This window comes from Peromyscus californicus, unplaced genomic scaffold (assembly GCF_007827085.1).
Source record: "Peromyscus californicus insignis strain IS unplaced genomic scaffold, ASM782708v3 Scaffold_18__1_contigs__length_77618521, whole genome shotgun sequence".
NCBI classification, from domain to species: Eukaryota; Metazoa; Chordata; class Mammalia; order Rodentia; family Cricetidae; genus Peromyscus; species Peromyscus californicus.
In genome coordinates this window covers 14,471,342-14,543,430 of record NW_026294480.1, presented here as the reverse complement: position 1 = coordinate 14,543,430, position 72,089 = coordinate 14,471,342, and the positions used below count along the sequence as shown (strand labels likewise).

Here is a 72,089-nt window from a genome sequence, read left to right as displayed (position 1 = left end):
TTGACGCCCTCTCTGGCCTCTGCAGGAACTTGTACTCATGGGCACATGCCCACACACATACACATAATTTTTTTAAATGTATTTTTAAATAATACTACCTATTTAAATAATAAATAACAATTAAATAAAATTTTTAATTCTGTACTAATTAATAGAAAAATATAATTTTAAATACCTTAAAATTCTTCCATGAAAACACAAAACCAGAGATTGTAATGTAGACACAAAGGCCCTGTCATCAGATATTGGTTGATTGGTCCCACGAGCTTTGTGCCCCTATTGCACTAGTACGTCTTACAAGTGAGTCACCATTGTAGACTGAAGGGGTTTTAGTTGGGTTGGTATTTTTTCTCTCTTGGTATCCTGCAGAGTACTTTCCAGTACCATGAGCACTAGTCAGTACGGTTAACAGTTCTAAGTAGGCCCCAGCTCCACTTCTCCATGCTCAATGAGCTGTGCAGGTGTTGTCTTCAGCAAGAGGGCCTGGCTGTCAGTTTGTGGAGGGCAACCAATAGCTTTGGCAAAGGGACTTCTGTGTTTGCCTCTCCACCTGTGTGTGTGCCTTGACTTTTTTCTTTGGTTCTTTTTCTTCTGTTTGTTTTGTCCCCTTCTGGTTTATTTGTCTCTATTTTATCTAATTTATTATTGTTGTTGGTGGTGGTGTCATTGTCATTATTTAGATGACTGTTTGTAACTTCATGAGAGAGAGAGAAAGAACAGGTATAGACTTGGGCAAGTGGGGAAGTGGGGAGGATCTGGGAGGGGCTAGAGGAAGGAAACCCATAATCAGAATACATTAAGCTTAAAAAAACAAAATCTAATTTCAGAAAATAAATAACTGAAAATAAAATATGTTCACTAAAAGAAACAGATCGCTTCTGTCTTAGGGTTTCTATTGCTGTGAGGAGACACCAGGACCATGGCAACTCTTATAAAGGAAACATTTAATTGAGGCTGGCTTACAGTTTCAGAGGCTTAGTCTATTATCAGCATAGCAGGACATGGCGGCTTGCAAACAGACATGGTGCTGGAGAAGGAGTTGAGAGTTCTATATCTTGATCTACATACAGCAGAATGAAACTGCCATGCTAGGCTTAGCTTGAACATAAAAGACCTCAAAACCCACCTCCACAGTGACACACTTCCTCCAACAAGACCACACCTCCTAATAGTTCTGCCCTGGCCAGCGGGGTCTTCAACAGAGACCTAAAGGGAGGGCCGGCAAATGAGAGGGACAAGAGACACAAAGAATGAGAGCAAGACAGGACGTCTGATCAAGCTCAAGGCATATATAGGTAGGCAAAGGGGGTTGCAAGCAGGAAGGGACTTGATTATGCGGGATGCAAGCAGGAAGGGACTTAATTATGGGCTGTTCGGCCAGCAGGAAATGTTGCTCTGAGGGTTATCTATCTACCCTTGTCTAACTGCCTAATTGCTTAACTGCTCATTCACCTGATATCTGAGAAGAGGTTCTGGTATCTATGGGAAGAGGTTCTGGTGCTATGGAGACTTAAGCAAAGCCTAGATCTAAGAAAAGAGGAGAGAAACGCAAATATGGCAGCATGTGTGTAAAGGGTCATTTAGGCTTATGGTTCCCGTCATGATTCCACTCCCTTTGGGCCAAGCATTCAAATAAATGAGTCTATGGGGGCCATTCCTATTCAAACCACCACACTTTCCAAACCTCTTAAAGAAAGAATATATAATAAAATTGTGATTTAAATTTTTATTTAAAAAAAAATCCCTTCAATTATCTTAAGAGTACAGTGATCTTTAGAATTAAATAAAAAATACATTTACAGCTCATATAAGCTTCAAAATATAAAGTTCTATCACGTGATCAGAATGGGTGGAGCCTCAAAATTTCTATGAATAAAGAGAATGAAGGAAGACGAGACAGACAGACAGAGACAGAGAGAGAGAGAGAGAGAGAGACCTTGAAGCCAGATACATGGACTATACAATCAAAGCTATATATACCTATTTAGGCTTTTATTTAAGTATTTATGCATTGTTCACAATGATAGGTTTCCCATGGCACTTTCTTCCATGTGTGTTGTGTACTTTGGTCTTACTCACTCCATTACTCTCTCTTGCCTTCTTGGATGGTTTGTATGGTCCAGAGAATGATTTATGATAGCCATGCCTTGGGTTTTGAATGAGTTGGGCTATTAAATGTATAGCAAGCAAAAGTAAAAGATTAAACAACAAATAGCCATTATACAACAAAACAATATCTAATGAAGCACTTCACACATCCAAGTAGCCCAATTGGGAGAACAAACAAAGGTAATGTCATCAAGGCGTGGGCTTTACCAACATCCAGAGAAAACTAACTGGGACTGCCCGATGAGGCAATCAACTGGAGCATCCAATTGAGAGAGGCCTGAGCAGAGGAGTGTCCCCTTGAGTGACGTCTCCAAAAGGCAGAACAGCAGCAGAAAGGAGGCATCACCACATTGGGCACTTAGTCTTCCAGAAGAAACAGAAAGGGGAAGTTCTGCTGAAACCATCATGCTACAGTTCCCAGCAAGAGTGGAGAAGACCATTTTCTCCAGGGACGAGCTTCCTGCTTCTCTTTTTACCTGCAGGCATTTTGTATCACAGGATAAACCTCTGTTGGAGTTTACCTTCTGACTGTTCTCAAGGACACAGTGTTTTGACTCTTATTTTGATGTTATCATCCCTCCTTGGGCTGGGGGGTGGGAGGTTAGGACTCTAAGACAGGACAGTTCGAGGTAAATATATTTGGGGTTAAAATGAGAGGGGCAACCCAATTGGAGAGACAATTTCTCAGTGAGCACAAGCCATGGGTGACAATTCCCAGTACCCTCCCTTTCCTTTTCTAGAACATCCTTTCCTCAACAGCCACACTTTATAGATTATTATTCTTCTTGTATCTTACTTTGAATCTCTATTCCTTAGAAAGAAAAGATACACTGTGTTCATCTTTTGGAGTTTGACTTATTTCACTTAAGTTAGTCATCTCTAGTTCCATCCACTTTCCTACAATGATGTGATTTCATTCTTTATGGTTTCATCCGATTCCACTGCATACAGAGAGAGAGAGAGAGAGAGAGAGAGAGAGAGAGAGAGAGAGAGAGAGACTTTCTTTATCTGTTCATCTGTTGATGGATACCTGGCTAATTCACAAGTTGGCCACCATGAGTGGTGTAGTAGCATCACTGATGGAAATGCACAGCTTCTGAAGCCTAGGAAGGAGGATCTTCTCACCTTTGACAGTGTGTGTAATCTTAACACACTAAGTGCGTGCATTAAATTGACACCATAAGGATCCACTTCAACAAGCCTCATCATTCGCAGTGCTTTAGCATGATAAGAACATTAAACACATACTAATGCATTTAATATAAATAATGTGCTATCCTAAGCATGTATGTGAAGCGATCTCTTTCATATACTCACTATCACTCCTTCACATAAACACTGAGGTTGTTTAAGTTTTAAAGCTCACAACATAATAACTCCAGTGCATGGCTCGAGTTCCGTTTCTAAAGCTCTTTAGGAAAGCTGAGCTCTGAACGCCACAGACTTGAAGCTTTCTCCAACTTCAAAGGCCATCCACAGTATCAACCCAGTGTAGCTAGTTTTGTTGGTCTTGCTGTTGTTGTTATACCTCTTCAGACATCTAGAGTTACAGATTTATAGTAATTTCACCTACATATCTGTAACACGAATTGTTAGAAGGTCTTATTAATAAAAATAAACCCGGGACCAGGTATTGGGGTGAATGCTGGAAGATCAGAGAGAACAGCCACAGCTACCTCACCTCCCCAATTCCTCAGCTGATCCTGTTTCCTCACATTGGACGCCTCTGAGTCCTCATCCAAATGGATCTCAGCTGAACTGCTGCTCAAAAGCCTGAAAGCTTAATAGGCTCTAGTTCCTGGTCCTCACACCTTATATACCTTTGTGCTTCCCGCCATCACTTCCTGGGATTAAAGGCATGAATCACCATGCCTGATTGTTTTCAGTGTGGCTTTGAACTCACAGAATTCACCTTCGGAATGCTAGGATTAAAAGTGTGTGTGTCATCATTTTCTGGCCTCAGTATCTAGCAGCTGTTCTGTTCTCTGAGCCCAGATAAGTTTATTAGGGTGCACAATATTTGGGGGAACACAATATCACCACACATATCATTTTGGAGAGGAGTTTTGCTACATTTTCTTCTGTAATCTAAAAATAATTCAGTTCTCAGGTAGAAAAATCAGGCTATTCTGAATGTGATTCTGACATGCTGGATGTATAACTAACACACACACACACACACACACACACACACACACGCTCATTTTTGCCTCACTTTTTGTAATAACAATTAAATAGCCTTGTGAACTTGTTGTCTATGTGTGAAGGGAGTATGAGCTGCTGGGAGAAACAGCCATGTGTATCACCATGGCTAGTTTAGTGGAAATTGTACTTAAGCTATTGCAACAGTTCTCAACCTATGGGTTACAGCCCCTTTGGGGGTCAAAAGACCCTTTCACAGGGGTCACCTAAGACCATCGGAAAATACAGGTACTTACACTGCAATTCATAACAGGAGCAAAATTACAGTTATGAAGTAGGAACCAAAGTAATTTTATGATTGGGGGTCACCACAACATGAGGAACTGTACTAAAGGGTCATGGCACCAGGAAGGTTGAGAGCCACTGGGTTTTTGTGTCCTAGGCTTTGGCCTCTGCCTAAGACAGCTATACCCTACTTGGATTTCATACCATACAGGGTTCTAAGCAGTTGGGGCTTCTTTGGACAGTGAATTTATCAAGTATATTAGTTACTTCGTATTGTGCTGATACAGAACCATGACCAGAAGCAGCTTATACAAGAGTTTATTTGGGCTTACAGTTCCACAGGGAGAGTCCATAACCACAGAGAAGGCATGGCAACAGGGAGTCAGAGCATGAATGTGGCTGATCACATTTAGTTGGCACACGAGAAGCAGAAAAGACTGGCAGGAAGTAAGATGAGGCTATGAGCTCTCAATGCTAGATCCCAGTGATGTCCTTCCTCCAGCAAGGCTCTACAGTCTAAAAGCCACACCACCTCCCCAGACAGCACCACCAAGCGGGAGGGAGGGAACCAAGTGTTCACACACATGAGCGTGTGAGTCATTTCTCATCCACACCACACCACCAAGATACATGGGCACCTCTTGGTTCAGATGTGGTACCTACCTCAAGTGACCTGAATGCCACCCTCTCCTCTAATATCTAGATGGAGGAATGTAATTTCTACGTTTCAGTGCAGTGAAACAGACCGGAAAACTTGTGTTCTCTTTCTTTGCTGGTCATTCACCGGCTGAGTGGTTTTAAACCACTCACCCCAACTTAGATGTGCTTGCCCATGTGTAGAATGATACATTTTGGATGTATAAAGTAAATGAAAATCTGAGTTTCGATAGTATGAACTTAAAAATACGATATTGTTATAGGAGCATGAGTATTAGGCGTGAGATGGTGGCTTACAACTTCAGCCTGCTCTGGAATCACCTGGAGAGAACTTGCTAAGACGTAGCCCAGAAAGTCTCTACTCTGTGGCTCTGAGGTGCGGTGGGGACTGTGGATTTCTGATGAACTACCAACTGGTAAAGCTGCTATTGTTCAGTGGCCACATTTTGAGAGCTACTGGGCTATGAAATTAATACAGTTGCGCATTCAATTGGTTTGAAAATTGGATTCCTTGCGTTATGCAGAGAAGGATTCCCACTGCTGGTACCTATCCGTGAAGGTACCACTCTTAGCTTTCCTAAGGACATACTCCTCCCGAAAGGATGCTGCACACCTCTCCTGAGGACCAGACGGCAGCATAGCAGCATCCAGCCCTTCTCCGTTGCCAGCTTTACCTCTTCACAGGGTGGCTGCTGAGCAGGCACATGGAAAAAAAGTCAATGATGGTGAAAAGCCTCTTAGCTACCCTCAGGGAACCAAGGCACATTAGCACTCCCAGTTTGAGACAAAACGATCAGGGTCTCACTCGTGAGTGTGAGTGATGCTGGCTAGAGCGAACCACCTGGGGATTCAGAGAAGTGGCAGCTCTAGGAGCCAGCCGTGATCAGCGCCGCTTTGTGTGGGGTTCCCCCGAGACCCCAGTCCCGTGTGGTTACAGCTGGCTCTCCATCTGTCAGTTCTCAGTGCATTCGGGGGGCATCATCATACAAATGCCAAACCTAAGTGATTTTCTTTTCTTTGTTTTCTTTTTCACCAGCTGCTAATGGTTGACAAAGAAATTAAAAGCAGAGACTATTAGCATGTCCTCTCCAATCTGCAAAGAGGAAGGGGATATCTTATAGGAACTGCCCATAGCTGTCAGTTATGCTCACTCCCCTGGAACAATGAGCCTGCTTGCACTCACTCTGCTCTCCCGATGACTGCCCTTCCTGTGCCGCCTTTCCATGGGGCCTGTCTTCCACTGAGTAAGCCTTTGATGCTTAGAGTTCAAGAAGGAAATCAACATGAGACAGTATTTTCTCTAAATAATATTTTATTAATTTTTTTATCTAATATCCCACTGGTTGCTAATATTTGAGGGAAGAATAAATGTATGTATGTATTTACATACATTTACCATGATTTTAGAAAAGTTATGATTTGTTACAGTTACTTCATCTATAGGTAAAATCTATCTTTGTGAACTTTGGTAGTAAATAGTCTTCTTTTCAATACAAACAAAACCTTGCGTTAAGCAAAGAAGTATGTGTCTGGGGTTTTTTTTGTTGTTGGTGGTGCTGTTTGTTTGTTTTTTGTCTGTGAAAAATGTTTTATTAAGTCTTCTAGGGAAATGGGATTTTCAAATAAAATACTGAGGAAAATACTTTTCTTTTGGAAGAGTCCATGTTGCAAAGATGGCTAGCCAGAGTTAGAAAAACAACTCCAACTTCAAATACACTTTGGAATTGGCACATTCCGTACACAGGGTTTCTATTCTTATTTACTTATTTAATTTGGGTTTTTGAGACAGGATTTCCCTGATTAGCCCTGCTGTCCTGGAACTAGCTCTGCAGACTCAGACACCCACCTGGCCCTGCCGCCTAAGTGTTGGAATTAAGGATGTGCACCACCACACCTGGCTTAACCAGTTATTTTTTTTTAAATTTGAGCAAACCATAGACACAGAGAAGAACAGAGCTGGCATGCATTGCCTTCTGGGACACCAAGGTTAATTGTACAAGACACTGAGGGCTTGAGCAGAGGGGCTTTGTGAGTTTTAGCAAGCCTCAGGAGCTGGAACCTGAACTTCTAACTCCCGACTCACTGTTCCTTCCTATGGCTCCATCCAGAAGACCGGATAAGTGAGTGTGGAGTATATTTAGAGGAAAAAAGAAATCTAAGCTATCCCCAGGCATCTGGCAGAAAGTGCAAAGGAAGCAGCCTGGTTGCAATGCCCCCACCTTTCCCTTTTTCTTCTGATACTGATTTTGCTCTCAGTGGTAAACTCAGAGCCAACTATAGGTTGTTTTTAAGACCCTAATAATCCTCACCCCAAATTGGTCAATGTTCCAAAATGGAGTGACCATCTTTCCCTTGTAGCCTAGTCAGAGTGAGACGTCTGGCCCTGTTGGGCAGTATCCAGTGAGGAGAGGCCCATCGGTACTGGTTATACTTGATTTAGTTCTGACAAGTCCATGTACAGAGGAAGTGCCCAGGCACCGGGGTTAAGAACAGGGAACTCATGCCATCTTCTGCTTGGGTCTCCCGGAAGAGCAAGTAGATCCTTTCATTCCTGCACAACATCTCTTTATTTCCGCAAAACAGACACTTAGACAGAAATGATATTCAAGAAATGGGTTCCCAGAATCCGGTGCCTGTGATGTGACACCTTGCACAGCCTTGGTGCAGTGGGAAGGGGCTTGGACCTGCCTAGGCTCAGTGTACTGGGCTCTGCTGACTCCCCATGGGAGACCTTGATGTGGGGATGCTGGGTGGCTTGGGAAAGAAGGCTGGGGGTTGGGAGGAGGGGGAATCTGTGGATGGTATGTGGCGTGAGTAGAAAATTTCTTAATAAAGAAAAATGAAAAAAAAAAGAAAAGAAATGGGAGAAAGATGCAGGAGAGGAAGAAACAGGAATATGCTAGGGAAAATGCTGGTCATGAATGTCACACAGAATGGGAAGGCAGAGGCAACAAAGGCTGTTGGCCAACTCCCCAGCTTGAAGCAATTTTTTATAGGCAGAGCTGAGCAATGCACATTGCAGTCTCCACATGAGGACCTGCCACCTTTGTGTTTTGTTAGCTCTGATATCGAACTTCCCCTAGCCATTCAGTACCCCAAGTAGGAACTGCCTTTAGCTGAACATGATGTGGTCATGCCACTAATCCTTTTATTTTGACTGACGTTTCTGCTGTTCAACAAAAAGAACACCATTTTCTTTACTCAATTGTTGTGTTTTAGGCAGGAAAGGGAATCGCAGAAGTAATTGAATCCATTTATATATGAGGAAATCTGGTTCAACTTAAGCAAGCTTCGCCCCCTACCTGTTAACTCCCTCTATGTTTCTAGAACAGCCTTCCCGATTCTCTCTACAGATCATTCGCAGAGGAGCTATGCAGACATCACAGAAAAGACATCCAGGTGGGATGCTTTGGTAACCCCAGTACAACTGCCCAAAGCACTTGGGTTCTGAATTACTTGGGAGCAACAGCTTCAAGGCTTATGTTTGTACTTGATGTCTGTGCATCCTGGGCCTCTCTTAAGTCAAGAGCACAAAGAAGTGTCTCTTCCTGGCTCCCTGCTTCCCCTGGAGTCTGTCCTCTCATCTTTTACATCTCCATGGCCCTGAGTACTGTGCACGGTGGCCTGAACGCTGTGGCTTCTTAATTGCCCAGAGTATATATGTTCTCCAAGTTCTTTAGTCTTCCACATTTGGCTGAGGGATGCTTTCCAAGCCCAGCAGCCAGACTGAAAACATCTAGAAAGCTTTTAATAGTGGCCAGCTCCTCAGCCACACTGACACCGCATACATTCAATATTCCATAGTGGGCACTGGCAACCCCTTGTGCTTTTCTTGGCTCTGAATAACTGGGACAGTCTGATTTCATATTTAGTTGGCATTGCTTCAGAACAGATATGCTTAGTCAACCAAGAAAAATAGGAGTCTCACACGGATTGACTTGAAGCCCACAAAACATGCTTATTTCCTGTATCAGTCAGATTTTTCCTTATTTGTGTGGCATACAAGACACATTTTATTCATAGGTATTAAGTTTACATTAAAATCACATAATTAACAAAACAATAGATATTAATGTTTGCTGGGCCTATAGGCTGAAGATGATGCCTGTCTGTTTCTGTCAACTCACAAATTTTTTGGAGGTTGCTTATGTGCACTTCCTGTTTTTATTTTTGTTAGCTAATATTATTTCCTTCTTGGGTCTCTGAGGGAGTTGAAGATTAGTTAGTTATAGTTGAAGGTTAGTTAGTTATAGTTGAAGATTAATTAGGATACATTTTGAACTTACCAAAATAGGATAGATAATGAAATTATTTTCTCTGAATTTGTCAAATACAAATGGACTAGACATTGTTTAGGTATTTATTACTTGTATATATTGTATATAGTTATTATCCTTTTGTATATAGTTTTTCTTATATTAGTTATAAGCTTTTTCTTTTTTTTCCTTTTTATTAAAATAGAAAAGGGGAAATATGGTGATATTTTATTTGTATTAAAATGTTATTTGTATGTTAATAAATAAAGTTGCCCGGGGGTCAGAGCTATTAGCAAGCCATAGGAAAGCAGGGCAGTGGTAGCGTATGCTTGTAATTCCAGCACTTAGTAGGCAGAGCTGGGTAAGTCTCTGTGTGTTCAGGGATACAGCCATTATTGGATACACATGCCTTTAATCTTAATACCAATCATGGAAAACCTGGAGGCCTATACAGACAGGCTGTGAGGAGGCGGTCATGTGGTTGGGTTTACAACCAATGAGAAGGCAGGACAGGAACTCTATATAAAGACTTTAACACAGGGGTAGCTCTGGTTCGGAGAGGTAGGACCACTGCAGGAGGAAGGGTAAGGTTTTGGCTCTTGGCTCTGACCTCTTGGCTTTCTTCTTTGCATTGGTTCTGTGTTTATTGTTTGATGGGAAGGTTGGATACATCTACATTTGTTATTTCAGGACAAGGCTTACAGAACTCCCTTATCTGTGCTCATTTGCATACACATCTATTTTAGTGCACTGTAATAACAACTTGGAATTTTGTTCTACTTCCTCAGATATGCGTTTTTTACTTACAATTTCTAGATATTCCAAGACATGTTGAGAACATACTAGGTGGTAGGTGCCAAACCCTTGATTAGTGCAGAGTGGAAATTGAGATCTTTTTGCTGTATGTTAAATTCTGTAAAATTGGGGGTGGCTTTGTTTATTGCTCCACTTTCCATACCACGGTGGAAAGTGCTACTTATAGTCAAAAAAAATCAACTTCCTTGGCAGTTATTATGGACTCAGAAATAATTCTACTCAGCTACTTATTGGCTGATGACTACCACACTTGTTGGTTGCTCTATTGTATCTAAGGCACCGTTATCTGTATCTATATAAGTAAACACACACGGATATGCACCTCTACATATACGATGACAGCAATGATTATTGTTGATGTCTGCACTCAGGTTCTGGGAAGTCGTCACAAACACTAAATTAGTACCTACTTGGTCATTGATTATAGAATAAGTCACAATTAGATTCAATTTGCATCAACCCATCAATTAATAACCTCATTTTATGTGTGTTTCTGATCTAATACAAAGTATTGACTCCTTAACATCAAACTCAACCACACTGTAACTCATGACTTTCTGTTCATCTCCAGTATGCTTCCTCTGTAAGAGACACATCATCTGCATCATGCGTTTAGGAACACTAGACAAGGCTTTACCACTACATGTAGAAAGATCATTGTAAACGGTGAAATCATAACCAAAAAAACACAAAACTGTGGACAATATAATTAAACATATTGAGAAGGGACATATGTTTACAATAGGGAAGCTGAACTCCACCTGGAGCAGAGACAACAGGCAGTTCCAAATGTTCACCGATGGTGCATGTCCACAGTGACCATGAAAGTGACATGAGTATTGATTTCTACATGTCAAATAAACATGAACAAGTAGGAAAATTGACAGAAACTCTCAATAGTGAGAACCAACTGGATGTGTGCACATATAGGCATGTGTACGTATTTGTGTCTCAGGAGGACATATTAACTGCTCCCAATGGTCATCAGAGGTAGGAAATAACCTTACCCCGATTTTATAAATTAAACCCCTAAGTGGCTTCTTGATGGCAGTGCTGAACAGCTGGCATATTATTTGAAATCAAAGATTCAGACTTCAGAGCTTGGCCACCCTACGAGTATGAACACTGACTGTTGGTTTTTCCTTTATTTTCCTGGAAACAATAATTGAAATACAGCAGGAATTCATAAAGCGTGTGTATCTTAAGTGTACTGGCACATGAATTGTCACAAAATGAAGAAAGCCAGGCAACTGAGGACTGGTATGACGAAAGAAATCAAATGCTCTTCAGCCCCTTGTAGACTCTTCCCAGCGACCCCTACCCCTCCAAGGATAATCAGTATCTTGACCTTTAGGCACTGCCTATTATTTAAACTAAGAGGCACACACTTGACACCAAGGCTCTGGTCTCTAAGATTCTCCACTGGGAAACACCAGACCTTCTTGGAGATATGGCTGATTCTCAAACTGAAGCAGGAAAGCTCAGAGAGTAAGGATGGAACAAGCACACAACGGTGACGCTGAAAAGATGAGAGCCAACTTAACAAGCCCTCAGTAGCCAAAGCAATTGGGGAAAAAAACTGAACATCAAAAGAAAGAAAGAGAGAGATGGAGAAAGAGGGGAGAGAGAGAGAAAAAGAAAAAAAGTTCAAGTCTCAATACCCACATTTACTAGTTGTAAATTCTAGACAAGCAACTGACGTCCTTCAACTTTAATTTCCTTGTATATGAAATGGAGGTGTTATTAGTGCCTACACTCTTAAGTTCTTATGGGTAATAAACATACTGTGAAGTACTTGCCATAGACAAAGGCCGATATACGTGAGAGGCTAACCAGCATAATGACAGCAGTAACATGCCTGCCTTTATAAGCCTGGGCCATGTTGAGATCATCAGCTCCTCCACACAAGTCCTCGTTGAACAGCAGAAAGGTCTCCATGTCCCCTCTTTTTACTCTTGTCTATCTTCTCAATCACCTCATCCATTGGATACATTCTGTCTTTCAATATATTGATAGATCTGATTGCCTAGGGGTCAAGGTCCCACTGACCTAAGATCATTTTCCTCTAATAAATTGTTCCTGTTTACAGCATACCCAGAGGCTCCTTGTTCTTTCCGTATTCTGTCTTCTTAGGGGACTCACTGTAGTCCCCAGTTTGGGCCATAAGCTCTTTTTATCAAAATTTTTTTTCATGTATTTTGATCATGGTTTCCCTTCTTCAGCTCCTCCCAGATCTTCCCCAACTCTCCATACATTCAACTCTATGAGCATTTTTCCTTTTTTTAATTTAAGAAATTTTTTATTCATTTTACATGCCAACCATAGATCTGCTCTCATCCCTCCTCCCACTCGCCCCCAAGCCCCACCCACCCCACCACACCCCACCACACCACACCCCAATCCTCTCCTCCAAAAGGGTAAGTGCTCCCATGGGGAGTCAGCAGAGCCTCGTACGTTCAGTTGAGGCAGGACCAAGCCCCTCCTCCCTGCATCAAGGCTGATCAAGGCTTCCCACCATAGGTAATAGGCCCCAGAAAGGCAGCTCATGCACCGGGGATAGATCCTGATCACACTGCCAGGTGCCCCTCAAACAGACCAAGCTACACAACTGTCTCACATATGCAGAAGGCCTAGTCCAGTCCCACGCAGGTTCCACAACTGATGGTCTAAAGTTGGTGAGTTCCTATGAGCTTGGTTCAGTTGTCTCTGTAGATTTCCCCATCATGATCTTGGTCCCTCTTGCTCATAGAGTCAATCTTCCCTCTCTTCAACTGGACTCCTGGAGCTTGACCTGGTGCTTGGCTGTGGATCTCTGCATTTGCTTCCATCAGTTACTGGATGAAGGCTCTATGATGACAGTTAGGGTATACACCGATCTGATTATCAGGGTAGGCCAGACAGGCAAAAAGCAAAACAGAATTTTTAAAAAACAAAGAAAAAGTACAAGAAATACAAGCACACACACAAGCATGTATCACACACACAACCACATTTATGCATACATACACACACGTACACATACTCATACACACCACTCACACCCACACTCATACACAAATACATACACACAAACACACATTCGTACTCACACATGTACATACCCACACATGCATGTACATGCATACTAATATACATATACACACAAAAAAAAACCATAGATACTCAAAATCAGAACCATAATCTATAAGCAAAAGACCAGTAAGGTTAAAAAAAATTTTTTAAATGCCCAAACAAACAATATGAGACAAAAAAAAATCTCCAAAATTACCATTGAGTTCGTTTTGTATTGGCCTTTTACCGTTGGACATTGGGCCTGCCCTTAAGTGTAGTCCACTGGAGAACACTCATTTTTCCTTTGCAAGTGATTATCAATTGAAGATAACTTCTTGCTTAGGGGTGGGATCTTATGTCCACATCCCCCTTTCAGCGCTGAGATCCTTTCTGCCTTGCTGTGAATGGGCCAAATCTTCTTGCTGAAGATTTTCGGTGGTTTCTTTAAAAACATAAATAATTCTATGATTAGATTTCAGTTGCGTGTGTGGCAAATATCTTCATATTTATCTATAACCCTTGATACTAGAAAAGATATAAACCAACAAAAAAAATGATACACTAGCACCACTTCCAATTGAAGAAAAATAGTATGCATAACCACTTCCTTATATATAAAGTCAGGCTGAAATGTAGTGTCTAATTGTGGGTTTTATTCAACGTGCAATTTGTGCTCAGACATTCTATATATTAGAAAAATAAGCTGGATGTCAAGGATCACTAAATTCAAATTCATATGAAATTTCTTTTGTATGAAAAGCTTTACTAAAGAGTCAGAGTAAATTCCAAGCCCTCAGCAGCTAAGACAAAGTGAGCAGGAATTGTGAGCACCCTCAGGCCCTGTCTTCTCTCACAAAAAAAAACCCTGAATACTGTATTTCTATCAATGGAATGATTCTGTCACCTTTCCAGACTGATCTGTTCTTCTGTAAGTAGTGCTTATTAAATGTTTACAATACAGAGAAATAATTGAAGATTTGTGTAACCACCACAGCATTTAAAAAATCGGATGCTGATGCTAGGGAGATAACTTGGCAGATAGAGGAGCTTGCTATGGAAGCAAGAGGACCAGCTGGATAGTGGCGGCTCAAGCCTTTAATCTCAGAACCCAGGAGACAGAGACAAGTGGACCTCTGGGTTCGAGGCCCGCTTGGTCTACAAAGTGAGTTCCAGGACAGCCAGGGCTACACAGAGAAACCGTGTCTCAAAAAAACAACCACATGGAAAAAAAATGGGGGGAAAGAAAGAGGACCTGAGTTCAGATTCTCAGTTCCCACATAAAATCCAGGAGCGGTTGTATGTGCCTGTAACCCCAATATTAAGGAACAGAAGCTGGAAGATCCTCGGAACATGCTGGCCAGCCAATCTAGTCAAAGAGCAGGTTTCAGGTTCACTGAGAGATTTTAGCTCAAAAAAATAAAATAGAAGAAATAGAAGAAGACACCCAACATCATCCTCTGGCCTCTACAAGCACACATGCATATGTTGTACATACACAGGCACAAAAATCACATCACATATGCATACTCAAACACACACAAACACCAAGAAAAAAAATCAGATATTGACAAGCAATTGTGTCCTATTTCAGAAAGCCCTTTTATTCAACAAGATTGTGAAGTATAGAAGAATTATGAATACAATGCTTTGTAAGGATCGGGAAGGAAACATTGCTATTCAGTGTCTGGATGAAAATCAAGTCAAAGTGAGGAAAATATATATTTGATACATTCACTCAGTATCAAGAAAAATTCAACATGAATTGGTCAAACAGAATGTAGTAAGTACAAAGAGACACAGGGTCTTCAATAAGATCAGATCAGTGTGGGAAATGTAAGGCTTGAGAAACAGTTCAGTGGTTAAGACATGAGCTACTCTTTCAGATGACCTAGATTCAGTTCCCATCACCCACATGGGGATTTACAACTGTCTATATATAACTCCTGTTCCAAGGAATCCAGTGCCCTCATCTGGCCTCTGTGGGTACCAGGCATGCAAGTGATGCACAGACAGCCATACACATAAACCAATAGTCCTACCTCATGCCTATGAACTTCCCCAATGACCAGCCTGGGGAAGATATCTCCCAAGGGTGTATTAGTGCCACTTATCCCTTAGTGGCAATCACCAGCTACCTAGGTGGACTTAAAACACACTCAGTAGGAGGAGATTCAGGCTTGGTACTGTCCCATCTGTAGATGAACACCCAACCATCCCTTGTCCTTAACACTCTGATCAGTAACGGTTCTGTGCGTTAACCACTGCCCCCCGAAAAGAAGCTTCCCTGACCTAAGATGAGAGCAGCACAAACCTATGTATAAATATTTAGAAGGCAGTTTGACAACATGATCATCTAGCAAAACAACTACAGTGGGTTCTTTCTAGGGCTTAAGACCTCTGTGGATTTGGGGCCAGATTTAGTGTTAGTTATGAATTCTCTTGGGTGTGTGGCCACTGGCAGGTTGCCCAGGCAGCAATGTTAGACCCCATACCCATGCACATGTGAATAGCACTACTTGTGCTCAGTGGGTTAAACTTAAAAGGAGAGAAAGAAGGAAAGACAGAAGGAAGGAAGGAAGGAAGGAAGGAAGGAAAGCAAACAGCACATGAAGTTGGAAAGTAGGTGTGTCAGAGGGATTTTGGGGAAGTTGAAGTGGAAGAACATAGATGAATATGATTAAGAAGCATTGCATCCATGTATGAAAGTTTCAAAGAATAAATAAGAATATTTGAAGAAAAAATTGTCAGAGGAAATACAGTCCATTTTATAAAAGCAATTTGTAATGAAACTTTCTTCATTTCACATTAGGCTGTTCCCTGCAATGGAAGAAATTTATGAAAATTATTGGTACAGTAAGTAGCAAATAAATTTGGTTTCTGCTGGAGATGAAGAGAATTACCATCTTCATGAAAACAAAATACGGAAGAGAAATTAAGTAGGAACTGAACTGCACTCTTCCTCCCGGGTGGCTAGCTTTCACGGTGCTGGCTGGTACTAGGCAGGCTGCTAGAGGGACAAAGGTGCCAATGGTCTTCCCCAGCTGTGAACGCTGTGACCTACAAGACCAACGCGCCAGGAAAAATGGGCCGATTGGTGCGATAGCGGCACAACTGTTACAGCCGTAACCCACAGGCTCATTCCACAAGAAGGAATACATTGCTAGCGCAGCAAACCCAGTCAAATACCTATTACTGAGGAGATCTTGGAACCAACGTGGGAACTTGCTGTTGCCACTGAGCTAAATTGATACAGCATCAAACTGTCTCCTACATATCTATGTTTACACCCACACGTAAAGTCTGTTCTCAACATTAACCAGGGAAACAGTGAATGGAAGTGAATGCACAGGCAGATACATGGTTGCACAAGATGCTGAGAATAAGGGCCCAACCTGACAGAAGACACTTATATCACAAGCTTAAGGTTTAGGAAACATTGCAAAAGAGAGGTTGGAAAGAATTTATGAGTCAGATGACAGGGAAAAGTCTTACAAAGTCTATCTTAGCACAACTCAGCCAATGTGATCACGAGCTCACAGCAGGTGCACTTGCTTGAACAGGAACGACACAAGGAAGGCCTACCTAATAGTTATCTATGAACGATGTAGGGGCTTCCAGGGCCCTATCAATTACTACTGAACTACTGGCAGCTATCAGATTCTGGGAGATGGGGAGGCAGAGTATTCAGTTGTATATCTACTGGTGAGCCCACGGAACTCTAATGGATAGTGCAAAAGCCCTGGTCACACAGACAGTGATAGTGAAATGCTGTAGGACCTTTTTGCCATGAACATAAAAATGAGGTTGTAGGAAAGAAGCAAGGCCCGCAGGAGTAGGAAGAAAGTAACTGAAGGTGAGAAAGGAGGTTAACCAGAGTCCATTATGTTCTAGTTGGGTTTGGGTTGTTTTGATAAACAAGATGACCAAAAACAGCCTGAGGAAAAATGGGTTTATTTCAGATGACAGGTTATAGTTCATCATTGAGAGAAGTGAAGTCAGAAGGTCAAGGCCACAGCCTCAAACAGAAAGTACTGAGGAATATTTACTGGATTGCTCCCTCCAGCTTGCTCAGCTACATTTCTTCTGCAGCCCAGGCAAAGCCTAGGGTTAGTACTTCCAACAGTGGGCTAGGCCCTCCTGCATATATTAGCAACCAAGCCACTGTCAAAAGCCAACCAGTGCTGGGCAATTCTTCAGTTGATGTATGTTCCCTCTTCCCAGGTGACTTCAGGTTTATGTCAGGTTGACACATGTATGAATTGTCAAAGAACAGCATTTATAAACAACAAAAGTGAGGCCTAAAAAAGTTATACTTCAAAGTTACTTGAAAGAGGAGTATGTTCCCTTAAAAGTCAACATATAATGAACATTTATAGAGAATGTGTGTACAAAGCAAGGTGTAATATTGGTCATATTAATATTTCCTTGGCACAGATGTCATTTTTAAAGGCTATATAAGGAAAACTCTTGCTGGGCAATGGTGGTGCACACACATTTAATCCCTGCACTCAAGAGGCAGAGGCAGGTGGTGAACTCACAATCTCCATGAGTTCAAGGCCAGCCTGGTCAACAGAGCAAGTTCTAGGACAGCCAGGGCAACACAGAGAAACCCTGTCTTGAAAAAAAAAGGATAGAAAAAAAGAAAAACTCTGATCTCATAATACAGAGGTATTTTGCTGTTTTGTTGCCTACTTACTTTTGGATAAATTGTACTTTTCAGGTGAACAGAAATTTGATACATACATTGAACAATGTCTAATGAATAAACATGCACATTATTTTTTTTTTTGGTTTTTCGAGAACATTATTTTTTTTTAAAAAGTGTGTCATGGAGGTATTTAGTGGTTACCCAGAGATTTGCCTGGACTGAATGTATAGACCACTGTAGATGTAACCACCCGTCTTGTTAAATAAGAAACACAGAACCAATGCAAAGAAGAAAGCCAAGAGGTCAGAGCTAAGAGCTAAAACCTTACCCTTCCTCCTGCGGTGGTCCTACCTCTCCGAAAGAGAGCTACATCCTGTGTTAAAGTCTTTATAAAGACTTTCGGTTCTGCCTTCTCTTTGGTTGTAAACCCAACCACATGACCGCCTTGTCACTGCCTGTCTGTACAGACCTCCAGGTCTTCTATGGTTGGTATTGAGATTAAAGGCATGTGTCTCCAATGCTGCCTGTATCCCTGAACAGACCACTGTAAGAAAAATAAATCAAGAAATGGGAAACAGAAAGATGAGGAAATATAAATCCTTAGATTTTTTTTCCAAAACGTAAGAAATACATGGAAGAAAGATTAACAAAGGAGACAAAACAACATATTGACTTAGAACACCATTGCTGAAAAAAAAATGGGCATATGGTTCTAAACTGTCTCAGGAATTCTGAGAATTTCAAAAATTAAATGTAAGCATAGGTTGGACTATGGTGGATATGATTAAGGATTGATGATCACACCTTAGCATCCATGCATTCATATATTCACATCTTGGATACATGTACCTATGAAAATACTGTAACGTGATATTGTTATGGGTCTTTCTATATTTTCATTGGCTCTTAAAGGAAAAATACAAATACAGCATTTAAAAATATTACTGAGACTACATAGATACGTGAATGGACTAAGAAAAGATAAACCATTTTTGCCAGGTTATACTTTTCTGCTTGCACCAACATCTTGCACACTGTAGCAGCACTCAGTAAGTACCCAAAAGAGGAGCCAATATCTATGAGATCACAAATACGGAACTATTAACTTGAGGACAAATTGCAGAAACATACAGTGATGAGAGATGTTATCAGATAAAGAAATATTACTAACACCTTTGTTTACCACGGAAAAGACAGAAAGATGCCAAGTAACCAGGGTCTGCTACTACATAGAACGCTCAAGGCCCCTTAAGGAGTATTTAGTAATTACCCTAAATTTAACTGTCCGGCCTAATCTTTAATCTCAGACCACAACATCCCCTGCCATGTGTCTGCTTCTCACTTCCCTCCCCTCATTTCAGGAAGGGCACAAATGTACTTCCCTCCCTTCAGACATCCTGAAAGACTGCTTCTAACACAGCTCGAATCTTCTGAAGCAACACTGCCTTGTCTTTTTCTTTCCATTTTATTTACTACACCCCAGTCACTCAAAATTGATCTAAAAGTATTTGTTTGTTGAACATCTTTCCTACCACCACCTGCCTAATCTGATTTTTGTTCTACTGCCTGAATCAGAAATCTTTTTTAAATAAAATTTTAGAATATGTTTAAAGCAAGGAACACATCTTTCTCACATTTTTATCTACCACAGCTATGACAATATTATAGCTCTGCTATTGTTACTACCTAAAACACTGAGGGAGCTTTCTGGAAATTCTTTGAGAACTGACACTAGAGAAAACAGAAAATGATAGTCCCAACATTAAACTTTTCCCATGTTGTACAAATTTTTGGTGGATTTCCTAATGCTATAAGGTGTTACTGTGTACCTCCAGACAGTGATTGTATTACATTTCTACTGAAGAACACTATTGACTCACAGAAATCCTAAAGAATATTTAAAGATTGAATGGATGCCTTTCAAACTGAAAGGAAAAAGAAAATAAATATTAATATTTTTTAAAGGTCAACAAGCAGAATTTCTATTTCTAAAGGGATTTCTGAAAAATGCAGATAGAGCTTCTTCTGCAACCTTCAGGCATCAGCTCAGTTACTTACAGATTTTGAGTTTGGTTCTGCTTAAAAAATCAACCGTTAGATTTATCACACAGTAATCATGTAAGAAAAAAAGATATCATTAACTTTATTCAATCTACATGTTGCTATGCCACAATTAAGTTGTAGTGACCAAAATGAGTAATTGCTTCCCTATTAGCAAATGTAATGTGACACAGATCATTCGACATACGACATATGGGTCTTCTTGTCTTAACTTCTGCCTCAAGCACCACAAGTACCACAAGATCAGAGATCAGCACTGGGATAAAGGCGCATCATCTAGTATGGAACCTCATGTCAATCATCAACAGACTGACCTGGGTCTCATTATATTCATTTGTAAAATGACAAGAAGAGATTCATATATGTTTATTCAAATGCTTTATCAGCAGAGCCCCCTTGTTTTTCCAAAAAGAAATCTTGCTTATAACCCTAATACAGAAAGTTTGAAACAGAGCACTTTGGTACAGGGAAGGAGACAGTCAGACCCCTCTGTTCTCTGTGAGCACACCCCAGAGCTCCAGGAAAGAGCTGAGAAAATTGCTGCACAGATGACAATCTGAGTCTTTTCCAGGAAGAACCTAAGTGGCCTGGCGAGTAAGGATGATGTCACGGCAGGTCTGCTCAGCTGAGCATCCACCCTAGCCTGTGGGGAAAATGACACAATCCTGGTTCTAAACCTGAAGGTAAAATGAGAGATTTGGTCATAAATGGCCTTGGAATGCTTTGTCCATACCTTCCCGTCTCAAGTCAACTCTGTGAGACACAGAAGATACTTGAGTGGTTACAGATAAGTGGTTGTGGTGTTTCAAAGTCTTTAGTTACAGAATTATAGGTTTGCTGGATAATTTTTTTTTAAGATAGAGTTTCATGTGTCCCAGGTTGGCCTTGAACTCAATATGTAGCTGAAGATGACCTTGAAACTTCTGATCCTGCTTTCTGCACCTCCAAAACTCTAGAATTATAGGTGATTGGTTGTTATAATGCCAGATTTATACGGTGCAGGGGTCATATCCAGGGCTTCGTCAATGTTAGGCAAGCACTGAGCTAGAATCCCAGCTCAGTTGTATCCTTTAACACACAAATTCATCAATTCAAATCATGTTTGCTCATGTTTCCAAATCAAATGAGTCTAAGCCACTTGTAGATCCTGACTGCTTAAGATGGTTCTCGACTTTCCTCCATTGCAACCCTTTAATACAGTTCCTCATGCTGTGGTGACCCCCAACCATAAAATTATCTCATTGCTACTTCATAACTGTAATTTTGCTACTGTTATAAATCATAATGTAAATATCTGATATGCAAGATGTCTGATATCTGACCCCTGTGAAAGAGTCCTTCAATCCCCAAATCGGTCTCTACCCACAGGTTGAAACCCACTTTTCTAGGGGTTCTTCAGCTCTAGGTTTTGTTTTAGCTTACAAAAAAAACTCCTTGGATAGTATTTATGACTACCTGCCTAGCCTAGTCTCCATTTAGCCCCTCCAAAGACTACCACCACTGACCCCCGAGATCACATGACTTCTCCCCTGACCTCAACACTCACCTCTTCAGCCAAGAACTCTGACCTCGATGACTCACTGAAGCAGATGACCATGACTCAGAGACCTGGAGGACTCAGATTCTTCAAGGTCAACAGGAAAAACTGTGGTGCGCAAATGGTCCCAAGGGCCCTTCCTGACCCAAATCTCTAAATCTCTCACACTGTCCTGCTCAGTCACAAAAGCCAGGGCTTTGCTTTTCCTCGCACCAAGGTCCAAAAGCCCAGGACAAAGCAGATAAAGCTTACAGGTCTTCACTCTCAATTGCTCAAAGTGGGAAAATGCTTTCAAAACCACATCCACCTTTGGCCCACTTTAACCCTTTCGGGAACAAAGTAGAGAAAAATAACCTCATTTTTCTTCTACAACTTATGGCAAAATCTACAAAGAAATTTCCACAGAAATTATCTACTCTCTCGCAAAACATCTCCTCCCGCAGTGCCTGGAGCCCAGTGGGCAGCTGGTACCACAGGAAGCACTTTGGTCTCTCGACCCTTGGGTGAAAGCTCACACAAGCAAGTCACCAAACGTCAAGAAGCAAACACAACACTCCCTCCAAACTCCAGGCACCAGGCTTCTTGTTTCTTTACGTGTTTACTGCGTGAATGTTAGCATGTCGCTTCCCCGTCTGGGCCATCACAGGCATGTGCCTTGGAACCATGTATTTCCAAAGTGGGAAGGCAAATAAAGCATGCTGTGAATCACCAAGGTGATTTCCATCCAGTCCCATAGCAAGGGGCTTCTTCCCTTCCAACTGACCCTTCTCCTCCTTCAAAATCACCTCCTGAGACTCAGGAATTTCCCCTTCAGGGGGAGAAGGTCAGTGCTGCAGTGCCCCAGAATCCACACTTCCTGGCCTAATAAGCCTTGTCAGTGACCATTAGTATATAAGCGGGTAGGGAGGCAGCTGTTCCGACAGCTGGCGTGGTGACTAGCAGGCTTGCTCTCCGAGTCCCCTTGCTGAAGTACCGGCTCACCACAGACTTCAGACAGCACCTCATGGGACTGGAGCAGGGGATTTCTTGTCAATAATGCATGAACACAGAAAGCTCTAGAAATGTGTGCTTTAAGGCAACTTGAAGTGGGAGGGGGGGAGAGGATGAGTCACTCACTCAGTGACACATATCAGATAGAATAGCTGTCTTAAAGCCTGCCTTCCGCTGACAAAAAAAAAAAAAAAAAAAAAAGATCATTCTGAAAACTGGTTTTTCTCTTGCCGCACTTCCACCTTCTGGGTAGACTTTATGCTTAGCAATGTTGAAACAGGAAGAGTAGCCAGATCTTTTCACAGCTCTTCCTATAAATAGATAAGTGAGGTAAGAATAAGAGCCGATAATATAGCTCAGTGGTAGAGCGCTTGTGCAAGGCTCGATTCAATTGTCTATATTATAACCTACACACACACACACACACACACATACACACACAAAGAAGAAACATTAAAACAGGAAAGCATTGCTTGTGTGGCTGTGTGTAAAGAAGCATACACAGACACACACACACACATACATATATATATGCATGTGTGTGTGTGTGTGTGTGCACATGGGCTGGGTTTGTAAATGCACATGGAACATAAATGTGAGAGTTGGAGCTGGGCAGTGGTGGTACACGCCTTTAATCTCAGCACTTGGAAGGAGAGACAGGTAGATCTCTGTGAGTTCAAGGCCAGCCTGGTCTACAAAGCTAGTTCCAGGACAGCCAAGACTGTTACACAGAAAAACCCTGTCTCGAAGAACAAAAATAAAAACAAAACAAAACAAAAACAAAATGTGTGAATTGTGTGTGTGTGAGTGTGAACTGGTGTATAGGTGAGGGTATGTGCATAATGTGGGTGTGTGAATTTGAATGTGAATCATATTTATTTTTAATCTTTTTTTTCCATAGGCAATCACTCCAAGGCGATGGCTCCTTTCTCTATAAAACTTAAATGCAGCATTTTCATCTCAATTGTGAGGTACAATAGAATCTTTCAAACCAACTCTCCAATATTCCAAGAAATAATTGGCTCAGATAGCCCTTTCACAGATCACAGAGTTTAACTCATTAAGCCTTGACTTTATCTGAAATATCCCATGTACTATAAACTTCCATTCCATTTAGTGGCATATGCAGGCATAATTCAGATGTTTCTTGCTGGCTGATGACCATAATTCTGAACACTGCCTTTCACACTGGAGTAAGATTAGCCAAGGCCTGCAGAATCCCACACTTCTACACACCAAAGGCATTCCAATTTTCCTCTACCCAGACCCAACAACAACTCCTCCATCACCACCTGCCCGTCATGAGCAGCCTGAATCCATTGTAATCGTCATTTGGAGACATTTGGTCGCCACTCCTGTGTCTTTCCACTGATTTATCTTATTTTGCTTCTTTCCGCTCCTCTGAGCTGCTTTCTGTGGACTTCCGTGGCCTCTGCTCTCGGGCTGGATCTGGCTGGTACCCTTGTTTCTGCTCTGAGAAGTGGCAGTTGCATGACTTGGAAGTATTTAGATTACCAGTATTTATGTGCTCTGTGATTTTACTTGGAATTATTTTTTCAATCTGATTCCTTTTGCCTTTCCTTATCTACTCTCAACTTAAGGTTTGGAAACTTGCTTAGGAGATTGTTATTACCACCCTCTAGGTGATACTCTACAGTTACTTTAAAGTCCACTAATGTTAGTAAGATTAAAAAAAAACTAAAGTAATTAAGAATGTTTGCTTTAAATATGAAACTGATGTGAACATAATCAGTGGCTCATCAGAATACATGCTGCAAAACCTGAAACTTATATCCAGTCTCCTTTCTGGTAGCCTTCAATTAAGCAGTGATGTGTCCAGAATTCTCCCTTGTTATATGCTCTCAGCTCAGGACGAGACCAGATTATTCCATTCACAATGGAAGGCATTGCCACCCTCTTCTATTTCTTCCTTTAAAAGAATAACCGCCTGTTTCACCTACAAGCCACCAAAAGGGTGTTTGGACCAGTCTGGTGAAAGACACACAGAAATGGTGCGATTTGGCTTGCCTATGTAAGTATTCAAACTACCTTCCTGCTGAGTGTTGGCTGTTTCACATTTGAATTGACCTTCAGGGAATCTGAAGAGAAGGGCATCCGTGAGTCATTCACGATCTCCACGATTTAGTTCCTGTGGACACTCAAGCCACGCAGTGTTACTCAGTCAGCCGTAATTCTCTAGGTTCTTACTATGCATGTGTAAGAAGGAGAACACTTCTAGAGAAGTGCTAGTGAGTGACAGTACCTTTTAAGGAATTAATGTTCAAATTCCTCTACTTCCTTTACTGAATTTAATCACTGCGACTTTCTATCTCACTATGAAGACCGAGACTTAACAATCTCTCCAGAGAAGCTAAGCACATTCTGGCCTCAAAAGGAATTGAGAGACCCTTACCAAAGGCCATTCGGAACCAGACAGAGCTGTATCCACAGTCTCACCTCCCAAGCCAGAGGTGGTCCACAGTTAATGCAGCTCAGGAGAGTACAGAATGGCATAGGCTTGACTCAGATGGCAAAGGTACTCAACTGCAAAGAAACAGCTACATTTCCCTCCACTCCAGGAAGTAATGCTACTTTATCAGAAAGGAAAACTCAATTTCTGTCACTTCTGACCAAATCTGAAAGCAGAGGGATATGACTAACCATCAGAAACCAGTCAGGAATTTGATTCTCAAAACCAGCAATGACTAAGGGCACAGTAGCATCATACATTAAAAAATAATAATAATATCCAGGTGGTGGCAGCGCATACCTTTAACCCCAGCACTTGGGAGGCAGAGCCAGGAGGATCTCTGTGCATTCGAGGGCAGCCTGGTCTACAGAGCGAGATCCAGGACAGGGAATAAAACAACACAGAGAAATCCTGTCTCAAAAAAACCAAATAATAAGAATAAGAATAAGAATAAGAATAGAAGGTCTAGCATTGGAGGGGATTGGGGGAGACCAAAGCCTTTCTATACTTCAAAATAGTACTCACTCCAATATAAGCCACACCATGGGAAGTTCTGAATGAACTCATAAAAATATCTGGAGGTGAAAGATTTACTGTTAATGGGAACTTGCAGATTCCTTCTAGAGCCCAGGGATAGACAAGCCCCACAACCACATAGGCTTCATAACACAAAAGTTGGGTTGCTCAAACCAACTTCAGTAGACTGCTTTTCTGGTTTCTTACTAATCATGCCTTCACGAAATAACACAACTAAGGGGCCATACGTGGTGGTATTGTGTTCCCCAAAATATTGTGCACCCTAATAAACTTATCTGGGGTCAGAGATAGAACAGCCACTAGATACAAAGGCTAGAAAATGGTGGTACTCACACCTTTAATCCTAGCATTCCAGAGGTAGAAATCCCTCTGGATCTCTGTATCTCTGTAAATTCAAGGCCACATTGGAAACAGCCAGGCATGGTGACACACACCTTTAATCCCAAGAAGTGAGCCTTTAATCCCAGGGAGTGATGGCAAAAACAGAAAGATATATAAGGTGTGAAGACCAGAAACTAGAAGCATTTGGCTGGTTAAGCTTTCAGGCTTTTCAGCAGCAGTTCAGCTGAGATTCATTCTGGATGAGGACTCAGAGGCTTCCAGTCTGAGGAAACAGGATCAGCTGAGGAACTAGTGAGACCTGTTAAGATTCCTACTACAGGCCATAAGCATCAGGAACTTAACCTTATTCAGTTCTAGAGGTTTGATGTCCAAATTAGGGTGTTGGCCAAGTGGTTCCTCTGAGTCAGGGCTGTAAGATAGTGTTCCCCAAACCTATCTTCCTTGGCATGAGGAAGCATCATTTCCAACTAGTTCCAACTTTAAGAAATGTTCTTACTGTATACACATCTCTGCAACCAAATTCTTTTTATAATGACACTGACCTTATAGAAGTTGGAATTACTTTAATGGCCTCATCTTAATTGACCTACAAAGACTATTTACAAATCAGGTCACGTTCTGAAGTCATGATTAGGGTCTCAACATTTGAGTATGCAGTCAGGACCGATGTTAAGATCCAAGGGTGGAGGCAGGCATACAGATTATGAAAGGAACCTATTTCTTAGCTGGCCATTGACTGGGTACATGGGGCAAAGTTAAAGGAAAGACGTATCATGGAAAGTTAAACGGTGCTGTTCATATCCTAACCTCAGTTTTAAAATCAGCGAATGCATCATGCTCCTTATTTAGTATTCAGCTTTGCCTCATCTGAAGAAGAGAACACATTCAAAGGGGTGTGCAAATTTCTCTCTGGTTCTGCCATAATCATGCATAGGTCAATATTCTTGGGTATTTTAGACAAAAGAGTCAAGAGTCAACATGGCATCGGATACTTGCCCTTTATATTGCAAACATCACCAAAACATAATTTTGAATTCCAAATTAGCAGGAAGTTGAGCTTAATCTTGAAAATCAGCTGGACTTAGAGGGTCATTCCCAAAGGAAGGAAATACAGTCAAGGGGAAGCAGGTTCATTGACCCTGTGATCCAGGGTAGCCTCATGGGCAGGAAGTAACACAGAGAGGACGGCACACAGGTGAGGAGATGGGTGCACTGTCTCTGCATGGTTCGACACCAAAGCAATCCAGTCATGACAGAACCATCAAACGAACCAAAAAGGAACAGTCCATGCAATGCCTGGCAAAATAATGGAGAACTGAAAAGACCAAGAAAATTGTCACCAACCAGAGGAGTCCAAGGAGACGTGACATTCTACAACAAGACAGTCTGGTGGGATCCCAGGACAACAAAGGGAAAGTGGAGAAGAGCTGATGGGACCTCAGTATAGTCTGAGTTCCACCGTCACTGTGCAGCAGCGGCAGGCACTTGGTTGTGCCAGATGCCAAGAAGTAAGGAGGTAGAAAAATAGATGGGGCATGCACGGGGACATTCTGTGCTATCCTAGAAACCTTTCTATAAAAGTATTTCAAAATACAGTGCCTGACTATATACATTCATACATATATATACATATATGTATATATGTAAAATTATGAAGCAGAACCCTAGCCTTATTCCCTTACAATATTCATTAAGTTAACTATGGACCCACATTCAAAAAAATCTATATATGGTATAAGAAAGTCAGTACCTCAACTATGATCCAAAGTAGTAACAATGTATGTCTACTAATTTCCTTTGTTAAGACATAAATGCTAAAGGACCAAGGACATGTCAGGCAGGGAGATTATTCAAGATAAAATCTCCCTGCCCTTAAAAACACAAGCTCTCCCTCTTGAGATAATGTAAAAGACATGTCTTACACAGCAGTGTCATGGTCCTAAACTAAAGGGAGCTGCTAAGTACTTTTAAGATACTGTTCCTAACCGCTGAGCCATCTCTCTAGCCCACATGGCAGCTCACAACTGTCTGTAATTTCAATTCCAGGGGATCCAACACCCTTACACAAATGCACCAATGCAAATAAATAAGTCATTAAAAAAATCTTTCTAAAAAAAAAAAAGATGCTGTTCCTGAGAGACAGTCAGCTTTGGGAATAGGAAATAGGGAGAGAGAGGTGGGGAGAGAGAAGGAAAGAGGGGGGACGGGGCCGGAGAGATGGCTCAGAGGTGAAGAGCACTAGCTGTTCTTCCAGAGGTCCTGAGTTCAATTCCCAGCAGCCACATGGTGGCTCATGACTGTCTATAATGAGATCTGGTGCCCTCTTATGACACGCAGGCAGAGTACTTTATACAAATTAAATAAAAAGTCTTTTAAAAAAAAAGAGAGAGAGAGAGAGAGGAAGGAGGGAGACACAGAAGTTTTTCTTGAATCCCCACTACTAGATTTTCCCGCAGTTGTTTAAAATTGAAGCTCTGATTGTTTGAACCCAAAGGAACATTTTGTTTACATGTATATGAAGAATGCAAGTGAAAAGAATGTCTTTCTAAGTTCATGGAATTAAAAAATAAAAAACAAAAACCCAAAGCAGATATCCACTGTAAAGTCACAATATTGTGAACAAAGTGTCAGCTGCAGGCCAAGGGGTGGAAGGAATGGCAGGTTTTTGTAGAAATACGGAGAGGCCGGGGGAGGCTTTCTATGGTGAGTCTGCTGATGACCTATACCACGCAGCAAATGCTGAAAAGGAGAAATTCCAAAAGTCAATGCAGGTGAGGGGTGGCAAAAGCCAGTAGCCCCGCATATTGCTGACAGGTCTACAAGTAACCAGGTAATGATCACACGTGGACATCAATCTAAAAAGATATCTAGCTTGGCTGATTTCTGTCTTCTCCCCAAATGGACTAATAGGATCACTGGCCTCCTACATCTCAGCTCAGAGATAGGAGGTTCTCCACCTTGTCAGTGTAGACAGATGCACAGCAGGCCAGGATTAAAATAGTTCTCGAGGGCCTTCCTAATTGGAACAAAAATCTGCAATATTGGGTAAGTGACCTGGAAGTTTGGAGGGTGATGTTCCCCAACAGTGGATGGGTAAGTTGACCAGTTGTAGAAAGAAATGTGGTTGACTGCTGAGTCTTAGAAAGAAACAGAATCAAAACACCTTGGTGGCACCTGAGCCCCTGATTCTAGCCATCAAGGTGTCCAGAGTCTACTGTTGTTGAGAAAGCCATGGCAGTTTGCTTCTAAGGGGTCTCCCCTTTACCTTTCTACACTTGCTAATGTCACTTGCAAACAAATAGGTCCTGAATAATATTTTCTTATTAATAAGTGTGAATTTTTCCTACTAATTACCTTTATAGTATTTTCTCCTAAGAAAATAATCAAATCCTTAAAAACATTATGTCTATTTTTTAAAAACATGCCTTATGACACTTGCTTCATTTGTACCAAGAGAAATACAGGGATAGACTTAGCTAGATATAAAAGAATTGGAAATAAATGATGTTGCTTTCATAACCAATATCATTAGGAGTGTGGCACATCCTTTTATCACGGTACATATTTACTTTACCTCTAGCTTTTCTGTTATTATAAATCTGTGATATTAATAATATTAGGATTTTTAAGTAACGATAGGTAAGTATATGGCTACAACTGTTGCAAAAATATGCACTGGGAAAAAAGAATCCTCTTGATGGAAATAAAGCAAAATTACAGTGTGAATAACATATGCTAAAGATTCTGGCCCTGTTGTACATTTTATAGCAAGCAACCACTGAGAAATTAGTAGTTATCAATTATATCAGTGACTAGTATGGCCTTTTCTGTCTTTTTCCACTCACAAGTACAGGAAGTTGGAGGGTTAGTTTGGCATACAGTGTTATAAATACTGTGTTCTGGTATCTGGAGTTCTTAACCAGCATGTACAGATGTAAATCACAGGTCATTCTATACTCTCTGCCTCCCAGTTAACCTATCTGGGCTTTACAGAACCAAGATGCAAATGGAGATCATCCCAGGCCAAGGTTCGCTCCATCCAGTTCGTTACTCTTTCTTAAGCGTGGAGTTAACCACCCAGGACAATAGGTTTTTCTTCTCTCCTCTAATCTTGCCAGTGGGGTCGTTACATGCTCTTTAGTTTCACTTGGAGCAGTTCTTCAACAGAAACAGAAATCCAACACCTTGAGCAACTTTCTTTTGTTGTGTGCCTGGGTAAATGAATAAAATCTCTCTGTCCACCAATTATTAATCATCTACAAGTTATCAAAGAATGATTAAGAACACTTGATACTAATGCAATATACTCATCATTGTACTAAAAAGGACAGAGAAACAAAACTAAACATGAATCCCCACTCAGTAGCAAGTGCCCGTGACTCACTCTCCCAAACAGATAATAAAGGAAAACACCAGTGATCCAGGAAGGAGAGTCAAATTACTGCTCTAGAATTAATAAGGCAACTATTACAAGTTAATTGAATATCAATTGATTATACAAAGAACTCCTCATCTACATCCACTATATTAGGGCATTAAACTGAAGCAAGAAAGACTCATGTGGAAGAAAGAAAAGGAAAGCAGGTGGAGTGAGGCCATAGATGAATAATAGCCAATAAAGAAAACATATACTAGAATATCTAACTGTATTCATATCAAACAGTTTAAAGGTAAATATCAAATATACTCTACATAGTAGATTTTCTCTCGGTCTGCAGCATGGACAGTGGAACTATGCATTGCTAATAAGCATCACTAGCACACAACAGTGCAGCTCAGCATATAGTACTGATAGGAATGAGACAGTAGAGACATTTGCACTCCTGGATCCAGACACGCCTAAAGCTAATGTACTTCTTAAAGCTTCCCTTATTGTCTTCCATGAGCTTAGGCTCATTTCTGGAATCTATAAATAAAATACTCTACAAGTTTAACCTTACAATACTTAACCAAAAATAATCAAAACAAACAAAAATGTAAACTACAAAGAAAACAAAAGTCAACAGCAAGAATCAGAAAGAAAGGCGGTGTTCCCTTGTGATGCATATTCTTTCTTTAACAATGAAAGAAAAAAATGAAAGCTGTTATTTCAACATTAAGTGTAAACAAGTTGTGATGGGAACATACAAATAAAATCTCAAGGGTTTAAGTATCAAATTTAGACAACTTTTGGATGATACATTTTTACACATCAAAATTCAATCTTCTATCATCACATTGCAGCAGTAATAATAACAGTGTATATTAATGATAATGTATCCATTCAAAAATAAAGAAATACACATAAAAGAATAAATGATTATCTATTAACCCTACCTAAAATTAAAAACTTTTGTTTAAGAAACAATCACTTTTACTTATTATACATTTTTTCTTAACTTTAGAGATATCTTTAAAGGGGAAACTGTGACTAGACTAAAGTTCAGCAACCCTAAAAGTCAGACCAGAGGAAACCTTGAAACTGCTGGAGAAAAACAAAGGGAAACTTCTCCAACATACAAGGCCAGAAACTGAAAAGGCCTCAGATTACTCAGGAAATAAGCCCCCAAACTGACAAATGGACTCAGGTGAAACTACAAAGATCTATACAGCAAAAAAATCACCAAGGTGAAGGGAAAGCCTACAGGATGGGAGAAGGCTTTACCAACTACATATCTGCTAGAGGATTAATATCAAGAATGTACAAAGGACTTAAAAGCCTAAATAACAAGGTAACAACCCAATGGATAAACGGACCAATGGAACGAACAGGCCGTTCTCCAAAGAAGAAAAGCAATGGGCAATGAGTATATGAAAAAAATATTCCACATCTTTACCTATCATGGAAATATAAATCAAAGCTACATTAAATATAAATCAAAGCTACGTTAAGAGCCCCTCTCACCCTCACTCAATAGGAAGAACAGTATCAAGAAAACAAACAGATGTTGGTAAGGGTGTGAGGAAGGAGGATCCTTAAGCAATGCTGGTGGGAATGTCAATTGGTGCAGCCATGATGGAAATCAGTATAAAGGTGTAGGCAGAGTCTTCCTATCCTGACTGCCTGCTCCAAATAACCAACATAGAGACATAAGATTATTTATAAATACTCAGCCATTAGCTCAGGCTTGTTAATAATTAGCTCTTACAACTTAACCCATTTCTATTAACCTGTGTGCTGTCCTGAGACTCATGGCTTTTACCTCTATCCCATTTTGTGTGTCCAACTCGTTCTCCATCTGGCTAGCGATTCCTCTGACTCTGCCCTTCCTCATCCCATCATTTTCAGTTTGGCTTTCCCGCCTAATTTTATTCTGTTCAGCTATTGGCCAGCCAGCTTGTTTATTAAAGCAATCCTAGTGACATGTATTCACAAAGTATACAGAAGGATTATTCCATAGCATAAAGGTTTCTCCAGAAAGTAAAACAGAACAACCATGTGATCCAGCTACACCACTCCTGGTGGTATACACAAAGGAACCTAAGTCAGTATCCTACAGGGACACTGAACATCCATGTTCATTACAGCACAGTTCATAAGAGCCTAGATTCATAGCCATGATTTATGGCTCTGCCTAGGTGTTCATCAACAGACAAATGGATAAAGAAAGTATGGTGTCTATCCACAATGGAGTTGTATTCAACAACAAAGAAGGACACTTGCATGAAAGTAAAAACCTAGTCTCCCTAATAATTGGCAAAGAAGGTGTGTAGGGGTGGAACAGAGTGTTGTTTGTGTTGATAAGTTGCAGAATTAAAGAAGATGATTACTTCTATCTCCATGAAGAATGAGACAAGGTCACATGCTGGAAGCCACACCATAGCTGTCTTAGGGACAAGAGGAAGTCATTTTTGAAAAATCTGGTCTGCTCAATTGTGTGATTTTTCTTTCTATCAACTTTCAGCTGCCAGATACCAGCTCAGGGAAGGTGGCAAAAAAAATCATGCCAGCTCCAGGGTAGGAAAAAGTTTTCATCCACATGTGAGTGCAGCCAAGAAATAATAGTGTGAATTGGACTCGTTTATATTTCTTTCTGTCTGATTCTTCAAACCCACCCTACCCAGCGGGTCTCTTTCTACAGAGCAGGCCAACAAATTAAATAGCTTGGCATGTGAGCTTTTGATACGGCTCTCCTAGACCTGCGGTGCATACTAATAAGCTTCTTTTATTCCTCTCCCCACCCTCTCTATGGTCGCACAGTGGGTACAACTCTCCATGACTTCAAAGTGGATCTGCTACACGGAATAGACCCAGGGGCCCTGCCTGCAAATCACAGAGAAATGTTGATAATGACCTCCAAAATACCAGTGCATCTTCCTAGCTATACATGGTTGTTCAGGGGTTAGAGAGATGGTTCAGCCATTAACCGTGTAGACTGTGCTTACAGAGGACCTGTGTTTGGTTCCCAGCACTCCCACTGGATAGTTTACAACCTCCTGTAACCCTGGCTCCAGAAGATATGACATCCTTTTCTGGCCTCTGCAGATAACTGTACTTACATGCACATATCTTTATATAGACAAACACACATGCATAATTTTAAAAATATATCTGAAGAGATGGCTCAGCAATTAATAGCATTGGCTCCTCTTCCAGAGAACAAGGGTTTGGTTTCCAACATTCACATGGTAGCTCACAACTATCCATAACTCCAGTTCTGGGGTATCTGACACCCTCTTCTGGCCTTCATGAATACCAGGCAAATATGTGTTGCACAGGCATGTATTCAGGCATAACACATAAAATACATTTTAAAAAAATCTAAATCTTACACAGTTGGTTAAATGCACCTAAGTGTTATAGTCAGAAACATAACACATAATTATAGGATCTAGAACACCTTGAAAAACCGAGAGATTAGTTAGGTTGGAAGTCATAGGAATAAGAAGCCACGATAATAGATAACAATGACACCTGGCACCCTACCATATGCACATGCACACAAGGTTGGCCTGCTCATACATTCAAGGCTGGCTCTCCTGGAAGTCCCGCCCATAGGGAAACTTGTCAATCTCAAGCAAACTAAAATGCTTTGCCATCTTAATTTGCCTGTGATGGGTTAACTTAACTCCCTTGTCATCCATATACCACACTCCAGGGTGTGTCCTTAAGAAAGTTTCTAGAGAGTACTAAGCAAAGGAAAAAGACCTTTCCTGGATGTGGGTGGCGCTGTCCTGTGTTGGGGCCCGGAAGGAATAAAAGAAGGAAAGGAGAAAGCCATCAGGATGCTGACATCCTAGTTCTCTGCTTTTTAATACACTGTGATGTGAGCTGCCGGGTTCCCACTGTGGTGGACATGGTTCTCCGGAAGTACAAACTACATAAGCCCTCCCTCCTTTGTTTACTGAGAGATATCGCCACAGTAAGAAGTACAGTACTTGATACACTTGTGAGCATTCTGCATGTGGTCCAGGAACAAAGCTTGTCTTCGAGAGAATTCCCCGGAGTGACTTTATGGACCATCTCCTCATTCTCAGTCCAACCCAAGCACCTTCCTGAGCTTGCCAACCCCTTACACAGAGATGAAAGGATCCTAGGGGTCAATACTCTTTCAGCTGATCTCTCTGTCTTTTTTTTTTTTTTGCAGCTAATAAAATGCAACAGAAAGAACTTATTCCTTATCATTTGAAAACCACAGCAACAGAGCTGGAGGCATCCAAGTATTAAGAATTCATTCTGTCCTCAGCAAACTTACACAATTATGAATACAGCAAAAATCTATTAGGTAAAAAAGAGTCAAATAACAAAACAAAACAAAAAAACCAATGCATGAACAAGTCTTTAAAAACTGTGGATGAGAATGGGATTAGCTGTAAATATACTTTGCAGAAGGAGTGACTGCTAGAGCCCAGCAGCTTGCGGGGCAGTGTTATTGTGGTGGTGCTTTGGCCCAGGTTGTTTCTGTCATTGTTTGCTTGGTTGTTTTGTTTTTTACAAACACATTTGCCACCATGGATTGAGCAAAGCAGAGAAGAGTAACTGGTGCCGCCTTAGAAAAGCTGGAAATGAATGAACACAGACAGGCTAAAAGGAGGGCATGCCCAAGTCTTAATACCATGCTCACCATATACTACAGGCTTCCAAATGCACCACAATGTCCCTTTTCTCACTCAAAAAAAAAAAAAAAGGAATCATTTCCATGCATCTTACGATTGGTTAGAGAATTCCTTGAAATGAGGTTGAGACTCATAAAGACACCCCTAACGTGCTCCCAGTGGTCAATAAATCATAGCTATTACAATTTGTACAACTGACAATCGGACACGGGCAGCCACCATTTTGTCCTACATGCGTCAAAGTAACTCTACTGTGAAAAAACCTGGTTGAATGCATTTCAGATTTTCTGTGTCACAAGTGCTGTTCTAGCCCTGTAGACTTAAAAGGAACAGAGGACTCTTTGATGTTTTTGTCTGAATGCATCTTCATCCAAATGAATTTCACACTGGAACTGCAAAATTAATATCGAACGTCACTCAAAGCTTAGTACACCTAACAGTGTCCTGAAATTAAATTTACAAGCTTGTCTCACCCATTTTGCAACATTTTTAGTTCTGTTCTGTCACAAAACACCTTTCTCCAAAATTTGGTCACTCAGAAGAGTGTTTAGTTTATTGTCCAACATCTTATGTGGGACAGGGATGGCCCCACAGCTTAATTGCATCTCTTGCTCTAAGGGAACCATCCTATGAGAACATAGGCCAGAATGAAGATATGCACTGGGTTGCAGAGAGCTCACACTTAAACTGAGGGAGAATTTCATTTCAAGCTCATAGATCAAGACAGAATTCATTTCTTCATGGGGAGCTGAACTTAAGATCTCCATTCATGGCCAATCTTGGCTGGAAGGCACTTTCAGGAAGCCCCTGGCCTCTTCATCATAGCAGCTGCCCTATCAAAATGTTCAAGTCAGACGCCATTACAGGCTCTCTCTGAAACAAAGAAGAAAGAGGTCACCATCTTTTACAACCCCAGGGCCATGGTTGGTTTGTGGATTGTTGTTGTTGTTGTTGTTTGCTTTTTGGGGTTTTGTTTGCTTGTTTTGGTTTCGGGGTTTGTTTGTTTTGGGTTTTTTTTTTTTGTCTGTTTGTTTTTATTATAGTTTGTTAGTGAGGAGAAAGTCCGTAGATCCCGCCCACATGTAAAGTGAGCAAATAACAGAGGAGCACGAAGCAGGGCTGGGGACACTTGGGAGCCATCTGAAAAGCACATGTCCCATGTAGTCATGATAAGTCTGTGACAACAGTGAGTAATCTAAACCACACTGCAAAACAAACTGAGGAACAACGTACACATGGCTACTGCATTTGTTACTCTTCTGTCGTGATAAAGCACCATGACCAAGACAGCGTACAGAAGGAGTGATTGATTCGGGCTTACAGGTCCAGAGGGATAAGAGTCCTTCACTGTTATGGCAGAGAAGAAACATGGCATCGGGCAGGCACAGTACCTAGAGCAGCAAGCTGAGAGCTCACATCTTAAACTGCAAGCAATAAGTCAAGAAAAAACTAGAAATGATGCATCACTTTGAACTCTCAAAGCCCTCCCCCAGTGACACACTTCTTCCAGCAGGGCCACACTTCCTAAACTGCCCAAACAGTGCCTCCAACTGAGCACCAACTATTCAAATGCCTGAAAGTATGGGGGACATAACATTCAAACTACCATAGCCACCCACCTGCCTGCTAACTTAGGGGCCGCATTTATTTGTAGCATTCATTAGAATTAGGTCATTTGCCATGTCCTATGATACATTTTCTGCTACTTGAAGATCATATTGTGCCTGTGCTTTCTAGTGTACTTTTAGTTGGGCTTGCCAACCAAATATTAGTAATTTCAAGAGTGCCCAAATGACTTTTACTTTGTTTTAAACTTTCGTTCTATCTGTAATTTTAAACACACACACACACACACACACACACACACACACACACACACACACACACACACACATGCAGGGTGAGGGTAGTATGTGCCCATGAGTACATGAATGAGAGTGTAGGCTGGAGACCAGAAGTGTTGGATCACATAGAATGAGAGTTTAAGGCAGTTGTGAGTTACCTGATGTGTGCTGAGAACCAAATACTGCTCCTCTGGAAGATCGATGAGCAAGTGCTCTTAATCATTGAGCAATCTTTCCAAAGCCCCCAAATGGCTTTTAGAAGTATCCATGAACAAGAGTGATCGCTGCCCAAAAGCCGTTAGAAACTAGCCCCAAATCACACAAAGCAAATTCAAATTGGGCTGTACATTCAAAGACTTCAAGTAATTCAAATTTTGTGGACTTAAATTTTCTTTGAGGACCAGAAGTGTTACACTAGTTTAACTTGCCAGGCTCCTTCCAGAGCCAGAATGGCCTCAAGATTGTATAACTGTTAGCATGCAGTAGAGCCTTTCCATAAACCCAGAGGCCATCCACTCAAGATGGCCCCTGAGTGATAATGAAGGATGACGCACAGTGAATGCAAAGCTAAGCGCCATTTCCCCCTCATGTTGCCACCCAGGAAGCTAGTAAAATCTATCAAAGGGTGAATGAGCATCTGCCAACAACAGTGTCACATTAAAGGCTGAGAAGGGCTCAATAGGAGGGAGGAAGGGGCCAAGAAAAGGACCTGCAGACATTCCCCGAGGTGAACTGTCACTGAACCAGTGACAATCTTCTGTCTGCCCCAAGTGGCATTGCAGAGTGGCTTTAGCCAGCAGTAGGTACACTGTGAAATCTTGTTGACTGAACAACAGAAACAGAACGTGTGTTTCTGTACGTGAGATATGAGAGCTGGTGCCTTAAATGCACAAATGCCTAGTAACCCAATATGTAAGATGGGTGTCTGTACTCCAACCTACAGCAGTTGTCTATGGCTTGCTAACAGGAGAAATATTTATTATTTATTATAAGGGGGGAAAGCTATCTTCGCGTATGCTTGCAACCAGAACTGACTAGCAGGCTAGAGAAACGGACCGGTGCTTGCTGGACAACCATAAGGGATTGAGTTTAGATGCCCGGCGTCCACGTAAAAGTTGGTGTGTCTATAACCTCAGTACTGGGTGGGTAAAGATAAGCAGGTCCCCAGAGCTTACTAACCAGCAATCTAGCTAAATTGGTAACCTTTGGGTTCAATGAGAGACCTTGTCTCAAACCAACCAACAAATGAGCAAGGTGGAGAGAGAGGGGAAGGTACCTGACATCAACCTCTGGCCTCCACATATACCTGTATACGGGTGTGCACTCCCATATACATGTACACAGATATAAACACATACACACACAGAGATAAACACATACATACATGTGCACACACAAAATGCATGCATTCATTATAAATAAATATGCAAATAAAATATTTTTAAAAGACTGACTATATTAGCCAGAAAGATAATGAAACTTGCCAGTGGTCTCTGGAATAGGTACTGTGCCCTCAGCTAGCGTCCTTAACATGTGAGCTTTTTGGCTGAGTGCTTCTTTTTTTTTTTTTTTTTTTTTTTTTTTTTTGGTTTTTCGAGACAGGGTTTCTCTGTGTAGCTTTGTGCCTTTCCTGGGACTCACTTGGTAGCCCAGGCTGGCCTCGAACTCACAGAGATCCGCCTGGCTCTGCCTCCCGAGTGCTAGGATTAAAGGTGTGCTTGGCTGAGCTTCCTATCCTTAGGTAACGGTAGATGAGTCGTAGCCTGATTTCTTGTGACTTTCCTTTGACCCAAATGATGGCAGTAACAGAATTATTGCAAGAATGTTTTCACTGGGTCAGAGAATCTAAAGAGCCGTCCATCTTAAGGGTCCTTGCTGCTCCCATCAGAGCCAATTCCAATGGTTGCCCTCAGTGAGGAATCTCCACATTCTGAGAGAATGAGAGATGAGCCCAGGTCCCAAAAGAAGCATGGACAGCTCTACACCACAGAGTATTGGACACTGGGCTGGTCTGCATTCTTTCATGAGCCTACAAACCATCCGACAGTAATTCACCATCGAGATGCTTATGGGAAGCCAAGGAAGCCTCGAGTGAATGTATAAAGAGTGGATGGAGTCCTGAGTGAATGGGCATTGTTTGACATGGGCATGGCCGTGTCAAGGACCCCAACGCCTCTGACACCTGGCAATGGTAAAACTTTCTTTTAGGCGAGTCTTAGAGGAAGTTGACAAGGCCTTCCTCTGCTCCAAGTGCAAATGTTGACAATGTGTGCAAAACCTAGCAACGGAGCAACAGCAACTTCTTCCTCCAGGATAAGTGCAACCTGATATTGTTCCCCTACAGAAACCTCCTCCTGAGACTAAGCGAGTCCCTCCTCGTGCTGTATGTAATAAACATGCTGAAATCCCCAGTTATGGCCTAGTTGTTACTGTTCCATCCGAGTAAGCATGTCCCATCAAACCCCAGGTTTCCTATACATGTGTCTGTGTGTCTGTCCTTTCTTCACCCCCTCCAGGCCCCAGTCAGGTTTCCAGGACCAAGCAGCGCAGGAGGTGGCAGAGCCTGTAATATATCTACCAGCTCTTAAAACCTTTGACTGATAAATTGCTCCACTCAGCAACAAGTATAGGAAAGGGTAATAAATATGGCTCTCTAGCATACTGCGTACGTGTCGTAAACAGATCTAGATCCCCATGGCCACGTGACCAGAGGAGCTCTTCTTTAAGCTTTCTCTGCACAGAAATAATATCAACAACATAGAAACACATATTTTTTCCTCTCCAATTTAATTATGCCTACAATATTACTTGTCCCATATGCACATAAGCAGCAGCAGCAGCAGCTAATGTGGGTTGTAATAAAATTTCCATATTGTATCTCTTTTTCTCATCTGTAAAATTACAGAGAAACGTGCCTTGTCCTTTCATTGGGACCATTTACAAGCCTGGGGGCAATTACCAAGAGTGTATTAGAGTCACCCACACAATCTCCTAATGGCAGCTTGGCCCCGAGCCAAGCTTTAAGCCAACCCTCGGGGAATTCAAATGTATAAGTCAGCCGCATTAGGGGCAGTGATTCGGTTTGAAGAAGGTATCGTCTTTCGTGATTTATTACAGCCAGGGCTTTCAGTACACTTAAGAGACGATCTAGTTCAGTTGCATTTTCAAGGGAGCAGCACTGTATAAAATGGGAACCATCTGAACTGGGAGGGGGAAGAATGGGGAAGCTTGACCAGAACTTGAGTTACGTGGAAAACACCATTCCTCTTAGAAATAGGCCTTCAGAAACCCCAGGATCTGCAAAAGGAGCCCATGCTTTCAATCTCCAGTGTCTAGCGTGTAGTTATTAAATGACTACAAAAGCGTTAATTCCCTATATGCAGAATAACCCCTTAGTATAGGGATTAGACATGCGATTTAAGATGTTATTCTTGGTAGAGCTTGTGATCCGTGAGCAGTTCCACGTACTCTCAGCAAGAACTTCAAAGCTCTCCTCTGTGTAGCCCCAGAAAACCTGCACCAAGACTTAAGACCTAATGGATTCTCACTGTGTGTCCAGATCCATAGCCTTGATGTCTTCTACCTCAACAGGCGATCCACCAGGGAATCAGGAAATCTCTTCCAAATACTTATGTTCTTTAATCCTCAATTTGGATTTTGAAGGAAAATGTGAGCTACAGTAACATTTAGAACAAAGCAGCTTAGGATGGAAAAAAATGTGATTTCTGCAAAAATAAATCTCTCTGCTTCTATTCGTGAATGGAAACAAAAACACCGGGAACGTCAGGTCCATTTCCCACTAGTGTCTCCATTTTTATATTTTATTGCATTCCTCCAGGCTTTTGCAACCAACTGTATCAAGAGTTTCCAAGAAGAATGTAAGCAATGACTTTTCCTTGATTCTAGCTAGAAATCATGAGCATGGCTGAGGGCAAGAGAGCTCTCCTGACTTACTCAAAGATGCACACATAGCTGGACCACATTCCAAGTCCTACTATGCTCTTTCAGACACGTGCATCAGGAAACGAAATTTACCAACAAAGAAAAGACAAAGCAGAGGTTGTTCTACCTTCAAGGAGACACCAACTCCACTAGCACAGTGAAGTCACAAATCTACTTTGTGTCTATATATATATAATGAAACTGTAAGAAATTGTCCAAGGGTTTAGAGGGAATTTGTAGTGCCATGACCCTTCCCTATACTCAAGATACTTCTACTACCTTAAGAAAGCACGAAGTCAAAGTACCCAGAGCATCAGGTTTGTTTTTTTATTTACCCATTACTTTTTGAAAAATGTTTCCTGAGCACTCTCTGTGCCATCTTAAGTGTCATAGAGCAACAAACAAACCAGACGGCGTCCTCATCTTCAGAGAGACTCCATGATGGCAGAGGAGTTGATGAGCAAATAAAGAACACAAAGTGTTAAATCACAGTAGAAAGGCTCTGGAGACCAAATCAGAAAATAGAAAAGGGGGACAAGAGGCCAACAGCCTTCCTCAGCTTCTGAGTGACAAGGGCAAGGTGGAGAGAGAGATTCAGAAAGACAGATGGATTTGAAGCTGATGTGGGCTCAAGAAATTCCTGAAGTCCTCTCCAACTCCTCTCCCGAGCCTCAAAGAGAACCCACAGCATGTAGATGCTCTTCGTGAAAGTTCCCCTAAAGGCTCAGGGCAAGCAGTAGTTCACTGGACTCACAGGTGCCTCAGCCTGTGAGGGAGGAGCAAGAGGGTGACGTGGTCAGCAGCTGGGCCTTGGGAGCCCTGCTGGAGGCAAGGGCTCCTTTTCTGCAGGCCACACTTGTCAGTGATTTGGATGGACAGCCAGCAGACCCAGAAGAATCTAGATCCGAAGAAACCGATGACCCACAAGCAGTCAAGCGGAGGTATCTTCAGCAGAAGGCGTTGTGATTTGATGGTGATGGCAGTGGGAACAGGTAAGACACCCCTCCCACCTGCACTAAGCACATGTTAAGGTTCATGAGAAAATGTTGGACTTCCGCTGAAAGCATAAAGGGGGGTTGATAAATTAACTTAAATGAAGGTTTTTCTGCCTGGTAGAAGGAAGGCTTGTCATGGGAACTAAATTCCATTATCGAAAAATAAAGTAAGTTACATTTCCTGCAGTCAGGAACCTGTGGCTTTTGAAATATACCTTCATGTTCCCTTGGGACTGGAATAAGAGAGAGAGCAGGAAGGAGAGAGAAAATGAATCAGATTTATTTCCAAGTTAAGAAAAAACTTGGGGGAGTCCATGTGAGAGATCCTCAGCAAATTCTGCCCCAGGTTGCAACACAGGGTCACTTCACTGTGATAACGAAATTCTTCCTGAGGCAAGCACACCCCACTCCAGGCTCCCTTCCTTTAGAGCTGTGGTTCTCAACCTTCCTACTGCTGAGACCTTTTAATACAGCTGCTCATGTTGTGGTGACCCCCCTCCCGACACATAAAATTATTTCATTGCTACTTCATAACTGCAATTGTGTTACTGTTATGAATCGTTTTGTAAATATCTGATGTGTGACCTCCAGTGGGGTCACAATCCATAGACTGAGAACTGCTGCCTTAGAACATTGGTGCTGGAACATAGCTTCCAGCTGATGGGGAGCCCATTTCTAATTTAAAGTCAAAGCCTATTGCTTGCCTAAAATGCCTGTGGTTCCATTCACCAGGTTTCTCTTAGTAAACACTCTAAGGTGCCCATTAGCACAACAAACACGGAGACAGAGGAGAAGGAATGCAAACAAGTCATAAAAGTACGTGCACAGCAGATCAAACACATTGGATGTAAATGCTCCATCAAAAATAACAAAAGGAGCATTTAAAAATTACTTCTTTCATTTTTTTTTGAGATTGGAGTATAAACACATTGCTCCCTACTTCCCTTTCTTCCCTCTATACATCCCCCTCCCCCGACACACACACACACGCGCGCGCACACACACACACACACACACACACACACGCACACACATCCTTTCTATCTTTCAAATTCATGGCCTCTTTTCCTTTCACCGTTTTTATACACATATATATGTATATATTCCTAAATTAAAACACAAAACCTGCTCAGTATAAAAACAAACTCCTCTGACAAATAGGTTAGCCAAGATCTCTGGGAAAGTTTTCATTTATTAGCCTCTGAATAGTAAATGAGCCGTGTTATTAACTATTTTATTCCCCTGATGATCTTTTGTAAAAATCTTCAGCATAGAAATAATCCAGAAGGAAAATGCGGATAATGGGGTAAAAAGAGAGTAAGAGTATTGTATGGTCATGTTTCAGAGGTTAAACTGTGAAAACAAATCAAACATTAGAAAATTTAAATATCAGAGGGATTAGATCCAGCCTGTCATCCCATTTGTAAAATACATGAGTAAGTTCTCTTGGAAAAGCCAGAAATGACAGGGAAGTGTGCTGTCATCTTGGCACCTGACGGAGGGTTCAACGGCCTCCTCCAGATGCATCTGATCTTGTTACCGCTTAGCAACTCCCACGGTTCCTCCAGCCCTGGCATTTAAGCAGATTGATGCTGTGCCCTGAAGGCTGAGACTCAGAAAGCCCCCAGAGAAGGCTTCAGCCTGATCCACAGCAAAAAGCCGACACCAGAAACAAACCCCACTCCAGTTTCCTTCTCGTTGTGCGAGAAAAATGAAGGTGGAAATCCCGGGAGAGTCGACTTCGGTAAGAACACTTAGGGGCCAGCAGCTCAGGGCAAAGAACCGCAAAGGGCAGAGTTCTTTTCCACAAGCCAAACTGAATAAACACGAGCCACCTAGGACTAAGTCCATTATCAGAATCACATAAAAATAACCTCCTTCGCTCAGCAGCCATCATCTGCCAGTGGTTCCTTGATTAACACCCCCACCCACCCATGCCAGACGGCTGACGCCGCCGCTGCGGTAGAACAGGAGTGCAGTAGCCCCGGACTGTCCAGAAGACAGTTCTCCACAATCCTCCCTGACAGTGTTGTCACTACCTCTTCCGAGATCTTCCCTCAGCCTTGTGGCGATAGAGAGTCGAGTCCACCACAGTCACTTACGTCTCTGCACTCTGACCGGTTGTGAGTCTCTGCGTTAGCGACTGTCCACAGCAGAAAGAGACCCGTGAGGACTCCAAGCCGCGCTGACCTGTGCCAGCAGGCTGCCCATCCTGCCGTGAACGGGCCCACCTCCATGAACACACGCGCTGCAATCATTGGAGCGGGTCGGTATTTGAAACCCAAAAACGACGTTGAGGAAGAGAGATGCTTTGGGGAGAGCAGAGAGGAGTTAAAAGGTCAAGTGGGTAGTGGAAGATGAGCAAAATGCATTGAATCTACATATCATAATAATACCAATGATAATTAACTAGTTTTTTTCAATAGCCATGGTGAGGGTGCTCCACACTATTTCATAATCTTTTAGTAGACTGTGGTTCGTAAGTGTCTCTCCCTTCCAAAAGAAAGCAGTTTGTCTCAGCCTGGGGCATGCCAGCTCTGCTTTCGCCAGTTTCAAAATACAAAGAAAATGAGACTCCTTCCTTCAGCAAAAAGATTGAGGTAATGTGTCTTACTAACAATACTGTGTCTTGCCGTCACCATCACACTTTCTCCTCTGCTCCCTTAGTGTCAGTTTATTCCCCCACAGACACAGGGAAGTGTCTGGCCTCTTCCTGTGAGCCCACATGTCTCTGGAGTGATCCCTCTTTCCCTTTCCTCCCCCTCCCAGGACCTAGGCCCATCATCTCTCTCTCGTGTACTAGTTTTCATTTGCTCTTCCAACATTTCATGATAAGAGATCTGAACACACCAATAAGCCTGAACCAGAACTGGAAAGTGCCCTCTGCAACAGAGTGAAAGGGACAGTTAACACATTACCAGGCCTCCACAATGGATCTGAAAGTCATCAACAAGGGTTTAGCCCTCCCAACTTCCATAACATAACACTGTCTTAAATGCATTGCTAAAATATTTTATTACTTTTGCCGTGTGTTTGATGTTTGGTATTTTGAAACAAATTGATGTAAATATCAGAGCAACCGGATGCTTACCATCAAACGTTTTTTCAGATTCACGAATAATGTCTTTATTTATAAGTGAGAAATTTTGTATTTTTCCTTTCTCCTGGAAATCATATGTGTATTTCATTTCCTCACAAGAATGGCCATAAAGCAATATCCTTTCATGCTTAAGTATTTTCTATTGACCATCCTCTCCTAACAGATAATTTTAAGTTCACATAGTTCATACTCATTGTGTATTTACCTCCCTCAACGTGTTTTGAACACATTGTACTCAAATGAGTATTAGGGTGGTACAAGAGTCTTACAAATTAGAAATGTTATTAGTTTGTATTTATTAAAATAACAAACATACATTTTACAACACTTTGTATTAATTGAATTTGTTCTTTGACAATGCCATACGTTAGATATAGTGCGTTCTAACTACCCTCTAATATGTCCACACTGTCTTACCTCCCTCCTGCCAATCCCCACTCTTCCCTACAAGTGCCTTCTCCACACTCTATCTCTTGTTTTGTTTTGTAACCTGTTGAATTTAACCACGGCTGTCTGTGTGACCATGAAACTACCCACTGGATTTTGTAAATTCATTCATGGAAACAACCCTAAAAACGGTGACTCCCCTACTCCCAGAATCTATCAGTAGCCAATAGTTCAGCAGCGAGAGGTAGGGCCCCATGAGCCCGTCCTTCATCCATGACTGACTATTGACAAAGACAAACTTTGAAAGCCCAGGAGAGGTAACCATAGCAACTACAACATGCATTTTTATAATTAATAAGAAATAAAATGTAAAGTATTTTTTAAACTCATCTGTTATGGAGCTGGAAAGAGAAAATCTCAATGTCTGGATGAAATGTGCATTCCAATTTATAGTACTTTGACCTATTCAATTTTAAGTCTTCTTGAAACTTATTTATCAAAATAAGGACATATCATGAGAAATGACATTCAGAGGCCCATGCTGCTGTTTATAAAGCTACACAAATAGGACTTTGGAAAGATAAGTGGGAAGGAAAGTGATTAAGCCTCACTATGGATTTTGAGTATTTAGAAACTGAATTTATCAAAACCCTCCTTCTATCCACACCTTGGGAAGTCCTCACCCATTACCTGGGGGTGGGAGGTGTGCCTCAACGTGAACACTACCAACTGATCTAAGCCCTGTACAGATGGACTTCCTTGGTGTTTGCCTGTGTTTCCTTTCCTCCACCCTGTATAAAAGAGTAAGAGTCTATGGTAAAATACAAGTATGTTCTTCCCCGTGGTAGAAGTGGAGCAAATTACAGTGAATGGGCTGCATACCGTTTGGCATTACATTTTTCCTATTTCCACCCACAGTTTGAGAGCTTAAGAAGAGTGACGTTTAAAAGGTCAAATCATCGGTCCATTTATGGCCTTGACCCCCTCCAGTGTTGCTGGAGCCTTAACTACACAGAAGCAGAACGATCCTGATGTTAAAGCACTGTGCAGATGCAGAGCACTGTGCTGTGAGGAAGAAAAGTCAGGCAGGGAAGGCGTCATTTGAAGTCACTTTCACAGTGTTTGTCATTACAGAGGACTGTAGCTAGAGTTTTCCTGCCTGGCCCACAGTCAGGACAAATCTCTCTCACCCGCCAGTCCCACAGCCGCTCAGACCCAACCAAGTAAACACAGAGACTTACACTGGTTACAAACTGTATGGCCATGGCAGGCTTCTTGCTAACTGTTCTTACAGCTTAAATTAATCCATTTCTATTTATCTATACCTTGCCACATGGCTTGTGGCTTACCGGCATCTTCACATGCTGTTTCTCATCGTGGCGGCTGGCAGTGTCTCTCTGACTCAGCCTTCCACTTCCCAGCTTTATTCTCCTCCTTGTCCCGCCTATACTTACTTCCTGCCTGGCCACTGGCCAATCAGTGATTTATTTATTGACCAATCAGCAACACACTTGACATACAGACCATCTCACAGCAGAGGACCACTACAGATAGCACTTCTTGCTTACAACACAGCAAACAACAGAAAGGTGGTTAAAGACACGAACTGAAAAGACTACAGGAAGCAAACATTTCAAGCCATCTCATTCTTCTACTTGGATCTTGACCATGGGACAAGAACATCTGGCTTGCTGCAGAATATTTGCTTATGCAAAGATGTGTTACATTTGTTTAACTAAGTAAAGATGTGTTACCTTTGTTTAATTATGTAAAGATGTGCTGCTGTTTTACCTTGCCTGTCTAAGGCGCCTGATTGGTTTAATAAAAAGCTGAACAGCCAATAGTAAGGGAGGAGGTATAGGCAGGACTTCCAGGCAGGGAGACTAGTAAGTAGAAGGAATTTAGACCCGGGGGGGAGGGGAGAGATGCCAGGGAGATACCAGGGGACAGACAGACAGACATGGAGGAAGCAGGACAGTAGGACATATAGAATAAAAGAAAGGTTAAAAAAAAAAACCTGAGGCAAAATGTAGATGAATAGATGCTGTGGTATGGTCTGTATGTCAAATGTGTTGCTGATTGGTCAATGAATAAATCACTGATTGACTGTGGGCCAGACAGGAAAACTCAAGCTACAAATGGCGCCCAACGTGGGGCAAGAGTTTCCACCTAAAAACTGAAAAAAGATTCTAAAATGGAGCTAAAAACAGTTCCTAATTGTCTCTCTCAAATGAGCGGCAGCTGCCGGTTTGAGCTACTGGCGGGTTCCTGTTGTGCGCACTCGATCTGCGGTATGGCGGGAATGAGGCCTCTACAAGTGGCACATTAAGCTGCTTGGTGGATTTAGCCTTTGCTAGTACAAAACAAAAAAAAGAGGTTTCTGGGCTACACGCTGCTTTGCTAGAAGCATAGACCCACTATTTCTGAGAGTTGATGGCTCCCAGAGCTGGCGGAAAACGTATCACCGCCATGTTGGGAAGCTGAAGTGGGTGGAGCCAGCAGCTCCAGCACTGTTTCAGGCTTAGAAGGCTACAGTTTAAAACAATAGGCTCAAGCTAATATATAAAAAAAAGCCACATAAAGATGGCTACCACACAGAGAATCTGGATTATGTACTCTTTGATATTCGTAACTAAAGAAAAACATTTGATTACAAAAGCTGTTGAGTTATGCCAAAATGTATATTTTAAAGGTAACTTGACTTCAAAATTTGGATGTAAGGATATGTTGCTTTGGAAAGGAGGCTCTGCTTTTGTTTCCACAGAAAGCCAGAGGCTATGGATTTGTTCCAGATTAAGACACATCAGGTTTGACCAGCCAAGACCACCTGAAAGGTCTCCGATGACACCATGGCCCAGATGATCCAACATCCAGAACCATTTCAAGACAACTGGCTCAGATGATACAGCCTCACGGACTACTCCATAATCCTAAAATTTTCTTTGTTTCCCCAGAAGATACAGCGCCCCCCTCCAGCAGGAAGTAGTAAGACAAGCTACGCCCAAATTCCCAAATATACCAAGCTGACTTTGGAGATGTGTAAAAGGTTAAAACCTTCCTTTTTAAGAAAAAAAGGGGAAGTGCTGTGGGATGGTCTGTATGTCAAATGTGTTGCTGATTGGTCAATGAATAAATCACTGATTGACTGTGGGCCAGACAGGAAAACTCAAACTACAAATAGAAAAAGGTTAAATTAAGTTAAAAGAAGCAGTGGGACAAGCCTAAGCTAAGGCCGAGCATTCATACTTATTAAGTCTCCATGTCTTTATTTGGAAGCTGACTGGTGGCACAAAAAAAATGCCAACTACAATGGCTTGTCATTCCCTTCACTTAGAATTGACAGTGTGATGTCATAATCTGTTGCTAGTTACCTCAGTTCTCCAAAAGTTTCAGGGAAATCAAGAAGTGTGGAGCTTTATATGAAGACACTCGGAGCCACTGGAAATTTAAACTCTGAGTTATTTTCAAGTATGGGCTCAAGAACCATGTGTAAAGCTTCTTAAAATGCATATTACTAGGCCCAATGCAAGATCAACTAAAGCATACTTGGGTGTGAGAAGAAGCAAGAATTAATATCCTTAGCAAGAGATCTCAGTCTGAAGGATCAGTTCCCGAGGAAACCAAGCCTAGAGAAGAAAATGAAAAACCTGTAAGAGTTGTAGAGCAGAAGTCTCAGATATTATTATTGAGTTGTATTTATTTTTATATTATACAAACATTCATTATACTAATGTCAAAGCATCGAGGAAATGGGAAAATTGAAATGATAAGTCTTAACTCTTTCTTCCCAAGCAAATAACTCACCTGGCTCATCCCAGCATGTCTCGCACACACTCAAGTTGGAGGCTCTTAGTCCATCTGTAGTGGCAGCTCTGTGGGACTGAGCCTTTTACCTGTGGGGTATCCACTATTTGTGGGGAGTTTGTGTCAGCAATGCGCAGAGGGAGGAGGAATAGGAGGCAGAAAAGACTGATACAGGAAGGAAATATGATCAAAGTCCATTATAGACATGTATGGAGATGTCAGAATGACATCTCCACCTTCTACAATTAGTATATACTAATTTAGAAAAAGAAATCAATGGATCTGGGGGGATCTCACAAGCCCCACCCTTAGCTGAAAAGCTACAGGCAATTCATGACAGCAGAGAGAGAATCAGTCTTCATCATGAATAAGCCTTCTAATTGGTTATCCAATACCAACCAAGTGATCAACCCTAAAACCACGTACATGCAAGCAACATTAGATGAACTCAGCAGGTGCGTGTGTGTGTGTGTGTGTGTGTGTGTGTGTGTGTGTGTGTGTGTGTGTGTGTGTGTGTCTGTCTGTCTGTGTGTCTGTGTGTCTGTCTGTCATGTACTTTAAAAAAAGTCATGAATTTCAGAGGTAGGTGATGGAGGAGAAGATGAGATAAAAAGAGGGAAATTATAAAACACAGTACCTAAATATAATATTTCCAAAATATAAATATTGTTTTAAAGAGAAAGCAATTAGTTGAGTTGTCCGACACCCAAATGGAGCTGGATACTAGCTGGTTGTTATTCACATACATACACACTTTTAAACACAAGAACATGTTTCGACTCCAACATGGCTTTCTTTCCATCTCCAATACCACTCTAGTCCAACCCATCACCATCTCTTGGCTTGACCTCCCTACTTCAGGAGATCCTAACCAGCTTTTTTTGTCCCCTGTGTTTTCCTGTAACACAGCATGACAGAGTTTTGGAACAAAGGCCACAACATAGCTGTCCCTTCTGCTTAACAAACTCACCTTGATGGACTTCTAAGTCACTTAGAATGGAACCCCATTGGTGGCTTCTGGCTTTCCACAACCTTCTGGAGCTGGCCCCACCTACTAATGGAGACTCATTCCACGTTCCTACTCCCTTCTCATTAGAGCCCTTCTTTTTTCTTTCTTTCTTTTTTTTTGTTTTTTGTTTGTTTGTTTGTTTTTCGAGACAGGGTTTTTCTGTGTAACCCTAGACCAGGATGGCCTTGAACTCACTGCCTATGCCTCCTGAATGCTGGAATTAAAGGTGTGTGCCACCACCGCTGAGCTTATCCCTTCTATGCTGGCCACCTTTCTAATTTTCCTTCTGTCAAATCTATCAGTGTTCTTTCCCTGGATTTTTGAGCCTATGATGTCCTGGCAGGATATCCTCCATGCTTTTCTCAACACACCAGTCTTAGGTCTTCTTTAGAAGTGATCTCAGAGACACTTTCCCAGCTAACTCCATCAAGGACAGTAGCTCACCATCCATTCAAACGGAACATCTGAGGCTCAGCAGACCCTAATCAATGTGTGGCACGCTACACATTTGTTTAGCTGCTTCCTGCCTGAAGATACTTTTCTAGAATGTGGCTCCCATGAGACACAAGGCCTTGTCTGTCATTCCCTTATTCCAGCTTCAGTGTCACAGTCAGGACCCCACCCATTTGTCCAACTGTTCAATCTTGAAAGACCAGGGGTGACAGAAGCCTTCACCCAGGAGGTATAAACACCAAGACTGCACAATTGCTGAATTCGTTTACTGGGCATGTAGGGAGCACAGCAGCTCTCTGCTGATTCTCTGTCTGAGTGGTGAGAGGTGCACACGCTGGGATGAAACTATTCCAAGGACCCGCTCCCTGCGAGGGGCTGTTCATTAGAGTGTCAGAAGTATAAACAACTCGTCCACAGCCAAACAGGAGGGCCAGCACCAAATGAGGCTGCTGGCAAGGGTCCTCGGCCAGTGCCAGGCTTTCAATGCTGTTCCCATGAAAGCCATTCATCCTGGCGGGCAGTCAGCCTCCTGTCTCCTTGGGCACTAATTGCTCGGCCTGGTTAGACAATGGAGAAAACGCTCTACTCTCCTCCACATGACGTGAGGGAGAGGAAAGGGAGGAGGGCCGGCCTTCTAAAAGCACAATAAGTTCTGATAAAAAAGAAAACGTATTTCAAGAGAATAAAATGCATCTAAATGGCAAGGAACACCTCATCTGGGACCAGGAAAGGACGTCGGACCTACAGCCTCGATGTTCTCCAAGGCCAGTCACTGACGCCCCAGTGAAAAGTAGACTTGGGGGTGACTTGAATCTGGTCTTTGAAACGGTAAAGGCCTTTTATTTCCCCTCTAAGCAGACAGACCATCCACTCAGTCTGCACCATCCATACCCACTAGATCCCTTGCCTTTTATAAACAAAGACAGCAGGTGGGCTCAGCAGTACCAGCTGTCATCCCAGCTATCCTGGAGGCTGAGGAGGCAGAGTCCTTTGAACCCTGCTGCTAGACCTAGTGGGGAAACAGAGAGACCCTCCTTCAAAAACTACAATAATGACAAAAATCGAGTTTGGTGTATTATTATATTCAAATGTGCAACACTGGTATCAATTCAGACAAAATATTAATATTAATAAATTAAATATGAATTGAATATGCATGGCTGGCAGTTAATGACAAGCTTAGCTCCACAATTTTTCTCTGTCATAATTATCCACGGCACAAAGAATATCTCAAAGTTCTAAAATCACACTTTGTACTTACACTCCTTAAAGTGGCCATGGTCTTTTACCCAAAATTCTACAACAGAGACTCATTCTGAAGTCACAGTGACAGTGAGGAACGCAGACAAGGGTTTGACAGCAAAAATGCTTAACATCCCAAAAACCATGAGTAAACTCAGTGTCTATCAGGAGGAAACAATAAAGAAACCTTATTAAGTATGCCTGTGATGTGTTATACAGTCACCAAAAATGTATCTGGGAATCTGCCCTTTTATCTACAAATAAAATAACATAAATATGCCTCTTCAGGACAAGCCAAGAGCTAGTGACCTTATTCAATGAGGAAGGTCATGTGCACCATTTTTCTCTAGACACTTTTAAAACTTAATAATATATTTGCTACATATTTTAGTTTATATCACAACCCAAAAGGAAAAGAATGTGCTTTAATAACATTTGACAATATAAGTAAATGAAATCACTCTCCTATACTTCCGTGTTTAAGTGATAGGAAAGTAGATAAAGTAGAAATGATTCCTACAAGGCTCCTCAGAGAGGACAGACAGGAGACCCCAGGGGAAGAAGAGGGATGTCAGAAGGGGATAGGAGGGGCAAAGGCCATGTGAGACATGAAAACAGAAAGAGGCTACTGGGGATGGGAGATCACAGGGCCGGCGGGGGCGGCGGGGAGGGGGGACGGGGGCGGGGGGGGGGAGAAACAGCTAAAACAAATCTTGTTTGAAAAATAAACAGAACAAACAGTAAACAGAAAAACAATTAGGCTCGTGGGATCTTTTAATCAAGCTGTGCTTTAAAGAGTCCCGCCGCATGCTTTCTGAAGGTTCACAGCAACATTCCCTAATCCCAGGGAACTTGTAAGCTTCCCCATGTCCTATCTTTTCTTTTATGTTGCCACAGATATGGTGCTGAAACAGGGGGAATTGGCTGCTGGCTAGATAGACCTCTAATCCTCCTGTAAATCAGTAACCAAAGGAAAAGCAGAATGCTCCTGTGCTTGGAGGGGAAGAGGCATGGCGGCATCCCTTTGGAATGTTTCTCCCCATCCCTTTGGAATGTTTCTCCCCACATCTGCAGACTCTGAACTCTCAGATTTTCTTAGGCATCTGCTCCACAGCTGTTGTGTTCTCCCAGTCAGGTAAAGAAGAAACAAAAGGAATCAAACAAACCCCTGTGGAGACAAGAACCATTCAGCCCCAGAGTTGTGCTATTTCACATCGGCTGGAGACCTGCCTGGCTGAGTAAATGCTTACATAATTCTGCCAGGGAACTGGCACCCAGACCCATTACCCAGGGCCCATACCCAGGGCCAATGGTTTTATCTATGAGGCTGATCTCATTACCCTCTGATGAGGAAGTTGAAGGAAGGGGATTTGTTAGGATTGCATGATGACAAGATGAAGAAAACTTAATGGAGAAAAATGATACATATTCCATCAATACCCCAAAATACCACTAGAGAACAAACAACTCTGTTCAACTTCCTGAAGTAAAAGAAAACAACACTCCACTCGACTGAGCCAGGATCGATTGGAAAGACATTTTTACAGAGTTTAAGGAACCAGTTCGTTTTCCGGCAGATCTGGCAAGGTCGGACTACGGTCAGGATTGGCCATACTTTTGACGTGTGTGGATGGAGGGACCACTCAGGCCCTCAGAGAGGATTGCTTTGTGGTTCACAGTCCTGTCTTCAAGAAGCAATGCTTTCTGGGCCCAGAAGCTGAGATGTTTGCTCACTGAGGGAGCTGCCCCAGATGTGTTGAACAGAGACAGGAAAGTAGGCATGAGACGAGTAGGCATAGAGAATTCTGTGAGCTTTTGAGTCCTCCGGGGATTTCAACGAATTTCCAGCTGTGTGTTCCATACCCTTCGCTGCATCCCCTGGACATCTTTTCGTGCCTCACTGGAGCTAGAAAAGCACTTATTTGGTGACCATGTCAATATGACACCTTGTGTCCAGTTAGTGTAGCTGGCAGAGACAACTGTGTTCTCTGTGGTCACAGACTCATTCTGATGGGAAGGGAGAAGTTTATACTGGAAAAGAATTCTTAGAGAGTGAACCTAAACCAAAGGACTCTGGGAACCTGACAGGTGGATGTGAAAGGATTTGAATAGCAGAATCCGGAAAGAAGTTTGGTTGACTTGCTTTACTTTGCTTTGCTTTCCTCGGTTTGCAGTTTTCATGCAACTTGGAGCATGCATTCTAAGTTGGGTAACAGAAATGTGGCCAAATTCCTTCTTCCCTCAAGATGCCCCGTTTTTCATTCTTATGACCCTCAAACCTGGTTGGGTGATAGGCCCACCCATCTTTTCTGGGTTAGCCACTGGATGTAGATATTTTTGAAGGGATTTCAGCAGAATATTCTCAAATGACGTTATTTCTGAGTTATTTCAACTCCCTTTTCTTCACAGAAAGCGAAAACAAAGAGCAATCAAGGAGTGTGTGGAAAGTTGGTGCTGGAGACGTTGTTTTCATGGTGGTAAGAAGATGTTTCACTCATGTGATTTTATTCTCAGAGGCTCTTTAGCTGCGTTCTCCAAGCAAAGCAATGCTTGAGTGTGGAAAGAAAGAAGTCAGAAGTCATCAACCAGAAGAGCAACTACTTCAGCAGCATGCTGTCAGGGGGCAGCAGAAACCCCACAGAGCACAGAGATTCAGTTGGGCACCTGAAGGAGAGGCACTGAAACCTTCAGCAATCTGGAGCTGATATGCTTAACACAGCACGAATCACTCCAAAGTTATTCGTTTTAACGCTACGCGGCCTTTCCGTCGCTTTCCAACTTTTTTATAAATCATCTCTCGTCAGACTCCTCAGAGTCCCTGGGTTAAGTGAAAGCAGAAAGCAGAACTGCTAGTTTAGCTGTCCTCATGGTCATGTGCAGACCACCTATGCTAACATGCACAAAGGAAATTCATGTGGGAGAAACGCTTGGTACCCATTTTCCGTTCTATGCCAGAGAGGGGGCCCCTGTTTCCAAAAGGTGAGTGTTCATCGCTACATTCCAGAAATCAACTTTACATTCAGGATCTTCCTAAACCTCTATTAGCTACAATAGTGATCCAGTCCATCAGTCGGCCCTTACTCTAAACACCATGCTATTCTTCATTTGGCATCTCTATTAGAAAACTGATCTACGTCCTCGAGCTACTGCTCATTATTAAACCAAGTCCAGCTTCAGCATTCCTTCTGAAGGTCCTAAAACTTCATATAGGTGTTGTCTACCGTGTGCCTGGAGCTTCACTGTGTCATGGTAAGGTTTTAACATCCCTGTTTGTAGATGCTCCACACACACCTTGTGCAGAGGAATCTGTGGCTTTTTCAGTTGTTGGTGGTTTGGGATATAATTGTTTACATATTTTTATAATGAGAAGCTCAACTCTAAGGAATATTTGGCAATGAAGACTTTCAAAGCTGAACCCCACAGCAATGTAAATTGATCCTCTAAGATGGCACTGTCTACTTCAATAAACCCGACGCTTAATATATCATGGGGAAAAAAAGGTTCACAAATCATTAGACATTTACAGTAAAATGAAAGATAGCTCTTTCATCTACACAAACCGGTTCATAACAGCATGACTTCTGTAGTCTATTAAACTAAGTAATTACTAAAAGGCAAGTGATTTTTTAACTTTTTTACTATACAAGGTTACTTAAGGCAATTTTCATGCAAGTATATAGTGTATGTTGAGCATGCATTATAAGTTGCGTGATAAAAAATGTGGTCAAATTATCATGAAATTTGCAGGCAAATGGATGGAACTAGAAAATATCATCCTGAGTGAGGTAACCCAGACTTAGAAGGACAAACATGCTATGTACTCAATCATAAGTGGATACTAGATGTAAAGCAAAGGATAATCAGACTACAACTCACAACTCCAGAGAAGCTAGCTAACAAGGAGGATGACCCAAAGATGGATGAATGGATCACCTTGGGAAGGGGAAATAGATGAGTAAACTGGGGATGAGATGTGGGCAGTAGAGAGTAGGGGATGGGGGATGAGAACATAAGGGAATTCGATGGTCGAGCTGGAACAGAGATGGAGTGGGAGAGCAATGAAAAAGATACCATGATAGAGGGAGACATCATGGGAATAAGGAGAAACTGGGTGATAGGGAAATTCCCAGGAATCCACAAGGATGACCTCATCTTAGACTACTAGCAGTGGTGGAGGGGGTGCCTGAGCTGGCCTACCCCGGTGATCAGATTGGTGAATGCCCTAACTGTCATCATAGAGCCTTCATCCAGTAACTAATGGAAACAGATTCAGAGAGCCAAGGCCAAGCACCAGGCCGAGCTCTGGATGTCCAGTCAAAGAGAGAGAAGAGGGATTCTATGAGCAAGGGGCATCAAGACCATGATGGGGAAATCTACAGAGACAGCTGAACCAAACTAGTGGGAACTGATGAAATTTAGATCAACAGCTGTAGAGCCTGCATGGGACTGGACTAAGCCCTCTGCATAGTAAGACAGTTGTGTAGTTTGATCTATTTGGGGGGCCCCCTGTCAGTAGGATCAGAGTCCATTCCTGGTGCATGAACAGGCCTTTTGGAGCCCACTTCTATGATGGGACACTTCATACAGCCTTGGGACAAGAGGAGGTGCTTGGACCTGCCTCTACTAAATGTACCTCCTCATAAGAGGCCTTACCTTCTTGTAGGAGAGAAGGGGAGTGGGTTTGGAGGGGCAGGCTGGGGGGCCAGAGGAGGGAAGAGGAGGATCTTTGGTATGTAAAATGAATAAAAAAAATTCTTTTTTTTTTTATTAATTTATTTTGCAATACAATTCAGTTCTACATATCAGCCACGGATTCCCTTGTTCTCCCCCATCCTGTCCCCCTCACCTTCCCCCCAACCCCCCCCCCCCATTCCCATCTCCTCCAGGGCAAAGCCTTCCCCACAGACTGAGGTCAACCTGGTAGACTCAGTCCAGGTAGGTCTAGTCCCCTCCTCCCAGGCCGAGCCAAACAATCCTGCATAGGCCCCAGGTTTCAAACAGCCAACTCATGCAATGAGCACAAGATCTGGTCCCACTGCCTGGATGCCTCCCAAACAGATCAAGCCAATCAACTGTCTCATCCATTCAGAGGGCCTGATCCAGTGGGGACCCCTCAGCCATTGGTTCATAGTTCATGTGTTTCCATTCATTTGGCTATTTGTCCCTGTGCTTTATCCAACCTTGGTCTCAACAATTCTCGCTCATATAAACCCTCCTCATTCTCGTTGATTGGACTCCCAGAGATCCACCCGGGGCCTAGTCATGGATCACTGCATCCAGATCCCTCAGTAGTTGGATGAGGTTTGGTTTCTAGCACAACAATTAGGGTGTTTGGCCATCCCATCACCAGAGTAGGTCAGTTCGGGCTGTCTCTCGACCACTGCCAGCAGTCTGTTGTGTGGGTATCTTTGTGGATTTCTGTGGGCCTCTCTAGCATTTTGCTTCTTCCTATTCTCATGTGGTCTTTATTTACCATGGTCTCCTATTCCTTGTTTTCCCTCTCTGTTGTTGATCCAGCTGGGATCTCCCGCTCCCCCAAGCTCTCTTTCCCTCAACCCTCGCCTTTCATTACCCCCACTCATGTCCAGGCTGTTCATGTAGATCTCATTCCATTTCTCTGTCATTGGGTGATCCCTGTGTCTTTCTTGGGGTCCTGTTTTCCAGGTAGCCTCCCTGGTGATGTGAGTAGCAGACAAGTCATCCTTGTTTCATGTCTAGTATCCTGTTATGAGTGAGTACATACCATGTTTGTCTTTCTGAGTCTGGGTTACCTCACTCAGGATGATTTTTTCTAGATCCATCCATTTGTCCGCAAACCTCATGATGCCATTGTTTTTCTCTGCTGAGTAGTATTCCATTGTGTATATGTACCACATTTTGTTTATCCATTCTTCAGTTGAAGGGCATCTGGGTTGTTTCCATGTTCTGGCTATTACAAACAATGCTGATATGAACATAACTGAACAAGTGCTCTTATGGTGTGGTTGAGCATTTCTTGGGTATATGCCCAAGAGTGGTATAGCCATCCCTAATCATCAGGGAAATGCAAATCAAAACAACTCTGAGATACCACCTTACGCCTGTCAGAATGGCTAAGATCAAAAACACTGAAGACACCTTATGCTGGAGAGGATGTGGAGCTAGGGGAACTCTCCTCCACTGCTGGTGGGAATGCAAGCTTGTACAACCACTTTGGAAATCAATATGGCGCTTTCTTAAAAAAATTCTTAATAAAACAAAATGTGGTCAAATTTCTTCTTCCTTCAAGATCCCCAACTTTCATTCTTATGACCCTCAAAACCAGCTGGGTATCTGTGTTTTATCTGTGTTAATAACATGTTGTAATTAATCATATTTACAAAACACTTCCCCCAGAAAACCCCTAGACTGGTATTTAATTGAACAACTGAGTACTGTAACCTAACAGTGCTGATGAATAAAAGTATCTCAGTGTAGCCATCCTTAGGAATGAGTGATACCATAGTGGCTCCAGTATCAGCAAAGACTATCTCAAATGGGGGAATGTTAACTACAAATTTCCAGATATTCAAGGAACTCACTTAAGAGGAAGTAGCTCCAAGTTCCAGAGGTTCAGTGCATAGTCAACTGGCTCCATTGTTTTAGGCCTGAGCTGGAAGCAAACGTCATGACGAAAGTCATGGTGAGGCAGAGTTTCTCACCTTGTGGCAGTGAGGAAGGAGAGAAGGGGTGTGTGTGCAAGGTTTACCATCCCAGGGTGTGTTCCCTCTAGTGACCTGTCTCTTCCAAGTGGGCCCCACTTCCTAACATTGCCTCCCAATGCCATCAAACTATGGCTTCATCAAGTGGGTCAACCACTGGATAGATTGGATCCTTTACAGTCCAATCATTTCTCAAGGGTTGAATCCACCAGTTGGGCACCAATTCTTCAACCCATACATGAACCTTCTGAGGGGAACTTCATATTCAAACCAGTCATAACAGGAAAGATGTTACCCGGGCATCTAAGACATAACTGTCCAAGTGAAGGTTATCTAATGGAGGCAACTGACAAGTTACTGACAACTAAGCACACACACACACACACACACACACACACACACACACACACACACACACACACATACATGACAGGGGAAGCCAAACCCCAGCATTGGTTAATACATTGCTTTCAGTCATTTACCCACTCAGTCATTAAAGGCAATCATCGTTTATTTTAAACAAACCATATACATTAACCAAAGCATTACCTTAACTGAAAAATCCTTAAATTAAACAGATTTTAATTTTATCCAAGATAATAGTTTTCCATTGTCAAAGCATAAGATTATTTTCCAATTTGATAGTACTATATAAAGTATATTATGATGTTTGAACTTAATGACCATTCTTTCCAGTTTTCCCATACAAAAACTTCTGTATTGTTTTACCATACAAAAGTGTTATCATCAAGAAAACAAATGATGAAAACGTTCCAGAGTAATTACCGTGGTCTTTATTCCAACTGCAGTCTTTCTTTTGTATTGAGAGTCCACTTCTTTTTAATACCAAGTGTTTAAGCAAAGCAGGAGGGGATGCCCTTCCAAATCTGAGTCAAAGCCAAACTCTTGTTCTGAGCGGTAGGAACCACTGACCTCCACAGGCTCCTGAAGAGCGGGCTGGATGGATCCAGACTCCAGCGGTGCTGGCAGCAGAGAACTCCTGCCTGTGAAAACAGGAGCCTGTGAGGATCCAGCCCATATGTCTGTCCTGCCACTTTCAGACATGCCAGCCTCCAGAATTATGTAAGCGAGTCTCAACCAACCAATCAATACGTGTGCATGCAGCTGTGTGTGTGTGTGTGTGTGTGTGTGTGTGTGTGTGTGTGTGTGTGTGTGTGTGTTTCGAGCATGCACGTGCATGTGGGCATATGCTATTTCTCTAAGAAGCTGTAATATAAGCCTTTTATTTAAGTTTCACACACATATTTTACCCAAAAGATATAACCACTGTTAACAGTCTTCTTTCCCATATTTCTTTTGTTATCAATTAGATAATTTATTTCATTGGTGTCGTCTCTTCAGTTATAAGCTGAGAGGTTTGAGGATAGATTTTTTATTGTTGTTTTGTTTCATTCTCTCTCTCTCTCTCTCTCTCTCTCTCTCTCTCTCTCTCTCTCTCTCTCTCTCTCCCTCTCTTCCCTCAGGGAGTCACATACCTGCTTTTTCATAGACTGGGGTTGGCAAAACCAGATACACTCTGTTCTCCTTTCAAATTCTACTTCCTTATGGCCCAGGGCTTGTTAGGCAATGGACAGTGGCCAGACACAAAGGATGGCAGACATTCAGCACAGCCCCCGAATGCATATCCCTGGTATGGATAAAAATTGGCTGGGTTGTAATTAGCAGACCAAAAGGATATGGTAACTTGGAGCTGCCGAGTGTGTCTGCTGAGAAGTTCTCTATTATCACACCTTCTTAGTGACCCTTCCAGGGGACTTATTCAATTAATTGCCCTTCTAATTAACAATCTGAGAATGACCACAGTTAGCAAAGAAAGAGCAGACATTTAATGATGTGAATATTAGTCTCTTGTAAGACTGCTTTTTCTGATAAGGTTTTGCTCAAATGACTAAGATTTGCCTTGTTGCTAAGGCAACCAGCCTTTGGGAATAACCAATCTATATATCATTCCAGCAAGTGGTCTCTGCAATTTAATAAAGAGGAAAAAATAATGCAGCCACAGGCCCTTATCGGAGAGCAGAGCAAAATTGAAATGTAGAAGGGAAAGTCAGAGTGCTTGGTCTGGTGGGTGCTGGGTTTAAAGAGTGAAGCTAAATGTGCATCTGCACAGATAGAAGATAATTTTTTTTTTTTTTTTTGGAATACCAAAGATGTGTAGGAGACCAGGAAAGTAAAAAGGGACCATAGCAAAGTTAGGGCAGATGGGGAGGACTAGGGAAAGAATAGCAGGAATCTGATCAAGAAAATGGGAAGGAGAGGGAGGTAAACACACAACAGGGGGCGTCAAATAACAGTAAGAATGCCTGAAAACACCACAAGGAATCACCCAATTAACTAATTACCTGAAAAAGGTCTATGAAACACATAATCCTGTGTATACATACACATACAGTTTCAGCAAACTTTTCTCATCTGGGCTAATGGTGTTCCCTCCAAGAGCAAAAGACCTTCTTTTTTTCTTAGAAAATGTGTCTCCCTGTCTAGTAACTCACCAAGAAAGCCCAGCTGGCAGGCCCACAAGCCCCAGAGATCCACCTTTCTCTGCCTCCCCCATAGTGGGATCATTAGTATGTGCCCCCGCAGCTGGCTTTTTATATTGCCATATGGGTTCTGGGGGTTTGAACTCTGGTCCTAACCCTTGCAAAGCTGTGTCTTCACAAACTGAGCCATCTGCCGTCCTTGAAAGGGCTTTCTTGAAGGTAGCCACGGGGCAGCTTTCTTCCCTCCTGGGTAAGTTTTCCCATTTAGAATATGAGCTAATGAATAGGGATGAAGTTGCCTTGAATTGACAGTATGGATGCCTGGAAGGTCGGGACTGCCATGGTAGGAGGCAGGCAGTTGTGAGCCTAGACTCAGTCAAGGAAATAAAGAAAGATCACTTCAAATCTTCCCAGCAGAGAAGTATTTAATATGAGGGGATTAGATTACAAAGTTGTTGAAATGGTTGGCGGAGCAGGGAAGGGAGATGTTGTCAGTGATTGAGAGCCGTTTGCTCCTGGCCCTGCTGCGGGTCTTTACCCATCCAACCTGCTCTTCAGGAGCCTGAAGGTTGGTGGCTTTCCCTGAGGCAGAATATATCGCAGGCACTGAGGGAGCCTGAAGCTACTGATGAACCCAGAAAGGAATGGTTTACACTCTTATCATCATCTAATCTCATGGGAGAGTCTCCAACTGGCAAGGCATCTCCTGGAACCTTCTGGAACGATGACACGACACGTAGTTTCCAGGCTTCTTCCCAGGCCATAATCCAAGGGGCATTATCGGACTCAGGATTGGTCAGTCAGTGGCAAATCGCTGCTTTTGGAAGATTCCTGGGTCACGCACACACTGCAGTCACATCCCTACATTCCTTCCTGACTCATGCCTTATCTCACTACAACTGCTTTAGCGTTCGGTCTCGTCTCATTATTTCCTCCACATTAAAACCATGTGCTTGCTTAGAGTCGGCTTTCTCCCTCTAGATGGATTCTTAAAGATTAGAAGGAGAACTTCACTTACTGATAAACGATCTGTATGTAAAATGAAGTGAGGCATGGTTTAACACGCTGAGGACACAGGGTTGGTCGAGACGGCCCGTTTGGACTCTGGATGAAGCTCTGGTGAAACGCTAGAGGAAAACAGTGGCTTGCATCGCAGGCACTGGGAAAGGCATTCTGACAGGAGGGGCTGTAGAGTAGGAAAGAGGAGGAGCCATGTTTATAATTAGGGAAACCAGTAAAGCAGCGGTGTGCTGAGACAGGGGCAGCATGGCATGTGTGAGAAATGTGGGAGGCTGGAAGGAGATAGCAAGCAGGACTACAAGGAACGGGATCAGAGAGTGGGGGCAGATCACGCAATACTCACATTTAAAAAAATATTTACTTTAAGAGTTTGCGATTACAACGTAATTACTACATTTCTCCTTTGCCTTTTCGCCCTCCAAACCCTCCCATATGCCTCTCCATGCTCCCCTTCAAATTCACGGCCTCTTCTTTCACTAATCATTATTGCATACATAGTTGTAAATGTATAGAAGACATGTTCCTAAATAGAACCTGTTTGGTCTGCATAATGTTATTTGAATGTCTGTTTTCAGGCCCGTCTTTGGACAACCAGTTCGTGTGATCTTCCCTGGGGAGGGCCACCTCGGTAACTTCCAGCCTTCCTCGGTGGCCTGTAGTTCTTTCTAGGGTTGATGCCTCATGGGCTTTGGTGTTGTTTTGGTTCATTTCATGTCCTACAGTCACACTGGTGAGGTTACGGCTGTAGCTTCTGATGTTACTAGGAGACACAATCTCACAGCAAATCTAATCCTCTGGCTCTTACCTTCCTTCAGGCCCCTCTCCTGCAGTGTTCCCTGAGCCTGGGGTCTCGTGAGAGTGCTTTGTAGATGTATCCATGGGGACAGGGCTCCTCTACTCTGCGTTTTGCTTGGTTGTGGTTTACTGTAGTGCTCTCAGTTGCAAGAGGTTTCCTTGATAGGGGTGAAGACCACACTTACCTGTGGGTATAAGGACAAACATTTATGGATTATTGTTAAGGATTGCACTGGTTTAGTAAATTAGTGGTTGGAAATTCTCCAATAATCATGACTTCACTAGCATTGAATTTCTAACTAGGTTTCTAGTACCAGGCATCATTTCCTTCTTGTTGAGCAAGTCCTGAATCCAATTAATCTTGTTGGTTATGCCAAAGTATGCATACCACCACTCTGCCCTTAGAGTTATCATGCCATGCTAGTCATTGATGTAGTTCTTAGGCATCATACCTGGGAAGGACTGTTGTTGGCCTCCGTCCTTTGGAAGCTTGCATTGAACATCCCAGTTGCATGAAAGTTAGTCCTCAGGGGAAGAACCATTCAGGTCAACTCCAGCTCAGGGGTCTTGGGGTCCTGTTTCTGAAGTACATTGTTCCTTCAGTAATAGAGATCTTCCTTTCACCTCTCAGGAAACCAGGGACAACATCAATAGACTGTATGTTTTATGAGTCTCTTGGATCTATCCAATAGCATAATAAGATTGGGAATGAGTCCTCAGCACCAGAGTCTTTGGGGGACAGTTCCAAACCACAGCAGGTACTCTCAAGGTGCCTAACAGTTGTAGATATTACAAACGTTACAAGCAAAATCTCCAAGGCTTGGCTTTCAAAGTCTTAACTAGGAAGAGTAGATTTGCATTTAAGAATAAAGAATTGTGAAGTAAGAAATTAAAGAAAGCATTCAATTATAAAACTGTGGGATGCTAATTATATCATGGGAAATTTGGGAATGCAGAGAAATGATGAATAATAGCTAGAAGGAACCACTTTGTGCGTGTGTGTGCGCACGCGCGCGTGTGCATGTGTGTGTGTGTGTGTGTGTGTTATGTATGTATGTAGCTGTGTGCAGTGTGTGTGTGATATGTATAGTGTGTGTTTATGTGTGTGTAGTTTGTGTTTATATGTATGTGTATGGGAGGGTATAAGAAGGAGGTGTGTATGTGAATGTGGTATTTATGTGTGGTGTGTGTGTTTCTGAATATATATGTATATATATATATATATATATATATATATATAGAGAGAGAGAGAGAGAGAGAGAGAGAGAGAGAGAGAGGTGTGTGTTGTATGTGTAGGAGAGAGTGCAGTGTGTGTGTGTGTGTGTGTGTGTGTGTGTGTGTGTGTGTGTGTGTGTGTTGCATGCACGTAAGTGTGCATGTGCGCCTGCACGTGCTTGCTGGGCTAAGCAGGACATCAGACAATTACCTCTCTCACTGCTCTGCACCTTATTGCCTGGAGACAGGGTGTCTAACTGAAAGAGATGCTCGCTGATTAGGCTAGGCTAGCTTGCCAGCACGCTCCCAGGATCTGCCTTCTCCAGCCCCCAACACTGGGATGGCTTGGATTTTTCAGCTGGAGCTGGGTGTTGGAAGTCAGGTCCTGCGCTTGCAGAGCACAGCAGTCCTGTCATCTGAGCCTTCTCCCCAGCCTCCAGCACTGCTAGGTTTTTGCATGTGTAAACCACTGCTTCCCTTTAGTGAAAATGAGTCAGCAAACAGGAGGGGGCCAAGAGCAGTTTTCAGCCAAATGCCATTGCTCTCCCAACTGTCCCAAAGCCTGAGACAGTGACCTAACTTCCAGAAAAGGCACTGCCTGTCTACTTCACTTCAGGGACCTTGCTTGGTGATGCTAACATTTGCTGGTCTTATACCTGCTACGTCCTACTAGGAACAAACTTCTCTCTGACATCAGTAATCGGTTTCGTGATTAAAAATATTATTACTTTTTCAATGACTAGTTCATTTTCATATCTAGTATATTCAATTAAATAAGCTTAGAGAAGAAGATAGGAATCTCTAAAGAAAAGATTTCAAAAGAAGAGCATGAAGTTATACAAGACAAGTATCTCTCCCAATGCCATTCATTTTCAACCTTTCTAAGAAAAAAATAAACAGTTGAATTAAGAACCAGAAAGTATATTATGGAAATTTCAAATATTGAAACCAGGAATAATTCTATACCAATCTCAGAATATCCAGAAAATGTAAGAGGAAGTAGGAGATGAACCATGTCTCAAATCATAAAGGTCTTTCCAATGTCTCAAATGTGATTCAAATTGGAAGTGATCTGTTAATCAGTGAACAGAGATGAAACCAATACCTTCTTATCACTAAGGAGGCCCTAATTTGGAACTAGGGAAATATTGGATGACTCAATGAATCCTTGTATTCCAGCAAATATTAAAAGGGGATTTGAGATCACGTGTTTACGCTTTATTTCCTTGGTTATGCATGTCATGCATTCTTGAAATGAAGTCTGCCTGCCACATTACCGTGGCTAAAGCAACCACATCAGGTGCTCTTCTCTGTGATAAATTAAATTATCCAGGGTTGTTAGAGGCAAATAACAGTACATTGGCTGTGTGTACAGAAAGGGGGTGTTGTAAAGGACAGTACTTACCTTGCAGAATCTTCACATGTTTTGGAGAATGAACTGAAAGACAACAGGACTGGGGACCACAGGCCACCGACACTGTCTCAGAGCAAAGGACCTGGTGAGCGGCCCATGCCTCTGAGGCTAGTCATCCTTTCTCCTGCTCTGAGTTGTCAGTCTCCCAACCTAGCCCACTTGAAAAGTGCATACCAGATCCCTACTTCCTTCCGTTGGCCTTTCCAAAGCTTAATGCCAGTATGCCTCATGCATCCAGTCTGGATCAGATGCCTGTACTTAGTGGCAATGGATGTCACCCCATGCTGAGTCATACTGCAGCCCGACGGAAATGAAAAATTTTCAATCATCATTCAGGTTTTTTTCGGAATTGTTTCCAGCATGGACTTTGTCTGAACTTCTGTTTTATTGCTTATCTTGATCACTGGCTTGTGTTTCTTTTTTTGTGGATTTGTTACTGTGTAGTGCCTCTTGAAAACTGTCCCCTTGGGTGAATGCCTCCTTCAATCTCCAGGACCCCAGCAGGAGTGAGCTGCTGAATGTAAAACAGAAGGGAATGCCCCCCCCCCCCCCCCCCCCCCCCCGCCTCCACACACACACACACCATGACAGTGCCCTAATCCCCAGAAACTGAGATTGTGTTAGCTTCTGTGACAAAATAAACTTCACAGATGGACCAAGGGATCTCAAGATAAGAAATGGCCTGGGTTGCCCAGGTGGCCTTCTCTAACTGCAGGACAGACAGGCATGAGAGGACAGGCAATAACAGAAGCGGGAGACAGAGCGGAGACTCTTCTGTGATAACAGTGAAGACAGGGAGGGACAATAGCCTGAGGAACACAGCAGGACCCAGAAACTGAAGGTGAGCAAACAGATTCCAGAGTCTCCCTCCCGGTGGCTCTTACTGTGACTTTTCCTTCAGGCGGGACAACCTGGATATCTGACCCTCCAGACTAGGAAGCAATAAACCTGTGGGTTTGGGGGTGTTTGTGGTGACTTTTGGGGGCAGAACAGAAAACTACCAGATTGTGGGATTCTCTAGTGAGCATCACGGTGTTTCAAGGGTGGGGCACCCGAGAACCTGAGGGTGCTCAAGACCTATGCTCTTTACTCAGTCTCCAGGGCTAATGTGTTCTGGTAGTTCTGAGCATCAGTCTACAGCATTGGCTGGGGAAATGACAGGTTTTCTGCTTGGTCTGTCGTTGCCGTTAGTGTCCAAGTGTCTTAGTTACTCCTGTGCAGATGAAGACTCAGTGTCCTGCTTTCCACTGCCTTGCAAGGGTTCAAGGCCAAAACTCAGAGTCCCAAACTTAACTCCTTTCCAATGAACAGTCACGAGATGCTCGAGTATCTTGCACTTCCTATTAGAAAATTACCATTCCTCACCAGTAAGCCTCTTGACTGCTTTCAAAAGAGCTATGAAGTCTACTTTAACTGTTCACCAAGTGTCTGAATTTGCATGAAACCCTAAACGCTGACATTGCAACAACAATTTTCTGTCCCTTAGGAAAACTTATTTTTGCATTGTCTTACTGTATTTTGTCTTGTCCTGTTTGGTTGGTGTCTCTTGTAGGCCTGATCTTTGCTGAAGGGAGATGGAGGGAGGAAGAACCTGTTTTTAATTTGAAAAAAAAAAAAAAGAATTATTGTGTTTGTCTAAGGTAAGTAGTGATGTTCTTTCAGCAACTACATTTGTAAACTGAGGAGATAAAGGATAGCCTCTAATGTCAATGCAGAACCTATTCCCAAAGTATATAACTAGTCAGCCATTTGAATTCAAAATTCATTTTCACTTAGTAACAGGGAGGTTACTATGCAACGCACATTACAATCTTTGCATTATAACAACACATAGAAAGCTTTGCATTTGTAGAAGTTGAGTTTATAAATCCCCTGTTGATGAACTGACTTAGTTCCCAGTCTATCTCATCACAGACAGTATGAACTCTGCTATGACTTCAACCTGGCATTCACCTGCGTATGGGTATACACAGATGCTTTCACATTGGAATATTGTCATATAAAAAAAGAGTCACATTAGTTCTGTCACTTGCCAACAGTAAGCTCACAATGAATATTTGCCAAATAAGTGAGTTAATAAAGTAATTCATTAATAGAATACAATGAATTGTTGATTTGAAGTCAGTTAAATTGATCAGGGTACACTTGTGTTAAGCCTATTTTTACTTAATTTCTCTTTACAAGCAAGTTGGGGGAGGGATGAGGAGGGAGTGAGAGACTTCATAAAAATAGCCTCACCAAGGTTCAGGTTTCTCTGGAACACCTACAAGCAAAGGAGTCTGAGGCTAACAAGAGGATCACAGGTTTCCAAAAATAAACCTCCCTTTAAAAACAGGCAAGCTGCCAAGCCTTGTAACAGAACTCCAAAACCCCATTACTGGGCCCTTTCTAGGAAACCTCAATGTTCTATGTCGTGTAAGACAGTCACTAGTTGACTGTGTTCTTCCAGGGCCTCAAAGTAAATAACAGGTAATAAAGTAAATTACCTGACTTGTAATGTATCCAGGAGCTGTCCCATGACAGAGACAATGCAAAGGACATTGTACCACAGCTTTTCCTCTGCTCCTGAACAAGGCATTCCACAGTGGAAGCGAGCTCACTCAATCCTGTCTCTTTAGAAGAATCACATTTTAGAGAAACTATTTTTTATAGAATGTTAATATCCAGAAAAAATATGAAACTCAACAGTCCAGGGCATAAATATTCTTAGGGAGTCCAATGTCTGAGTCTACAATGTTATTCTGCAGACAGGATTCCTATTTAGATACATGAATTATATGTGGTATAAAGGAAAATGGGAGTTTAGCATCACAAGCAGCTCTAGGCAAAAATTTAAATTAAATAGAAATTGAAATCCGCATCTCCAGTCTTAACCCCCCTACACACACACACACACACACACACACACACACACACACACACACACACACACAGAGAGAGAGACGGGGGTTTTAAAAGCGGAGAGCCAGAGTAGTGATGCATGCCTATAACCCCAGCACAAGGCAGAGTAGGAGGCAAGTTGGAGGCCAGCTAGGCTATATAGTTTGATCCTATCTCAATGTTATTTGTTTTTAATCCAAAAAGGCATTGGGTATGATTTATTAATATTTTGATATGAATTTACATCAGTGTTCTAAGTCTCCCAGAGATATTTTTTCTGTCTTATTTTAGCCATAGCATGAAATAGTTTGCCTCTGACAGAGGTATTTTGTTATTGGGCATTTCATTAGCTGCATTTCTGTTGCTGCAATAAAATACCATAACCAAGGATTCTTACGGGGGGAGGGGGGGTGGAGTTTCTTTTGGCTTACAATTCCAGAAAGCTAAGGGTGCATCTTGGAGAAGCATGGTATCAGGCATGGCAGTAGAGGCAGGAAGCTGAGAGCTCACATCTCAACCAAAATCACAAAGCAGAAAGTGTGAACTGGAAATGGCAAGAGGATTTTAAAACCAAAGCCCACCCCCAGTGACATACTTCCTGCAGCAAGGCTACACCTCCTAAACCTCCCTAAACAGTGCAGCAACTGGGGACTAAGTATTCAGATGCCTAAGACTATAGGAAACATTTCTCAATTCAACCACAAGTATGGTGTTGACTGCCTTAGAGCTTTTGCTTGAAGTTAGAGAGCAATCTTCCTGGAATTGCATCATTTGCTCAGCTACTCACTGACTTCAAGTGTGTCGTCTTGGAAGAGCAGCTCCGTTCATCCATAAAAGATTTATGCCCTCATCAGCCAACTGATGGAACCATTAACAGAAGGAACACAGATTTCAGAACTTCCACCTGCCATCCAGAAGCACAAACACACCCACACCTCATCCACCTTCTTTTGACTAACAGCTCAGATAATAGCGCTGAGCTCCGTATCAATTTCTTAATTACTCATTCTGACTGTGCTTCTATGAAAACAAAGACATTTCTATCTCCTGGCTTTCTCACATTTTCCTTCAAATCAAAGATCTCGTCAGAAACTGTTATGACTTGTTAGCAAGCCAAGTGCTTTTCAGCAAGCTGGGTGCTGCACAGAACACAGCCCAGGAAGAACTGAAGTGCAAGGCACTGACATCCTACAGATTCGCCTGAACAAACATGATTGAACAGAGGGAAAGAGCTGAAGTTTGAAAGCGGAGGGGAAAGTCATGGCCTCATACAGCCTGTAGCCTTGTCCTCCTTCACACAGTTCTCCCCAATCCTGAAGAGCCGTCAAGGTTTCCTGCCTATTAATAAGATTCCTAACCTTCCCAGTCCACGTCTATTACACAGTTGTATCTGTGTTTCTCCCTTGGGTTTGCAAACTCAGCACCTACTTTCCATTGTCTGCCACAGTACTTGTGTTCAGTGGGGGTTGAACAGAGAGATGGAGATCTACTGATCAGTCTAGAACTCAGGCTGTATCCATCAAAGCCCCTCCTTATAATTTTAACATTTGGAACTACACACAAACACTATCATCTACATGATGCCTCTGCAAGGTACAGGCCAGGGACTGCAGGAGCTGTGTGACCAAACAGCTGGGTGAATGAGGCCGGTCAATGCAGAGGAAGCAACTGACATGGGAAACGAACAGGAAGAATTCTGGGGGGATTTGTGCTTTTCATCCAGCTGTGTCGACACCTCTGTCCTTCCCTTAGCAGCACAAGCCTCCCAGGAAATTCTTAATTCTGACTAAGCTATGGTTGAGTTGAGTTTCTGTAGTTTATGTGAGAAAGGGGGTTCTGAATGCCCTGGGGTTTGTTCTGTTTTCTCAACCACATCGAAAAGACGTTCAGGATAAGAGCTCGTCTCTCATTGTTTCGGTGACCTCCTTGGTAACCACCATGGCGTTGGTACACAAAAGCTACTCAGTCCATGTACTGATACTTTCCTGATAAGTCATTCAGTGCCTTCCTTGTTTCATGGTCAAAAACACAGATATTGGAAGCATGTCGATAACAATGTAACTGAGAGAGTGTTGGGCAATCAAACTGAGGTGATATCCTCACAGTAGCTGACCTCTACCTCCTGATCCCCCTATCTTTCATAGTCCCCTTCCCTCCCGCACTGTACCAAGGCTGTTCTGTGCTAGATAAACAGCATGCAGCAAAAGTTGCATCGCTTCTGAGATTTATGTATGGGGCTGGGGAGACAGCTCAGTGAGGAAAATGCTTACCATGCCAATGAGAGGATCTAGTTTGAATCCCCAAAGCACATCTAAAGCCAGGCTCAGCATATGCCAGTCATCCCAGTGTTCAGGTGACAAGATGGAAGGTAGGGGGGGCAACAGAATCCCCAGACATTCACAGACACCTCGCCTGGCACACTGAGCAGCAAACAACAAAAAAGAGATCCTCAAACAAGGGTCCCAGCAAAGCGGAAGGTGACAACTGACTCCCAGTGCTGTCCTCTGACCTTCACTGTGGCGTGCTTGTGCCTGTACTTTCACACATGAACACACACTCATACACATACACACATGCACATACATACACATGCACACACACATGCATGCACACACACATGCACACACACACAAAGACTTCAGGTATACTCCAGCTCATTAGCCCTCTTCCTAGAATGGCTTTGATAGAGAAAGTCTGCTAGGAAAGACACTGGACTCTGATAATAGTACTAAAGGATAGTACTCTTCTGTAAACCACACTTGTGAGCTAGAACATGGGTTCTTTTGAATCAAAGTCATATTGAGGTGGCTGCAGACCAGGGCAACATCTTATGCATAGCCTCAGAAGAAAATAACTGGGCCCAATTCAACAGCTACTCATGTTCAGATTTAAGACCTTCTGAAACTGTGAGATCATAAGAGTGACAATTATTGCGGCTCCTAGAGTCCCAGTATTACATCAAGGATCCAAAATTCTCCGAATTAATAAAACAGCCTGATTGTGTTCTCGATCTTGCTTAACAGAGCTAATAATTGAGAACTAAAGTAAATCATGGATGGAAAACAAACAAACAAACAAACAAAAAAAGAATATCCCAGAGTGGTGGGAGCTGGAGATCTTGGAGATAAGCACAATGGAAAGAAATCTGAACGTTGTGTTTACTATGAACCAGTCAAGGCTTTGGAACAAGGAACCAATGCCAAAATGAGAAAACCGCATTGAAAGTCTCAGGGGCTCAGATTAACAAGTATTGCAAACCCATAAAAGCAGGAGAAATCAGACTAGAGAATGCTTCATGCTAGGAGCAGGACTCCACTGAGCTGCATCTTAAGTACATTTAATTGAGTTGGACTGATAACCACAGTAGGAAGCTATAAAGTATGACCCGAGACTAGAGCCCCTCAAGGCTGCTCTGTCACATTTTGGGAATTTTACATTTGCTCTGTGCCTAGCATTTCATACCAACAAACCCAACCAGCCCTGTAAGCTCATCACTGACTCCCCATTCTCATCCATTCATTGACACATTTGGTATTTCCCAATTTGGATCACCTGACTCCTATGTCTTGGCTTCATCAGACATTGCTGATTCTCTTAGACCCAGTTTATGGCTCTGATCCTCCAAGAAAACTAATGACCTATCTATCCCACACAAAGAATGTAGACCACAGAACTTGGTGATTGGTTATGTGTCATATTGTTGACTTGACATCCCAAATTCCTTGCTTTGTTCAAAAGGCTCTGAGATACTGGTTTTCAGTTCTATCAAGATCTGTGGCTTCCAAATCCAATCACACATCAAAATCGCCTTTACTGCCTTTTGAGATTTACTGACTCAGAGTTTTAGGGAGCGAGGCCCAGGAGAGCATCC

General features: G+C 42.4%; 1 long non-coding RNA gene across 3 annotated transcripts; it reads right to left on the bottom strand.

Annotated features, from left to right (window-relative positions):
• Positions 1–12,663: 12,663 nt before the first annotated feature.
• On the bottom strand, positions 12,664–63,928 carry LOC128113401 (uncharacterized). Of its 3 annotated transcripts, none has more exons than XR_008219437.1 (8): positions 63,162–63,928; positions 62,720–62,894; positions 61,913–62,080; positions 59,890–60,041; positions 59,180–59,397; positions 18,293–18,508; positions 13,534–13,758; positions 12,664–13,112 (listed from the first exon to the last, which is right to left on the bottom strand). It is a non-coding gene; the product is annotated as an uncharacterized LOC128113401 (long non-coding RNA). The 3 variants fall into 3 exon arrangements; XR_008219439.1 differs by having other exon boundaries at positions 59,327–59,397; XR_008219438.1 differs by lacking the exon at positions 18,293–18,508.
• Positions 63,929–72,089: the final 8,161 nt, after the last annotated feature.